Source organism: Hyperoodon ampullatus, assembly GCF_949752795.1.
Source record: "Hyperoodon ampullatus genome assembly, chromosome: 3".
Taxonomy (NCBI): Eukaryota; Metazoa; Chordata; class Mammalia; order Artiodactyla; family Ziphiidae; genus Hyperoodon; species Hyperoodon ampullatus.
Window position 1 is genome coordinate 39,514,281 of NC_136916.1, and position 70,652 is coordinate 39,584,932.

At 45.8% G+C, this 70,652-nt stretch overlaps 3 protein-coding genes across 5 annotated transcripts; 1 reads left to right on the plus strand and 2 right to left on the minus strand.

Moving 5' to 3' along the window:
- Positions 1-16,690: 16,690 nt before the first annotated feature.
- On the minus strand, positions 16,691-26,861 carry MRPS11 (mitochondrial ribosomal protein S11). Of its 2 annotated transcripts, XM_079700960.1 has the most exons (6): positions 26,621-26,861; positions 26,370-26,486; positions 21,466-21,564; positions 19,211-19,340; positions 17,859-17,924; positions 16,691-17,088 (listed from the first exon to the last, which is right to left on the minus strand). In XM_079700960.1, exons 1-6 carry the CDS (start codon positions 26,683-26,685, stop codon positions 16,981-16,983), a joined length of 585 nt encoding a protein of 194 aa, XP_079557086.1. In that variant the 5' UTR covers positions 26,686-26,861; the 3' UTR covers positions 16,691-16,980. The 2 variants fall into 2 exon arrangements, with proteins under 2 accessions (XP_079557086.1, XP_079557087.1); XM_079700961.1 differs by lacking the exon at positions 17,859-17,924.
- A 45-nt stretch (positions 26,862-26,906) lies between these two features.
- Positions 26,907-37,456, plus strand: MRPL46 (mitochondrial ribosomal protein L46). 2 transcript variants are annotated; one of them, XM_079700958.1, is made up of 4 exons: positions 26,907-27,301; positions 28,645-28,831; positions 29,593-29,766; positions 37,089-37,456. In XM_079700958.1, exons 1-4 carry the CDS (start codon positions 26,945-26,947, stop codon positions 37,337-37,339), a joined length of 969 nt encoding a protein of 322 aa, XP_079557084.1. In that variant the 5' UTR covers positions 26,907-26,944; the 3' UTR covers positions 37,340-37,456. The 2 variants fall into 2 exon arrangements, with proteins under 2 accessions (XP_079557084.1, XP_079557085.1); XM_079700959.1 differs by having other exon boundaries at positions 29,596-29,766.
- Positions 37,457-64,807: 27,351 nt separating this feature from the next.
- LOC307050389 (glycerol kinase) lies at positions 64,808-66,541 on the minus strand (the record flags this gene model as incomplete). The annotated part of the gene is made up of 1 exon (XM_079700403.1): positions 64,808-66,541. The coding sequence occupies exon 1, from the start codon at positions 66,467-66,469 to the stop codon at positions 64,808-64,810; it is 1,662 nt and encodes a 553-aa protein (XP_079556529.1). The 5' UTR covers positions 66,470-66,541.
- Positions 66,542-70,652: the final 4,111 nt, after the last annotated feature.

Sequence of the window (70,652 nt, forward strand, 5' to 3'; positions counted from 1 at the left end):
TCCTGGAGGTTTAGCAATTTCACTCCTGTCCCCTGAGCCTTTCCTCTGCACAGACAGGAGGGGCCTTAACAGGCTTGTGAACCTGCTGCTCCCCGCTTGCTCCTGCCTGCATTGATTCGGCACATTTCTATAGCTCCCTGAAGGAAGAGACGCTGCAGCAGCATTTAATTAGAGGCCAAGAACATGCTTTCCGAGGGACACGACTTATTTCTCAGCCAGCTGTTACCAGTTGCTCCCTAGCAACATGCAGCACTCACATCTGATTGCTTCTCTCCAGACAAGGTGGGTGGCCAGCCCACCTGCTGTCACAGCCTGGGGTTGGGGTGGTGGAGGGGTGGTCCCTGGGTCTAGGGCTGGCTCTCCAGGGGAAGTGAGTGATCTGAACCTGTTATTCCTGCAAAGCCAGATATGGTGCTAAAGCTCCTGGCCTGCCTACTCCACCCCGCTCCTTCAAGTTCATGATTAGAGCAGAAAGAATGTCACCAGCTATAATACAGACAGAGCAACGTGGTCCAGAAAAGTCTGCTGGGATTGTGAAGTGCAGCTGGGAGACTTTGGGGGAAGAGAGAGATCTTGCCCCACAGTAGGCAGAGCCTACCTTTCAGGAAGGACTTGGTGGGTGTTGGAGGCCCTGGGGGCACCCTGTCCCAGGCAAGGGGAAAAGGAAAGCCTCGTTCCTGGTGGCTCCAACTGCTCTGGGTTTCCAGGGGCTTTGGAAAGGGGCGTGGGGACGGAGATGTCAGCAGCAGCCACAGCCCCGAATCTGAACTTGCCACCCCTTAAGGGGTGTGAGAGACGGCTGCTTAGGAACCAGACTCTGGGCCCCAGTTCTTTCCAAATGCTTCTGCAGAGGCTGCAAACTGGACGCTTTGAGATGAGATGCTGCTCAGTGACATGCCTTTTTGGTGTATGTGGTGTTTTTACAGATTTGAAGGTGTATAAAATATCCTGCATTTTCACATTGCCGTCAGGAGGCCCGCGGTCCCACAGTTGGGGCCGTCTTAGACTGGGCGTGTGTGCCTCCGGCTTGCATAACCCACCTCACCGATCCATTGGCCTGTTTGCTGTGTGACCCCTGCACCTTTCTGTATCCTCAGAAGTGTGAGGGAGGCTGCTTCTGCATGGGTCCTCTTGTATTTACTCATTAATTCTTCTCACAAACATTTCTTGAGCTTCCAAGCATCGCAGCCTAAGCTAGGCACTGGGCTGAAAGGACAGTAAGCCATGGTCTTCGCACACCTGAGTTGACAGACCAGATGGGGAAGCAGAGAAAGAAGCTCTGAGAGCAGGTGAGGATTCACTGAGAACAGGTGAGAGATGGGTGCATAGGAGCCAGGGGAGCAGACACCTGGGCACCTGACCTAGGCTGGTGGGGTCCAGGAAGGCTTCTGGCAGAGCTGTGGCCTGAGCTGAATTCTGAAGGATGAGAGGAGTTAGCCTGGTGAGAAGAGGGGAGAGGAGGGGAAATGGAAGAGAAGCGGGCCCCAGCCTGAGGCATTGACCACTCCCTGCGGGAGGGAGTCCAGTGAGTGGCTGGGACTTTGGTCTCTAGAATTCTCATTCCACACCTTCTGGGTCTCTGACGCTAGAGAGTCACCTCTCTGAGGCCGTTTTCTCACATATAAAAAGGCATGATAATACTGACTTTCGAGGGTTGTTGTGAGGATGAAATTAGAGACTGCACATCTGGGCCCCCTTTGCCGTGTAGTTGGTGCCCAGTACCCATGGCAGAAAGCGCTCGTCAAGTGCCAGGCTAGGCAGCCCCTCTCCCAGGGAGCACACACCCTCTCCCCAGGTTTGGGTGGGTGCAAGTGAGTGTTTGAAGGGTTAATCTGGCATTTTCAAGTCATTCTACCTGTGGTGAGAAAGGACTAGCTTTTCCATTTCTAGAGAGGCCGCGGGGGATGGCAGCCCTCGGTTCTGGCTTCCCTTCCAGCCGCTGCTTATGGAGGAAGTGAAAATAGGAAGCCACCCCCTCCCAGTTCCCCCACCGCACAGGCAAAGGCCATCTCGTCTCAGCCTGTAGACACCTACCAGGTATGTGTTTTCTTTTGTGCGAGGCACAACACAGCAGGACGCCTGCTCAGGGGTGGGTGTGGAGGAAGGCCGGGGAAGAGCGTGTCCTCTGCACACCTTCTCTAGAAAATAGAACAGAGAGACTGGGCTTGGGCCACCCGGTGCTGCAGGGATCCCAGGACAGAAGGCAGTTGTGCGCTGCAGCATCACCGCGGTGAGGCATCACCAAGTCAGAAGCCATGCAATTCAGAAATGCCCAACAGTTTCAGGTTCGAGGCCTCCATTCACCCTTACATTGCCTTTTGTGGGCTCTCCCCCGCAGTTCTGCTTTTCAGACCATTGAGTGCCATTGTCATTTGTTTGCTTCCTCCAGCATTGGAACCTCTTTCTGGGTTTGTGGGATTCTATATTTTCTGAGTTCTAATAGGGAGCAAAGACCAGCTCCCCCTACAAGGGCCTCACAGCTGAGGGTCTGCCAGTCGGCCCACCTGGGGCAGTGGCCCCCAAATACTGATATTTTAGTATAAAACTGTGTTTTCTAAATCCAGTTCACATCTGGAAACAGCATACAATTAGTGGGATTCTGCCGCTGGAGTAGTGAGGATTAGGCAGCATGATTCCCAGGTTATGGACTAGGAAACCAACTAGAGAGCAAGAATAAGGGAGTCAGTGCACTGACAGAGCCAAAATTAGCGTGCAGGCCTTTCCACTAGATTCTGAAGGTCCTCATAGATTTCAGGACCCTTTCCGAAGAGGGTTATAAAGGTGCTTCTTTAGCTTTCCTTATCAAGTGCAGACAGACGGAGTTGAAGGCTCTGTTTGAGTTAAAAGAGAGGTCTGCTGTCGGGGTGCCTTCTGGAGGGTCCGAGGGAATGCAGGAGTCTAAAAAGAGCTAGTTGGGACTTCCCTGGTGGTGCAGTGATTTAGACTCCGAACTCTCAATGCAAGGGGCCTGGTTTTGATCCCTGGTCAGGGAACTAGATCCCACCTGCATGCCCCAACTAAGACCCAGCACAACCAAATAAATAAGTAAATAAGTATAAAAAATTAAAAAAATAAAAAGAGCTAGCATTTCTTGGGCACCTGAGTCAGGCACTGTGTAAAATTCTTTATCTATGTTGACTTACTGACTCAGCTCAGCTCTCTGAAATGCTTTGTCCCCATCTTATAGATAAGGATTCAGGCACAGAGAGACTAAGTAACTTGCCAAAGGTCACAAAGCTGGAGCCAGAATTCAAATGGACTTCAGAGTCTGCAGCTCAGCCCCCCGCACACCCCACATGTGGTAAGGGGCCCTGGGGAAGGGCGTGGGATAGTTGAGGGCAGATGGCATATCTGGGACTCACTGCTGGCAGCGGGCCTCGTGGGAAGGGTGGAAAATCCCCATCCGAGCCACAGAACCAAGCCAGGGGGATGGGAGGGGTGGTGCTGTGAGGGATAAGGGCCGTCTTGAGGACACCTGAGCATCTCTGGCCAGGGAGGGCGGGTGGCAGATGGGCAGCCGTAGAGCCCATCCCCGACCAGCTGTTGTTTGCAGAGGAGGGCAAGTGCATGGTGACAGCTGGATTAGGTGTGCCCAGCAACCTCAGTGACCACCGGGTGGAGATGCACAGTGGGCCCTTCTGGCTGCCCCTTCCAGCACCTCCGAGCCCGGGGAGCTTAGTGCTTGCTAATCTCTGTCCCCATGGCAGCAGGAGTTGACAGGGCCATTGCTAAGGCTGTGGAATCTTCCACCTCTTGATGGCCAGGGAGCTTTTCCAAAGGATCAGAGAACCTCCTCCCTTCTAGAAAGTGAGATGTAAAACTAAGATGATGGGCCCAGTGTCTGTCTGTAACTGGTGAGTGGTATCTCTCCTGTCCTACTCAGTCCGCCTCTTGTCCACGTCCTCTGTATCTGCTTTGATTTGGGGCTGCTGGTTTCACTGGTTTTGTCTGCCCTTCTGTCTGTTTCTTGCCTCATTTCACAAAGGATTTGAAGCAGCTCTCAAAAATACATTGAGGGCTTCCCTGGTGGCGCAGTGGTTGAGAGTCCGCCTGCTGATGCAAGGGAGACAGGTTCGTGCCCCGGTCCGGGAGGATCCCACATGCCGCGGAGTGGCTGGGCCCATGAACCATTGTCGCTGGGCCTGCGCGTCCAGAGCCTGTGCTCCACAACGGGAGAGGCCACAACAGTGAGAGGCCCGCGTAACACACACACACACACACAAAATACATTGAAAGTAGTAGGACAATGAAATATATATTTGAGTATTTTGGGGCCAGAGGATTATATGGGTAAGCCACTGGAGGAGTGTATGGAATGCTGCGATTCCTTAGTGACCCCTTTCCAGAATATTGCTTTTGGAACCATTCTAATCTGTCTCATACTTTAAAACTTAGAATGATATTTTGGGATTATTTTCTTTCTCATATTACATAGGCAGTTGATTCATTCAATAAATATTTATTAAGTACCTATTTATTTAAAAAAAGAAGAAGAAAAACATCCCCACTGTTTTCATTTCTAAATTCTTTTGTCACATTTTGGGGACATCAGTATGGTGTCCTTTCAGAATCAGACACTGGCTAATGTTTTGAATTCTAGATAACACTCCAGAATCCACTCCTATATATCATTTTAGTTGTTCATCTTGTTGGTAATCCAGAGTCTTCTCCTTATCGTTTTGGACCATTTCTCCAGGAATGTTCTAGAAAACCATTTTAAAAAATCACATTTTCTAATGCTCATCAACATTCTCATGGCATTATCTGGAACATGGCTGAGTTTGCAGCTGGGTGTCGGCTTCCCTGCAGTATGGGCCAGTCAGGGCAGCCTGGGTGACTGATGTTGGAGATGAGGCCCTCACTCCAACCACTGGCTTAGACTCCTTCATTTGGTGAGATTTACAGGTGTTTACTGAGCACTTTCTTAGGCCCTGGGCACTGCAAATCCACAAGTCCCTGCCTTCATGGAGTTCCATTCTAGCAGACAAGACAGAACATAAACTAGGAAACTGATAAAACAAGTGACATTATCTGGTTTATGTTTTAAAAAGATCCCTCTGGCTGCTGTGTGGAAAATGGGTTGTGCTCAGGGGAAGGGGTGGTAGGAAACAGGGAGGTCACTTAGGAGGCCAAGGCAACAGGCCAGACAAGACAGTAGACATGTGTAGCAGTAGACATGGTGAGAAGTGGTCAGACGGGGACATGTTTTGGAGGTAGGGCCAGCTGGACCAGCTAATGAGTTCCCCGTAGAGGTAAGACAAAGGAATTCAGGACGCATCCAAAGTTTTTTGGCCGGAACTGAGTAAGTGGTTTCATTAGCTACCTTACATTAGACTGGGAGAGGGAAAGGGTTTCTGGGGAGGGGATGAGAATCAAGAGTTTTATTTTGGCCATACTAAGTCAAGATGTCATGTCAGTAAAGAGATCTGTAAACTTCTAGTGATCAGTCAGCACTTCAGTGAATCTGGACCGGGTGTGCTGGAGCAGAGGGATGGTCCCAAGGAAGAGGCTGCCCAGTGCCGCACTGCCTGTGATCAGGGCAGCCCTGGACTCCCCTGGAACCCCCCCCCGCCCCCACCCAAGGCAGCTTGTTCTAGGCTTATACATTCATTCATGCATTTGACACATTCAACACATATTTATTGAGTGTTCTACTGGCTATTTTCCATTTGCCCCTCAAAAACACATGCTTTTGGTGTGATCTAAATGGACAACATGTTCTTTTCTGGTGTTCCATTTAGTGTTCTGCTTTTGAAGAAACATGAAAGCCAGCTGAGTGAATGGGTCTGTTTATAAAAGATAGTTAATAAGGCCCACGGAGCTGGGCTCCTATAATCCGGGGCTGGTGGGAGGACATGTGAACTTGGAACGCTTTGATCCTGTGTCTCTGCTCCTCGGGCCACCACCTCCATCTCCTCCCGATGCTGTCATGCCTCTGATTAGAGCCCTGCTAAGGATCCTTAGGGGCACCCCAAATTCCCTTGCAGGGCCTTCCCAGTCTGGCCTCAGCCCCTTGTCAGTCCTTTCCCTCAGCATTCCAAGCCCGACCCTGCCCCCACTCTGCCCATCCTGACCCTCGCATGGCTCAGGAGGGCTGTTTACTGAGCATGCCACCCAGCCTGGCCTTCCAGCAGTGGTTCCACTGCTCCTCGCCCACCCATGATGCCCTCACCCTGTCACTGCGGCAGAGGCCCAGCTCGGCAGCTGCAGCCCCCTGCGCCTTCCTTCCTTAGTCCACTTCTGGGATGAGCGCCTTGCCCCACTGTGCTCCTAAAGTGCTCGTCCGTTGAGGAGCGGAAACCCTTGTCCAACCAGGAAGCACCACTGGCTTGTGCCTGGGGAGCGGGACAAATCATTTAGTCACCAGGCATGGAGAAGGCGGGAGGCTGTGTCCCCATGGCCCACTGGGCTCTGTGCCCAGTAGGAGATGGCTCACTGATCCTGGAGGCCCCGAGTGTGCCTGACTCATCTTTGCACCTCCCACGCACCTGGCCCAGGCCCCGCTTATGCAGGATGGTAAAGGGGCTTCTTCCTGCTGCCCTGGAACTTCCGCTGATGGCCCAGCTGAGGAGCACAGATGCTCAGTACCCTCACAAACTAAAGCTGTGCTCTTCAGCACGTCTGGGGTGGGAATACTGCAAAGGCATTACCTGGAACTTGTCGGAAATGCAGACTCTCAGGCCTCACCCAAGACCCACCGAATCAGAACCTGTATTTTAACAAGGGTCCCCAAGGATTTCATGTGCTCAGTCGAGGATGAGAAGGGCTGATAAAGGGAAGGGCTAGTCATATCCATGCGGGACTTAAAAGATGGCAAGACGAATCCAACAATCGCCACCCCATCCAGGCAAGGGAAGAGATTCGGAATTCAAAAAGGTGTCCGGTGCCAGTCAGGTTCACAGTTGCAGGAAACAGAAACCACTTTGGCTGTTTTAGGTAGAAGAGGATTTGTTACTGGAAATTCAGTGTTTACAACACTGTTGGAAGGGCCCAGAACACCCCTGCAGACCCTCTAGAGAGCTGCTGCCTCTACCCCATCAGGAAGGCAGGGCTTCAGGAGTGATTGAGGGCGTGGGCGACCCCAGACCACTGCCTCTCTTTGACCCAGAGATGGGGACGCCGCCACGGCCACTGCCGCCACCGCCTGTCCACACTGACGAAAAACCCAGCATCTCCCCAGCCAAAGCAGCGGGGAGGCCATGGTCTCTGCCTCTCTTCTTCCTTCCAAATCTAGTGCAAGCACAACTAATTCGCAGGACTGCTTTATACAGCCAGGACTGCTTTCCCCTGCTTTGAAGTCAAGTGATGGGGGAAGAGCTTGCAGAGTTTGGGGCACCTGCCAGAAGGGGAGGGTGGTGTCTCATGCCCTGGCTGGGAGCATACTGAGCTGCAGAAAACCAGAACCTGCTCCATGCCACCTCTAAGGCAGGGTTCAAGAGAGTTCTTGGGAGCAAAACATTGATGGTATCTCACAGGTAGTGGGGAGGGCATACACATGAAGACGGAGGGTGGTGCCTGCTTCCAGCCGGGAGAAGCCTGGAGCGGGGAGGCTGGCAGAGTGGGGCAAAGTGAGATGGGGCAGCAGCTGGGTAGGCCATGCTGCTGGCGTTTGGTGGGGCAGGGATAAGTGGGGCGTCCCCAAGGTCCCTGTGGCTCAGTGGGGACTGTGCGGGGAGCTGGCCTTGAGCCAGCATTGCCAGTACCCCACTCACCTAACGGGGCTCAGGGCTCCCCGCAGCAGCACCCTGGGTGGGGTGGGCCACAGGGCCAGGAGCTGAGATGGGTGGGGAGGGGTCAGCCCGAGTGCATGTGCTTCTTGCTAAAGGGGTCACATGCGGGTTCTCCGGGAAGCAGACTTGAGACACTTGTGTGGGGATGTTTATTAGGGAGTGGCCCAGGAGCGGCCCTATGGAAGGCAGGGGAGGAGGCAGGGTGGGCAGAGGGAAGCCGAGCTGTGCTGCAGGCCTAAACCGACCCGAAGGTGCCTGTCAGAGCTGGCCAGGCCCTATGCCCGGGCCGCCATCAGCCATCGGTGGACCTGCCGTTGGAAGGGTGACAGCTCTCTGTGACTGTCCCTGGGGCTGACAGCAGCTGGGCAACAGGCTCTTCCTTTGCGGGGGTGTCTGGGCAGCCATCTCCAGGTCCACCACAGAAGGCCCAGGGCAGAGGTCTCTGCGTGGGTGGCGGGCTGGGGACTGGTTCCAGAGAACCCACCACGGGCCCACACGAGAGCCAGCCTGTCAAGACGAAGGTGTGACGGCCGGTGTTGGCCAAGAGAGCCCCACAGAGAGCAGGATGACTTTGCACTTCCCCCCTCATTCCATCCTCCCTCATCCCGTTCCTGGAGGAGTGAAGACGGGGTCTACAGAGGGTCGAGGGGAGAAGTTGTGACAGATCTGAGATCAGAGTTTTCTAATAGATTTGACTGGACTTTCAGATCCCCGGAAGGGAGTTGAACTATCAAAATGAGACTTATTCTTAAAACTAAAAGAAGGCCATGGACTCTTCCTGAGATGGCGGTTCAGGGGTACAGAAAAGGAGCTCTGACATAGTTGATGCGAGGCAGAGATGGGAGAAAAATAAAGTTGTACCCCGATAGTCCAAATTCAGCCTGTTTGCTGAATTTGGCCTTCACTGAGGGGCTGCACAGAGCTGGCGATGTCCTTGGTGGGGCACAGGAAGCGGGTGGGCCTGCACTCTTTGCTTATTGCATCCAAGAGGCTCTGGAGCCTGTGTGGTGACCCAGTTTTCTGCCTTGTCTGAGCGACATGTGCTCTGATTATAGGGGTGTGAGGGCCCTAAATGACTGCAAAGTACTTTTCAATCAGACAGAAAATAGGTAAGAAATGCATTTCCATTAATGCCCCAATTATCCTGGTCCCAACAGGACAAAAACCTGTGCTATGCCGCCTCCCAGGGATGTGTCGTCAGGATCCCGACTGTCCTCTCCCAGAGGCAGCTTGTGCTCCGCTCGCACAGTTGAGGGGCTAGAGAGGGGTCCTAGCGATGGCTGAGGCTCATCCCTCCCTTCAGAGGCCCGGGTGCAAGGCCCAGGAAGGGAGCCCTGTCGGTCCCTCAGAGGCAGGGCCACCGGCCCAAGGTGTCCGTGCAAAGTGGGAGCTGCCGCAGCCCTACCAGTCCCTTTTGTTAGACACGCCCTGAGGCAGCTCTGGGGGTTCTCGGCCCCCTTCAACCCAGAGAGCAATTTTGCTTCGTAAACCGCTCTTGAATGGGCCCTGCGCAGCAGTCCCGACTGTCTGTTCTCTGTCAGACTCTCATCTCTCATCTCATCTCCAGGGGAGAACCTGTTCCTTGCCTCCACCAGCTTCTGGTGGCTCCGGCAGGTCCTTGGCTTGTGGCTGCATCACTCGTCTCTGCCGACGTCACATGGCCTTCTCCTCCTCTGTGCAGTTACATCTCCTGCTGCCTCCATTTCTTAAGGGTACATGTGATCTCATTTAGGGTCCACCCAGGTAATCCAGGATAATCTCCCCATTTTTATATCCTTAACTTGATCACATCTGTAAAGACCCCGTTTCCAAATAAAGTGACACATACAGATTCCAGGGTTAGGATCTGTTATCTCTGGGGGCTGTTATTCAGCCTGCTACAGCCTCCCTTCCTCCCTCACGTTATGTTCTAAACTGCTGGTAGTTTACGGCACAGACTGTCGTTTCTGCCCCCTGCCCTTTGTCCATGCGTGCACCCTCTCTGCTGGAAACTACCCCCCTCACCCCTCATCCCCCACATCTGCCTCCTAATGCTTACTCTTATTTTGAGCTCAGGTCACCTCCTCCAGGAAGTGTTCCTTGATACCTCTTCTCATCACACACACCCCTGTTCTGTGGTAGCACCTGCGGGATTACAACGGACTTTTTTCTGAATTTGTCTCCCCCACCAGCCTCGAAGCTGCTGAGGGCAGCTGCCAGGTTCTAGACATATTTTATCTGAGTATGGATAGATTTTCGAGGAAGGAGTGATGGAAGAAAGGCTCTTGAAGGATAGATTCTGGAATCATTTGGCTTTTAAATTTAATTTAATTTTTGGCTGCAGATTTGTAACAATCTGGCTTAATCTACAAATGAGTGGGTTTAAGGGAGTGGAGGATGGGTGGTTGGCTCCATCAGAACCTTCTCTGATTAAAATCACAGGAAAGAAAGCTTCAGAAATAGTAATAATAATAATGGCAGCAAGATGGGCTTGCATCTGCATCCACCACCGTTCTCAGCCAGAACCCCACAGACTGGAGCCCGAGGGAGCAGTGTGGGGAGAGCGCAGAGGCGTCCTTCGTGAGCACCAGCTGTGTACAAGCAGGTACACAGCTGTCTGGGCGGATGCTCCTAATGGTCCCGAGGAGGTGGAGTAGCTGAGCGTCAGACTGATGCCGAGCCGGGGTCCCAACCTGGGCTGGGTGTCTCCAAAGCCCCGGCCCTCCCCACTGCAAGCAGGCAGGGGGAATGGAGCCCTGGGGAGAGCACACGGGGAGAAGAGCGAAGGGCATTTCCGCGGCATCCAGTCAGGCCTGTGCCGCAGCCCTGAGGGTCTCCCCCAGAGTGGGCTAGTGCATCCGAACCCGCACTGTCCTCCCAGCCACAAAGGAGCTGTGGGTTCCTGGGTGCCAGAGCTACAGCCCACTCAACCGCCTCTTGGTTCTGAGGGGGAAACTGAGGTCCATCTGGGGAACGGGGATGTGGCTGACAGCCTGCTGAGTCTGTGCTCAAGCTGGGTTGAGACAACAGGTGTCCTGCCAGCCAGGGCCCCCTGTGACACCACACTGCCCCTCAGTTGACATTTCCTTTCCGTTCAAGGGGATTACGCAAATCCAAGGTGGTTAAGCTGCCACAGGGCACTATGGAAACGGGGCGCTGTGCTCTGTCTGCCCCTTCCTTCCAGCCAAGCAACAATGACACTGAGGCCAACTTTTCGGGCCAGACTTGTTAGGCTGAATCACAGAGCATGTGTACAATTTAATTTGAACCTGGGTGGGCAGAGGGGAGAAGCCAGATTGATTACCAGAACAAATTTCAGAGCCAAGTTAGAAGTCCTCCCCCAAATACTGGGCCAGCTGCAGGGTGGGGGTGTGTGTGTTACAGATCTGTGTGTGTGTCAAAATGTCTATTGAAAAAATGTGACCTGCTCACTTGAGATAATTTACATAGTGCCTAACTCTGCAGCTTCTACGCATTTCTTATAAACCAGTTTTTTATTTCTATTTTTAGTTTAATTGATTCATTAATTAACCTGAATAAGCAACAACATTGAGAAGTGACCCTTGAACAACACAGGCTTGATTTGTGAGGGTCCACTTCTATGTGGATTTTTTTCATTAAATCCGTTCAGTACTACAACACCCAAGGTTGAATCCGTGGATGCGGAACCATGGATACGGAGGGTCACCGTGAAGCTATACGTGGATTTGCACTGCACGCAGGGTGGGCGCCCCTAACCCCGGCGTTGTTCAAGGGTCAGCTGTACATGACACCCTCTTCTGAAGGTGGAAAAGGTAAAACATCTTCTTTTTGCCTGTTACCCAGTCACTGAGTTTCTCTCCCTGGAGGGAATGCTCCCATTTGGGGTATGTCTTTCCAGATAGTCAGTGCATCCACATTTATGTACACATATCCTGTCCTTTTCTACATCAGTTCGTGACTGTACTCTGCACTATCTTGCCTGTCCCGCCCCCCAATCCCCCTGTTTTTCACTTAGCAATACATCCTGGCTTGTTTCAGGGCTAACATTCCATTATCCGGATGGGCTGTAATTTCCTTAGCTAGCGCCCTGTTGATGGACATTTAGGTTCCAGTCTTCTTCCGTTACTCGCAGTGCCTCCGTGAGTATATACCTCTGCCTACTCCCACCCGCGTGAGAGCCTATCTCCGCTGCACTGTCCGATACAGTAGCCACCAGCCACATGCTGTACTTACATTTCAGTGAATTTGAACTAGATAAAACCGAACTGCCAATTCCTCAGTCATGGTCCTGCCCGCCACATCGCAAGCGCTGGAGAGTCCCGCGGGGCTGGTGGCTGCTGTGCTGACCGTGCAGCTCCAGGGCACGTCCATGAGCAGGGACAGCGCTGCTCCGTGTGGGAAATTCCTAGAAGGGAACTGTGAAGGTCTGTACATCGCAAGTGGTAAACGATATTGCCAGATCTCCCTCTGAAGAGGCTCTAGCTATTTACATTTGAGAGCACTTTTATTTCAGAACAATTTATGGAATATTGGGAAAAAAAGGAAAGGTTCCCTGTGTACCAACTGCAAGGACGTTCTGTTTCCGTTGTCAGTGCCACGTTGCTGGAGTTGGACGCTGCTGTTTCCGCCTGTCACTGGAGCCCCCCGCTGGCTGTCTCCCCCTGAGGCCTGGCCTCCGGCTGCCTTGCTGAGGTCTGCTTCTCCCCAGCTCGAGGCCTCTTCCCTCCCCACTCCTTCAGGTCCAGGGTCCTCCACACCCCGACCCACAGCTGCCATGTCTCAAGGGAGACAGCCCGTCTCCTCAAGCACCCATTGCCATGACACAGCCTCTACGGAAGACTCGGCATCCTGACTCTCTTCCACCCTCCTTCCCTTCGGTGAATGGGGACCTCCACATTGCCAAATCCATGGCCATTGCCCAGTCCTCACCTTGCTTGACCTGCCAGCTGACCTCTCAGATGCACCGTGCACCCCGACTTCCCTTTTACTGAAGTGCTCGGCCCTTTGGCTTCTGAGACGCCACACCTGCTGTCTCTCTGATTGCTGCATCCCTGCCTCTTTGCAGCCTTGCCCTCCTTGCAGCATTTAACACTGGGTCGTCTTATTTTCCTCATTCTCTGCTTTTTTCCTGGGAGAGCTCATCCCCACTGTGGCTTGGATTAGCATCATTTAGGGAGTGACGGTCATGCATTTTAATTCCCATTTCCTTGATTACTTGTAAGACGGGTCTTCTTTTCATGGCTTCCGGCCGTCTGTATTCTTTATGAAAGCAGCTTAGAAGCAGAGCAGACACTGGACACAGGTTCCAGTCCAGACCACAGCCATGGCAGGTCCCTGTCCTCGCCCCCTCCAGGCCCTCCCTGGCCTCATTTCTCTCCACACCCTCTCAGCATCTGCAAAGTCACCACGCCGGACACCCCCAACCCAGCCCACAGCCTGCATTCTTCTCCAGGACTCTCATCACCCTGCTCCTTCTTCTGTGGTCCCCAGAGCTTGATTCCACTGAGAAGAGACAGTCTCTCATCACCACACTCCTCCCCAACTCTGCACATCTCACCCCAGTGCCCAGGGATGCGGGTCAGCGTGTGGTCAGTGCCTCATCTCCCTTCTGGGACATCGTTCTGCCACCTCCTCCCAACAGTCCTTCTCTTTTGAAGTTCATGCTGTTACTCCCCTCTTCCTAAACCCATATACTCCTAACTGTACTCTGGCCGCTGTGTTGTTTGGGGACTTTGATTCTCCCAGACTTTTCTGTCCCCTGCCCTGATGCCCACTTTGGGGCTTCAGCATCAAGATTGACATCTTTCTTTGTCCACATCTCATAGTTTCTTGACTTAAACCTCAGTGACTCTTTCTACTCTATTTAGATGCCTACACACCTACCTTCATCGCCGGCAAATAAGCTCAACTGCAGCCTTCTACACGCCCACCTCCCTTTCTCCATCACATCTTGTGTGGCCACAGGTTTTTTGCCTCCTTCCTTTTCTCCCAATCCTTTGGTAAGATTTTACCCCCATTCGTCTTCCTATCATGACCCACCACGCCAACTAAGCCATATCCGGTAACCTGGGGCAATGCTGCTTTGCCAGTTCCCAATCCTAAAGATACCTGGTGATCCTGCTGGGATGAACTGAGGGGATCATCCTTTCACTCAAACACCAATAACATTCATGCCTCGTATGAACTTCCTTCTGACTAATTCAGCCATGTGCCTGTCCCACTTTCTTGGTCTGTGAGCTCCAGGACAGGAATGACAGTGCCGTATCTGTTCTCCCTGTGCTCAGCCTGTGTTTGTGCAATAGCCCATGTTTGTTCACTTTGGTTGAATAGACTTTTCTGCTTTGGCAGTGACCACTCCATCACTGTGGGCTGATAATACTCAGATTTAAAAAGCAATGTATCTATCCAGGGTAGGAAAAAATGACTAGAGAGAAAGAATAAAGGAGTCCGGGGGAAGGCATATATGCATTAAATGCCTTTTAATTTAATATGCATTAAAAAAAAGGACATATGAGAGTCAGGTTGCAGGCAGAGGCGATTGCAAAATGGATTCTCCTAAACTGCTGAGTTATATTCTGCCAGCATCCAGGTACTCTACTGTTAAACATGTTTATTTTGGTGGTGAAGGTACAGCTTGGTGTCGGGTGATGACCTTGGCCAAAAGAAGGGAAAACATTGCATCTATGCTGAAAGGAGAAAAATTATATTTGCCTTTTTGCCTGCAGACGAGAGAAGAGAGGGGAGAGGGGAGGAGAGGCTTTCCTTACGCAGCTAGTCCTGGGCCACCAGCTTTGCACTTTGATGCACTCATAGCAATAACCCAAGGCCCTGCTGCCAGGAAACAAGGAAGTGTGTTGTCACACAAGTTGATGCCAACACTCTGCTTGTGCAAATACTCAGGACCCAGTGCCAGGCTCTGCATCTTCTCTGCCAGGGGGAAGTGCAAGCACACGGTCACCTGTGTCTCAGAACCGAGAGGCTGGCTTCGGAGAAGGGCTTGTGGCAGCAGGGGAAAGGGCAGCCTGGCATTTTGGGTGAACGATAACTGCCTTAAGTGGTCAGTGAAGGTCCTCCCCTGAGCAGGGGCCGGTCTCTGAGGCCAAGACCCCACGATTAAGAGGTGATAGAGTCTAAGAGAGCACAAGTTCACTGGCCTCTTAGAGCCTGGACGCAGCAGGGCACTGAGGCTCCCAGCAGCAAAGCTGTGTGCGTCCCCCCTGGGCGCCCTGTCGACGGTGCTCCCCCCCACCTGGCTCCCGGCGGTGGTGCCAAGCTTCCATTTCTGGCCCTGAGACCATTGATCCTTTAGGGTCCCCTGTGTCTTGTCTACTTTTAGGCACTCTCAGGCAGTACCTTCCTTTTCAATGCCCTCTTGGGAATAAAATAACACTTTCTAAAACCACAGCGTATGGAAGATTTCACTTCTGGAATGATGGAGACCGCCTGTGCTTCCTCTTCTCCACGTGCCCCTCCAGATCTGTTCTGCTGCCTGCGAGGCTGGCCCTCCAGGGACGGCACCACCCTGCTCCCCTGCTCTGGTTCTTGTTGGGCTCAGCCACTGGGCACGTCAGGTGGCCAGAGGCTACAGCCATCAGCGTGTTTCTGTCCTCTCCCTCTGCGGGCTGCGGCTTTGGCAGAGGCCGCATCCCGGTGACTAGAGCGCCTCCAGGTTCTGGGGGCTTGTCCCTCCCCCACTCCTGCTAGTCCTTGAGTGCTGCAGCCTGTTTATCCCCTGACCCTGCCCACGCCTCTCTAAAGGACTTTCTTTAAGCTTCTCTTTTGAACCGCCTGTTTCTTGCTCTGTTAAACTAATTGCTCCAGGCCCTCTGTCCACCCGAATAAAGGCCAAACCATATCACATCACAGAGCGGTTTCTCACGAGCCCCATGTTTTTTATACAACGTGTTTATATATAGTTTTAAAGCGTAACTCCTTCCGTCTGTGGTTTCAACACAAGAAGCCTCCAGTTGGGTTCCTTTAGTCATTGGTCACAAGTTAACCTTCATAGGTCCTGCTAAGGATGGAAGAGAAGGCAGTAGGGAGACATTTTCCTTCTCAATTCACATTCAGGTCTTGGCCTTTCCCCTTCTCTAACCTGTGTAACGCAGCGGCTTCCCTACATAAGAGAGCATTTGTGCATTTACTACACGGGGTTCAGGCAAATCGCAGTGCTCGGCTGGCTGTGCAGGCGTGGAGCCCCTCGGTGGTCGCCAGGCCCTTCCTGCAGACTCCCCTCCGACAGACGTGCACCTTTTCATCTCCTGGTAATGCTCTCATCCTTGGTCCTCTCTGTCCAAGGAAGAGGGGGTCTCTCCTGCTGGGTCCCCAGAGGCCCCACCTTTGGCTTCTGTGTGGCATCCAGGGACCCCCGAGTCCCGACTGAGCAGTCAGTGCTGCCTGGGAGCCCGGCTGAGCCCGCTGTGTCAGCACCACCCGGACTTGCTTTCCTGCATGTCTCAATTTGGGCTCTCCTCTCGCCCATCCCTCCACCTCCCCTCATTTCTAGAGAAGCCTGTTTTATACCACTCTACCCTCCCTCCTTTAGGGTCATGCAGTCTCAGGTATTGGGGCTGCTGACGCCCACGGAATGTGTAATGCAGCCGTGACTGTGAGGAATCTCTGATGGTTCACACTTAAGGGAACCCGATTCCAAGACCACTCTCCCGTACTGTTAGGGCTAACTAATTTTAGACACGCCTGCTAACAGTGAAACCTGCTATCAGAGTACTCCAGAGGTAGGAGGCACAAACCTTTCAATTTGGGGCCAAATTACAAGTTAGTAAGAAAAGTTGCTAATGAGCTCTGGAACCCTTAGTTAAGGGGCTAAAAAGGAAATATGTGAAACCAAAGAGGAAGGTGCCTGGTACTTAGCAGCCCACATTTACATCTTAATCCTTCCATTGAGGGTCTCACCTCAATTCACAATCTCATTTTCAGGAGGAAGTGGGGGGTTGCTGTTTGCAACGCTGGAAGCAAAAAAACCCACAAATTACTACAGATGGTGGAGATATTTTTATTTTTTCAGAGCAGCTGCAGCATTTACTGGTTGGCGTCTGGGCCACAGCTGCCTCTGTAGCTCCCTTCCTGTCCAGGAGAGGCACTTCTAGGCATACTGGTCTCCAGTAGAAGGAACAAGCAAAGGTCATCCCATAAGGAGGCAGAGCTCTCCCTTACTGCCTGAAGGGTCTCTAACAAGCCCTCCCTGGAGAGAGCTCTGACAGTGTGCTTTCCATGACGTCCAGCTGGAGGCGGGACTTGAGGTCAGGTTCAGGTGCAGGCTTCCTGCCCCTCACAGCCTCCGAGCCTTCCTGGGGCGGCAGCCATTGTGCGGGATGGGGGTGTTGTCTGTGATTGAGATCACTTCCAGGCCCCCCATGGTCAGTCCCTTGATGGCAGACTGGAAGGAGAAGGAATAGCAGGATGGCACGGTCCCAGAAATGATGCCCCAGTGTGTCCAGACAGGGCTCGGAGAGGAACCGGTCGGGGGTGGGGGGTGGGGCAGCATAGGGATGAGAAAGCTCACTGGCTCTTGATATCTACAGTCCCAACGTGATGCTCTCACAGAGCTCTTCTCCCTACCAATCCCTTCACCAAGCCCTCAACGCCGCCCACATCTCCAATCCCACCTGCCACGTCCCACCTTGCGCTTTACAATCTAAGAACAAAGACTGTTGTAAATCTCAACGCATCTTAAGCATTATGCTTTTGTAGTTTCCTCTGCCTGGAATGATCCCCCCTCCCCCAGTCCCATACGCATACCTGGTTAGTCCCTCGTCATTCTCAAAAAATCAGTAGAGATGTCACCTCTTTGGGGACACTTTCCTGATCACACCCAACAGGCTCCTAGCATCCTGGGCACAAGCTTTACCAGTGCACTCACTAGTCTGTACTGAGGGACCCATTTGTGACAGTCCCCCAGGGGCCACCTTTCTGTTCCCAGTGCCTGGCACACAGCAGGCACTCTGTAAGTGTCTGATGAATTGAAACTAAGTGATCCGGGCTTGCTTTGAGAAGCTTAGTAGATTAGAGGCAATGGAAAGAAACTTCAAGCTGTTAGGGGAATCCACTACAGGGTCCACTCTCCCTCCTCTGCTCTCACTCCCGTTTCTCTCACTAACTGAAGAAGCAAGCACACATGCTGGGCTGTGAAGAAGCGAGGTCACTTACCAAGCGCCCTGGCCCCAGGCCTTTAACCACAACTCGGACGTGGGTCACACCCTTCCCCGTAGCTTTCTGGAGAGGAGCAGCAAGTGGTTAGTGCTCTGAGAGAGAAGTGCGACATCCAAACCCCTTGCTACTGCAACCTGTAGCAACAGGGTTATGAGCTCCATAGAACAAGCACCCACACATGTAAACAGGCAGAAAACAGGGAAGGAAGCAAAGAGCAGGGAAGGAAGCAAAGAGCAGATGGCCGAGGTGCAGGACAGACACCAGCAGTCAGCTGGGATCTCTTTCCGCCCAGGACAGCACTGCCACCTAGTGGAGACTTCTAAATATCGCTCAGATTTTTCCCAGGTGGATAAATGCAGAATTTCAGACCATAATGTGCCCTGGACTCCAAGGCTAAGCCTCAGTACCCTCTTAGAAAGTGTTATCTTATCATTTTAATCTTTAGTTATAGTTAAAATTTTCTTTCTTGTTTATAAAGGTAGTTTATTGCAGAAAGTCTGGAAAACACACAGGTCACTCAACCCACCATGCAGAAGCCACCGTTAACACTGACATATTTCTTTTAAGTGTATAAACCTGCCCATTGGTGGCCATTTAGTGTGTTTTGATGGTCACTGATACATAGCAATCAGTATTTTGGGGCATCGAGCTTTGTCTGAAGGTCAAGGTTTCCCTTCCAGAGATACTCCTGGTTTGGCAGTGTGAACCTTTGTGAGGCCTGTGTTGTAGCCAGACAGTGCCCACCCAGGCTCTGGTCCCAGACCTGACGGGGTTAGTTCAGAGAACTGGACTGGCTGCATGGCTCTGAGCAAGCCACACACTCTGAATCCCAAATGACTCTTAAAAATGTGGGTAATACCAAGGGTCTTCTGAGGATTCAAGATAATGAATGTAAAGTGTCTGGCGTATAGTAGATACTGAATAAATACACCATCTGCAGCTCACTGCCACCTTGCTTCTAGAAAGGTCTGCAACAGTTCACGCTCCCTCTGGTACTGCAGGAGAGTCCTCACATGCCACACCTTCTCCAGATGTACCATTACCACAACCACACCCCACCCACCGCACTGGTTTTTAAATCCAGGGGGCTCTGGTGAGCCTTCGGCACCTGGCTCCTGCCTCTTCTAGAATGAACCGAATGTTTCACTTCTACTGAAGCTGAGAGAAAGAGAAAAGAGAAGCCTTTTCACACACACCTCTTCAAACCACCCCCTATGTTAGGGTAGCAAACGAGTTGGCCAATACTCTTGCTTCTGAAGACCCGCCTCAAGGACAATTTTCCTGCCAGTGATCAGCCATGCAAAAAGTGGAGCCCAGCACAGAGGGAGCCGGAAAGAACACACACTTACCACCGCGGCAGCTATGCCCGCTGTTTGCGCTGCAATGCCCGTGCCCTTCTTGGCATTCTGAAACCCCTCCGTGCCACAGGAAGCGCGGGCAAGGGGCTGGTGAGCGGCAGAGACTACCTGGATCTGTGTGCTGGGAAAGGAGGGGAGGTGTACAGAATATAATGGCTCTTCAGGGGAGTAAGAGAGTGCTAACCCATGACCAGACAAGCCCAAGTGTGAAAGAAAAAGACCGTTAGCTGCTTTCACTCTGAGCTTATCAGATGAGTGTTTTTTGAACTCCTGTAGGAGGTGCCAGGAAAGGTCAGAATCAACCTCTAAATCTCATTAAAAACTGACAAGTCGTATAATCTAAAGAGAGCCGTTATGCATGGAAGGTTTGGGCTCCACCCCCTAAATTCATGTTGAAATTCTAACCCCTAATGTGATGGTATTGGGGGGTGGGGCCATTGGGAGATGATTAGGTCATGAGGGTGAAGCCCTTATAAACTGGATTAGTGCCTTATAAAAGGGACCCCAGAGAGCTCCCTTGCCTCTTCCAGCATGTGAGGACACAACGAAAAGCCAGCCATCTGCAACTTGGAAGAGCTGTCACTGAACCCGATCCTGCTGACACACTGATCTCTGACTTCCAGCCTCAGAACTGTGAGAAATAAATGCCGTTTAAGCCACCCAGTTTGTGGTATTTTCTTATAGTGGCCTGAGCTGACTAACAGAAGCTCCATAATCTGAGGGTGTTAAGTGTCATCCAGAGGTAAGGTGGCATATTTTCCTCCTAGTATCTTCCCTGTAGCCAGTGTTTAATTAGATTCAGGGTCCTTTCTGGCTTCTTCTTTTTTTTTTCCCCCTAAGAAATTAGATTTTCACATCAGGCAATTTTTAATGATTTTTCATTGGTAAAGTTTCAAATATACACAAAAGTGGATAGAATAATGTCTGAACTCCCATGGACTCACCATTCAGCTTCAACAATTACTAACTCATATCCAATTTGGTTTCACCTATAAACACTGTTTCTACTCCCCTCTGTCCCCTAACTAATAGATTATTTTGAAGCAAATCTTAGACCCATCATATCATCCGTAAATATTTCAGTATATATCTCTAAAAGATAAGGACTCTTTAACAAGTTAAATTAAAATTAAGAATAACTTCAAGAAATCCTTAGACATGCTTTCCATTTCCCTCTTGATCACTGTCCAGTCTCCTGGTCTCAAGAGCTCCCTGAGAACTCACCACAGAGGGAAGTGGAGAGTGGTTATAGGGAGACCTGCTGGAGCTGGCCCTAGGCTCAGGCCACCTGCTGTTGGCCTGGCTACGGCTGCCATTTCCCTACCAGGGCTTCTTGGGTTTTCTACACTGAACAGAGTAGAAATAGACAAGAGAATGGCTTGTCTCTGAGACAACCTCAATAGAAATCTACAGAGTGGGCCACAGACCCTTAAAAAAGCAAACGAACTAAGAGAGGTTACCTATGTCCTTAGCAACCTGAGAAGAGAGGAAAATCCAGGGGCTCTCATTCTGAGCTTACCAGATGAAAGCTGAAATGCATCCTATGGCACCTCGCCTGTGCCCACCCTCTAGCCCTGACTACCAACAGTCTCTTGTATTGTTCTCTAAATTGCTTCATAGGCGACTGTTGACCAAACACCAATCCCATCTCCAAGTGGGGGCTGGTGTACAAAGATGTTACTGACGTCAGCAAGGTTTCTGTTGCCAACACACAGTTGGGAACTTACCCAGCACTGTCTGAAAGCCACACAGAACGCTAGTCTTCCAACCTTGTGCAGCCCTACAAAGGCAGAGGTCGGTGCACGGTGGCCCAAAGCGAGTACTTTAAAGTGACCCTTATTTGGAGGTTTCCATTTTGCTCAGTTAATAAATCATATATTCTGAAATAATCTCTCTCATTTATTAATCACCGATCCCCAGTACTAACACTTAACAAATACTTTCACAGAGGGACTTTCTGGCCCTAAAATATACTCTTCTCCAACTCTTGAGCAGAACCAGGAAATATAATTCCCAAGGACAGCAATGAAATCTTATGAATGGGATATGCCTAACCTAGTTCACATTTTCATGAAATCTGAATAAACTATATAAAGAGAGAGGTGGTCTCCCCAAACCAGGAGGGAGCCCGGGGGAACCTCTGCATCAGCATCTGCATGCAGAACGTGGCCGCCTGGCTTGCCCGCCCCCTCTGAAGGGGAAAGAAGCCCACTCTAGCCCTACCAGGTGCTCCCTTCCCTGCTTACTTGTTGTACGATGCTTTGATGTGTGCGATTGGGATCTCCTCAAATTTCTTTCCTGCCCACCTCAGAGAGCTCTCTTGTCCTGGAATTGGAGGGTAAATGCTGCAATTAGAAGAAAAATTTTAGGTAAAGTTGTCCTGATTTTTTTTTTTTAATTAAAAAAAAATTACAAGGTTTTAAAAAAGCCAACAGTACAGACAAACTAATAAAAAACAGCAGCTCTCTGCCTCAACCTGCTCCTGAGGTCACTGCCCCCAACCCTTCTGGCACTGCTGCCACATCTGTGAACACGGTACTTCAGCAGCCATTTCCTGAGTTGTTGACTCTAGACACAGCAAGTGACTTTCTGCTGGGAGGATAGAGAATTTAATCCACGCTCCCCATCTTCCCCTGTCCCTTCTAGTGTAATCAGATCACTCTCCAGTCCTCTATAAGCTACTCTTTCTGCATTAAAAAAAATAAAGTCGAACCTCTATTTCTTGTTTTATCAACCACAGATATCTTGACTATATTATTGTTCATTTGTATAAACAATATGATTTTTCATATCATATTGATAAGACAAAATTATTTTAATAAAAAAAGACAAAGTTATCTTAATAATACTTATAAAAATCATTATTATAAAAAAATTCCTTGGAATAGAGGTCAGCAAACTTTTTCTGTAAAGGGCCAGATAGTAAATATTTTAGGTTTTGCTGGCCGTAAAGTTTCTGTTGCAACTACTCAACTTTGCCACTGTGGTGCAAAAACAGCTACAGACAACAGTAGGTGTGACTACTGTCCAATAAAAAACAGGAAACTGGCCAGATCTGGGTAGGGGCCAACTCGCCAACACCTATCCTAGACCAGTGGTTGTCCATGCTGGCTGAACAGCAGGATCACGTGATTCTGATGCTTACACTCCACCCCAGACTTCTGGATGGGGCCTGAGAATCCACTTCTGAAGTAGCCCAAGTGAGCCAGAATGTGAACTCAGGGTTTAGCACACTGGCCTAGACAACATGTTGAGTTCAAGACCCCTCTCTATCTCAGTCCGATCTGTCCTCTGGCTGTCTCTCAGTCAGGACTCTTCATTTTCAGGTGGAGAAACTGAGTACAAAGAGGGGAACAGGGTTAACAAGGGAAGCCAGGCCTTGGGTCGAGGGGCTCTACCTTGGTTCAGAGCTCTGCTCACCACCTGTGCTTTTTTTAATTCTAGACTCGAGCAAACCTGCTGCTGCACCCTGCTTACACGTACAGATCAGATCAGTGTTTGTAACCCCTCAGCCACCTGATCTACAATGGGTTCTGATTTAGAGAATACACTATTAGCTGAGCATTATCCTCCTGACTGGCTTTCCTAGAGAGATTAAAAAAAAAACAAAACAGTAACACAGTGGTATTCAAGAGTTACAAGTGTATTCTTTCCTGCTCGGCCTGATCTTAGAGATGATTTAGCATCTCAGCAGGTTGCCAGCTTATCAGCCTACACTGAGGTGGAATGTGGATGAGGCTCTGAGATGACATTAATATTTAAAACATTATCATTTCCCCATTGATAATTTCCCCTATTGACTTGTGGGTCAAAAACTTACGCCTTCTAAAGTCTGAACATACCAGCATAATGCCTTTTATATAGGACAAGATTTTTGAACTAGGAAGGATTTGGAGCTTGAACCATTTAACTGAAGGCGCAGACAAGATCAAGCTTTTAAGCCTCCCAGGTCCAATGTACAAACGAACAAGTGGTTCACCCCGAGGCAGCCCAGAAACAGGAAAGACAAAGCTTTCTGGTGCTGGTCTGCTGCCTCTTCTTACCCATCCTCAAACCAGGCCCGCACACATGGCATCCCTTGCAAATGGCTGACGAGGACTGAAAATAGCCTGCACAGTTGGGTAGAGAAAAATACACAGTAGTGCAGTAGTACCTACTGTCTCTCTCTCTCTATCACAGTTTCTTGACCTCAGTACTACTGACATTTTGGGCAAGAGAATTCTCTGAAGGGGGGCTGTCCTGCACACTGTGGCGGTGTTTAGCAACATCCCTGGCCTCTACCCAACTAGACATTGTCCCTCAAGTTGTGACAACCAAAAATGTCTTCAAACATTGCTAAAAGTCCCCTTGGAGGCACAGCCGCCCAGGTTGAGAACTGCTGCTTTACTTTAATGACTTCTAACATCCAGTGGGCCCTCATTGCTGGCAATCATACAGCGCATCCACAGTTCAATTACCCTTTCACTGTCCTGGATGACTATTTTGTACCTTCTTTTGTCCCCTCAGACCTCCAACTCCTTCCTGCTTCCTCACTGCCCGCTGATGACCTTCACAGAGAAATAGAAGCAATCAGAAGTTCTTCCAGCTCCCACTACCAAACATCTGTGCCCACAATCTCTGCCTTCTCTCCTGTTATGATGCTCCACTTGTGTGTTAGCTCCTCAAGGACAGCAGTCCGCATCCTCATTCTTTCCCCTCTCTACTGCATCATTCCCATCAGCAAAACATGTGGTCATTTCCCCAACGTAAAAACAAACAAAAACCTCTTGATCCTAAAGCCTCCTTTAGCACCTGCCCATTTCTATATTCCCGCTCAAAGAAATGACCATACCTGCCGTTTCTTCCTGTCTTCTATTCTCCTTGAACCCACGCCACTCAGACCTTAGCCCCTCATACCTCCACCAAAAATGCTCTAGTCAAGGTCACCAACCAACTCATAATGTTAAGTCCAATGAGCAATTGTCATCAGTCTATGGACCTATCATATCAGTAGCATTTGATATAGCTAATCTCTCTGCCCTTGAACCACATTAAAAAAAAAAAAGCCTCCAGGGTTTCTTAGTACTTCTCTGGAGATTTCTTCTTTCTCTCTTTTGCTGATTTTTCCTCATCTCCCAAATCTCTAAATGCCAGAGGCTCCAGGGTGCTGTCCTTGGACCTCTTCTTCTCTTTGTTTACTCTTTCTCTCTTGATGATCTTGTATCTTATGGTTTTAAATATCATCTAGGGACTTCCCTGGTGGCCCAGTGGTTAGGACTCGGTGCTCTCACTGCCAGGGGGCCCTGGGTTTGATCCCTGGTCTGGGAACTAAAATCCCATAAGCCTCGTGGCAAAAAAACCCCCAAAACAAACAGACAGAAAATCATCTATATGATGAGTCTTCCAAACGTATACCTCTAGCCCAGATCTGTCCCCTGAACTCCATTTCTAATAGTCAATATTGTATCTCCACTTGGATGTTAATGAAGCATCTCAAACTTAACCACCCAAATCCAAGCTCCTGTAGTCTCCCCCGTCTTAATGACAACTCTATCTTTCCAGTTGTTTAGGCCAAAAATTTTAGAGTGCTCCTTCAGTCCTCTTCTTTTCTCACATCTTACATTAACAAATCCTGTTGGTCATCTTCTAAATGTATCAGTCTGACCATTTATACTACCTCCACAGCTGCTACTCTGGTCCAGGCCAGCATCATTTCTCACCTAGACTACTTCAGTAGTTTTTTGGCTGCTTAGGAGACTTCTCCCATCTTCCATCCTCGCTTCCCTACAGTTCAATATCAACACAGCGGCCAAAGGGACCCTTTAAGATGTAAGCAGGATCATGTCAATCCTCCGTTCAGAATTCTCCAGTGACTTCCCACTTCACTCAGAGAATAAGCTGAAGTCCTCACGATGGCCCACAAGGCCGACAGGGTGTAGCCCTGCGTGCCTGCTGCACCCCTTTGCCCTCTTGCCCCCACCTCCTGTTTTTACTCATCACTCCACGTTGGCCTTCTTGCTGCTGCTCTCAAACACTAGACACACTCCTACAATCTGTCATATTTGTTTTTCTTGTTTTCTATATACTGTCCCCTATCTACTCGAATTTAAGTTCTACAGGGACAGGGACTTTTGTGTGTTTGGTCACCGATGCATCCCCAACACCTTGAATAGTGCCTGACATTGCTGAGTGACTATAAAAGAATCTTGGCTTAAATTCCTTTGGCAGCTCCCCACTGCCTACAGTGGGGACTGCGTAAAAGCCCCAGTGTTACAGATAAGACCCTCAGCATTCGGATTCCTTCTCACCCTGCTGGCCTCATCTGCCATCACACATACACCTGAATACACTGCGTTCTTTCACAATGCATGCCTTACACAGACTGTTAGTTTGCCTAAAACGACTTTTCCAGCTGAACTCCCATTCAATTCAGTTCTTAGCTTCACATTATTTTCTTGGCACTCTTGCCTGATTTCCTCCGGAGTCAGACACTCACTCTTTCATACTTCAAAACAACCATCTCTTACCTCCAATATACCACTGGTCAGATTATGGTGAAAACATTTGTATGTCTGTCTTCCCTGGTAGACTGTGAACTACTTGTGGGGAGGAATGATCTTCTGCAGTTGTATCCCCAGCACCTAGCACGGTGCCTGGCACCAAGCAGGTTCTTAGAAAAGGTTTGTTAAATATAGTGAAGTACAAGTAGCACAAAGAGGCAGTGGCACTGTGGAAAGCAAGTTACCAGTCGCTGGGGCTAAGCACAGAAACCACCCTGGACCTTAGACCAACTCAAAAACGTGCATAATAACATACACCCTAGTGTAGCCACCCATCCCAGCCCCCTTTTGTGTCCGAGACCCAGGGAAGGTTGTTAGTCTGACGTGATCCCAGAGGGAAACAAAGGAGATATTTACTATACAACTTCGACGTTCACTCATTCATTCATCAAATGTTCATGAGCATTCATTTTGTGCCAAAGCTCATCTCATTTGATCCTTACAACCTCTTCTGGCGTTATCTCCACTTTCAGCCGAAAAAGCTGAGGCTCAAGGATTAATCTGCATAAGGTCCCGCAGATGGCAAGTGACAAAGAGTTGGGAATTCACTGGTTCTCTGACTCTGGAGGGTGGTGCCAGTCTCCCGAGGGCTGGACCTAAGTGGCCCTCACCTGAAGCTGCTGCGGCTCGGAGCTGGCGCCGCAGCCTTCGCCTTCTCAACTTCCGGCTTGGCCGCTGCGTCTTGCATCTGCTGGGCGCTAGTGTGGATGGTGGGGGCCACGGCGACCCTGTGGAGAAGGAAAGCTCGGTGAGATCCAGGCCTAACCGAGTCCTAACTGGAGTCCAGGTGTCTCATGGGACACGGGCAGGAGCGAATCCCCGCGGGTGGCCGTAGGCTCGGAGGGGGGATAATCATTCTTACCTGGTCGTCGGTGGCCAAGCCCATAACCGCAAGAGCCGAAACCCCGCGTTTCTTACAACCTGCATGACTTGAGTTGACCCTACTCAGCTCCCGTCCGCGGCGACCGCGGAGCCTGGAGGGGCTGGAGCGGAGCCAGCACCACGAGCGCTTGTGGGGGAGGGTGCAGAGGAAAAGTCACCTGATTCCTTTTTATAACGTACATTAAAGATTTTTCTTCCCATTTAAATGCTCCATAATAACTATCGTTGAGAGTGGCAACTGGGAATCCTCCCCTCTTTTCCCAGTTTTCTAACATGAGATTTTCGCCCACCCCTCCATATTGGAATGGTTCGTTCTACTAGTTCCGGGGAGCCTAGCTCTTCCCGTCATGCTGTGGCCGCACTGCCTTGTGGGAATATAGGATTGGCCCAGGACCTCTCTGGGAGCTGCGGTACATTGTGGGAAGGTTGGCTGATGGCGGTGCCCGTAAGGCTGACTGGATTAGGGGTGGCGAGGGGCTGGCGGCGGTTCGAGGGCCCCTGGACCCGTAGCCTGGGTTCTCGCAGCTTGGCCCTTGCGGCCGCACCCTCAAGCAGCGCGTCTCCATGGCGCTTGCTGGGCGCGTTGTGCCTGCAGCGGCCACCGCTGGTCTCGAAGCCGCTGACCCCATTGCAGGAAGAGATGGAGGCTCTGCTACAGCAGGTGGGATTGAGGTGCGGGTCGTCCCTTCTGGGTGCAGTTGGGAAAGTAGAGGCACGCTGACTTGCGTTTGATCCCGATTCCGCCACCGATTACTTTGTGTGACTTTGGGCAATTTACTTCACTTCTCTGAGCTTCAGTATACTTACCTGCAAAATGGTGCCTACCTTACTGGGTTCGTGTGGTACGTAGTACGCGTTCAATAAAAGGTACTTCGTTTTCATTGATCTTTTCTGTTGTTATCGTCGGCAACTCTTTGGAGATGCTTTCCTTTTTCAGTCAATATACTGGGTATGCGATGGTGAACAAGACGGATTCAGCCCTTATCATAAGTAGTTGACAGTTCAGAGAGGAGAAAGACTTTGTTATGTGATGAGCGTAAGGAAAAGGCAACGGGAACATCCGTAAGATGTCTGTGATAAAGTCTGTTTGTGTGAGGGGCAAGTGAAGAGACATGGGCAAAAACGGTGTAGTTGCTATGAGGGTCTTAAATCCCCATAGTGATTAAAGGATATTATGTTTCCCCAGAACCTGAGACGTTTTTGTCTTGGCTACTGAGAGATAAAAACTTTACTCCTTTCCTTTTTACTTGGCTTATTAATTTACTCTGCAAACATTTTATTAATAGCTTTATAGATAATCATTTAGGACCCACTTTGTACAGACACTGCTAAGTGCTAGGGATGCAGTGGTGAATGAGACAGACATAGCTGTGGTTCTCAGAGCACTTCAATTTGGTTTAGGGGGCATCAGCCAATAACCAAATAACCACATGATGATGGAATTGAAGTCTTTGGTAAGTGTTGTAAAGGAAAACACAGGGAACTGTAATAGTGTTTAACAGGGACATTAATTTGATTTTAATGGGAGGTGTCATAGAATATCTTTCTTAAGAAAGTGATATTTTTTAAAAAGTGATATTTAAATTGAGATGTGAAGGATGAGTAGGGATCTCCCAGGAGAGCATGAGGGAAAACTTTCTAGGAAGAAGGAAAGGCATCTGTAAACTCCCTGAAGCAGGAACGTTCATGGTGAGTGAAATTCTAATCAAAGACTGGTCTGACTGGAGGGAGGTAAGTGGGCAGGCAATGCCTGTCCTAGTCCTCTGTTCTTTGTGGCAGTCTTGACTTCCAAACACATTCTAATGTTTTAGTAAATATAACTCAAGCCCAAAGTGCAGGTGATCTTTTTTTCTCTGTTTTCTCTGTGGTGTTTTGGTTGTATGTCTGTTGGATGGTAAACTTCTGAGTCTGTCAAGTGCACTGTAGCTCTGTTTTATTTTGTTGTTTTTTGTCCTTTTAATTTTCCCAGTTTGGGGTAGATTTTTGCCCTTTTAATTTTCCCAGATCGAGATAGAGAGAAGCCTGTATTCAGACCATGAGCTTCGTGCTTTGGATGAAGCCCAGCAACTGGCAAAGAAGAAAAGTGACCTTTATGGTGAAGAAGATGAGCAGAATATATTGCTGTTACAGGATTTGGAAGACATGTGGGAGCAGAAATTCCTACAGTTCAAACCTGGAGCTCGAATAACAGGTTTGTGGTCTTTTCAGGCCAGTTAGAGGTAGAAAAGGGGGGTATTCTGGTTCCCAAACAAAGGATTCTGGCTTAACCCCTGCTTGTGTTTTTACTAACAAATAATTTCAAATGATAGAACTTCTTTCATGTGGGAGAAAAAGAAATTCTTTTCCCTGTTCCTCACATCCACCCTAATATAATTTTTTCAAGGTCTATGTTATTTTTTGAGTGGGATGTAAAGGATAGTGGGATAGCCTTATCTGTTTCAGTTAAGCCTCAGGAATGTTATCTGGGTTTAACTCCTAGTTTGGGACTAAGAGTGGGGTAAATTAAGTGTTTCCCACTAGTTTCCTGTATTTTATCTGAAATCCCTCCCAAAGCAGGGGGTTGAGTTCTTTTATTCTTATTTCACGATGAAGACTGAAGAACAGAGAAAGTAGGGGCTGGTTAAGTCAGTAACAGTGTCAAGACCGATGAAATAGTAGTGTCCGGGTATTGCTTCTTTTCCAGAGGCTCAAAGTACTTTGTGTTTGGCTCTTCAAAGGAGGAGTTCAGCTTTTGGTTTCTTCTTGTTAAATTTTAGTTTCCTCAAGATTGTGAGACTCTGTCCTGAGAGAGGTCAGAGTTAGAGAGATGGGTCAGGGTTCTAATTTGATTATAAGTTCTTTGAGGGCAGAGGTTGTGGCTCTACCTTAAAGGAGGACTCTAAAACTCTAATCTTCTTGGCTCTGGCAGAACACGGTCCTCTTGTCTCCTGTGACCCCCTCTTTTCTTCACAGAAGCTGATGTAAAGAATGACCGAACCTCACTGCACCGGAAGCTAGACAGGAACCTCATTCTGTTGATCAAAGAGAAGCTTGGAGACCAGGACGTTTGGATGCTGCCCCAGGCAGAGTGGCAGCCCGGAGAGACCCTCCGCCGAACAGCTGAACGAACCCTGGCCACACTCTCAGGTGAGTTCTCAGTCTCCCTCTAAACCCCACAAGACACACTTCAGACTCACCCTGAGGATTTGCAGGCTGACTGTGGGCCTGGCTTTAAGGGTAGGTGGTTGGAAGGTTAATGGAAACTTTGATATTTATAAAATTTCAGCTAGAAAAAAATCTTAGATCAAGTGAGAGTCTTTGTGCCACTGAGATTTTTTTTTTTTAGTATTTATTTATTTTGGCTGCGCCGGGTCTCATTTGTGGCACGCGGGATCTTTAGTTGTGGCATGAGGGCTTCTTAGTTGCGGCATGCAGGCTTCTTAGTTGCGGCATGCAGACTTCTTAGTTGCAGCATGCATGTGGGACCTAGCTACCTGACCAGGGATCAAACCCAGGCCCCCTGCATTGGGAGCAGGGAGTCTTACCCACTGGACCACCAGCGAAGTCCTGGCACTGAGATTTTTAATTTTTATTTTTATTTTATTTCTTTTAAACTATTTTCTTTTCTTTTTAAAAAAATAACACATTGGTTTTATTGATGGCAGAAGAAAAAATTCTTTCACTTGTAAAAGGTAGTTGCTTTATCTGACTCCATATTTTTTCCCATTCTTTGTGTGGGTTGATTTTTTTTTTCCCCTAAAATCTGTTTTTTCATTCTCCAAATAATAATATCCACAGTGGCTGCATTTTATTCTAAAGGGAAAGTAGGAGGTCTAGTCACTGGCTTGTTTCTTCACAAAGACTCTTGTCATACTCGTTCTGAGCCCGGGGAGGTTGGTAAAGCTGCTGGGTTGGCTGAGTGGATCGTCCTGGCTGGCCATCATCTCTTCTACGAGGCTCAAGAGTTTGGCTGTAGATGCTGTCTTCCTCCCATCTCCCTATTTGAATGGACCTGATGTTGTTTAGTAGCGGCTTCTTCATAGTGCCTGTATTCAATGAATTAACAACTGCTGTCATACTTGAAGGATGGAGAGTTTCTGCTTCTGATCACTAAAACTTGTCTTCCCAACAGAGTGCAAAACATTCACCTCCTGGTTTCTACAGTTTTGCATTCTCCATAGGAGTAGGTGATTCTAGTACTTTTTTTTTGGTTTAATTGGCCCTGATCTTCTTTGGGGCCCAGTATTGTAAAATATTTTGTCATTATAGGATGTAGCTATGAGGGGTCCTTTTGGCTTAATAGGTCCTACTCGCCTTCCCTTCAGGCATTTCTGTCTCTCCACTCAACACCAGTGATACTATTCGTTCCAGTGGGATTCTGGTAATCAATACTTACATTAAAAGGTGCTTCAGTTTTTATGACACTGAAAGCTTCATTATTTATTGTTCATGGTTTCTTGTCATAAAAATTATCAGGATTAGCTGTTTGGTTTTCTCTCTTTTTAAAAAAAGTTAATTAATTAATTAATTTTTTGGCTGCATTGGGTCTTCGTTGCTGTGTGTGGGCTTTCTCTAGTTGTGGTGAGTGGGGGCTACTCTTCGTTGTGGTGTGTGGGCTTCTCATTGCGGTGGCTTCTCTTGTTGTGGAGCACGGGCTCTAGGCATGTGGGCTCAGTAGTTGTGGCACGCGGGCTCAGTAGTTGTGGCACATGGGCTTAGTTGCTCTGCGGCATGTGGGATCTTCCCGGACCAGGGCTCGAACCTGTGTCCCCTGCATTGGCAGGCGGATTCTTAACCACTATGCCACCAGGGAAGTCCCTGGTTTTCTCTTTTCCTACATTTCTGATTCTTATAATTTATGGATTCTTCAGGAAGTGGATTTTTCTTTTTTGTGCCTCTGCATAGTATGAATCTTTTGCTTTGCACAGTTACTCCCCCTCCCTTTTTCTTTTTCTTTTTTTTTTTTAAAGCAGCATTTTTATGCTAAGAACTTAGAGGATATGGAATTTCTTTAGTTCTGTCGCATCTAGAATATGGTCTGTCCACACTTGATTTTCTCCTCAGCTCATTCATACTTCAGATCCTGAAGAAGTACTCAGTTTTGCAGAACCTGTTTCTAGGTAACCCACTGCCTTCTAAAATTGACTTTGAATTTTGGATCTCTTTGAAAATGAGAATTTTCATTTCTTGGCCATCTGATGTCATCTTGAGGAAGATACCTTGGTTGTTATCATCTTTTGCTCCATTTTGTTCAGTATTTGACAATCTTTGTTAATCCCTGACAGACCTGTGATTTAGGTTCTACCCCAGAGCCCAGTGCAGAGGCAGCCAACTGAAAAACACCCAGACTTTCTATGAAAGAGGCTTGTTTGTTTAACATAAAGCATCGATCTGGGGGAACAGGCATCCAATTCAGCACACATCTGGGGGCCTGTGGAAATATCCTGCGGGGACAGAGGCTGGCAGATGGCGTCCCTGTGCTCTCCCTCACCCTCACAGAGATTTTAAAATTTATTACATTCAAAATTGATGCTCCTGCCAATCTCTCAGCCTGCTTCTCTTTTTGTCCTTGCAGGCTTGCTTATTGGCATCACCACTTACCAACTAGAAACCTCAGAGTTATCCTTGACCTCATTCCAACATCCATAAGTTCTTGAGTCCTATCTGGTCTGTTCTAAATAGTCCCCTCTTTATTCCTGCAGCTTTTCTGGGACCCTTTTCACTTCTCACTAGTCCAGATTTTCTCAGCCTTGGCACTATTGAAATTTGAGGCAGGATAATTCTTTGTGGGGGCTTCTGTGCCTTGTAGGCTGTTTAGCAACATCTCTGGCCTCTACCTGCTAGATGCCAGTAGCACTAACCCATCTGCATTCCCACTAGTGTGACAACCAAAAGTGTCTCTCGACACTGCCAGACATTACGTGGGGAGTGGAATCACAGTGGTTGAGAACCGCTACACTGGACTATTGAGGTAGATGCCAAGTGAGTTCCCCCTTGCTTTTGTGTTGTCCTCTTCAGTGCTTCCAGAATGAGCCTTCTAAAACACAAATCCCGTGTTACTTCTCTGCCTCAAATTCTTGAAAGATTCCCCATAAAAGCAGACTTTCAAGCAGGGCCTACAAATCCTTTTTGCTCTGGTCCCGAGCTCATCAGTCTTCCATCTTGCCACTCATTAATGTATATTCCAAGTTCTAACCTAGCAAACCTTTTGCATCCCATGAATAATGTGGTTTTTCACACGTCCCTGTTTTGGGACCTGCTGGTCCCTGACTGGAATGCTTTACTCCTCCCTAGTCTGACTGCTCAGTACATTCTACCTTCTGTGGTGGAACCTTCTGGGTAGAGAGAGCTACTCCTCCCTCTAGGCTCCCATAGCACTTGTGTGTGCCCTTACTCAGTTTATGCAGCAAACATTTACTCTCTTCCTACCATTTGCTGGACGCTCTCCAGGCAGTGGGGTCACAGTGATGAACAGAACACTACCCATGCTTCCTGGGAGCTTATGTCCTTGTGGAGAAGATGTTCTTCACGTATTCCATTGCCGTTTAATTGTTTATTGACACGTTGTCCCTCCCCAGCCAGAATTCTGACTCCCTTGAAAATATGGATACTATCTATCCCTCTCAGTCATCCCAACTCTCAGCAAAGTATCTGGCACACAGTAGGTACTTGCTGAATGTTTATTGAGTAAATGATCTGGTTGTATAAGTGCACAGCCACTTTTCTGGCTCTGCCACCAGCGTAAGTACCTGCTAATGAAACGTCAGCAGCCAGTGTGCACCCCCTTGATCCTTTCCCGAGAGCGACCTGTGTGGCCTGCAGGAGAGGGAGCAAGACAGAATGGAATGGGAGGGGCTTTTGCTGCGTTCTCGGTTTCCTTAGCCATCACGCAAGAGTTGGCAGCTGGGTTTCTTGCCAGGATCGTTGGACTCAGATGCTTAGCTTCCCTCGGTCAGTCCTGCATGTTCACGACTGGTGCTCAGCTCCAGATGCCGTGCACCACGTGGAAAGGGGCTCCCCTTGGCACCACGCTTTCCTCCTTTGAACATTCCCATTGCCATAAATAAGTGTGAAAGGATATATTAGTATTTTATAGGTGCAAATAAAATGTGTTGATTTATTTCAAATGCATTAAAATCGTAAATAAAATAATTAAAATGGCAAAGAAAAGCTCAAGCAGTATAAAAGTCTAAATATAAAACAGTCAAAGTCTATTCCTTTCCTCCCCTTTGGTGCACTTCCCGAGTAGTTCTGCAAGATGGAATTCCTAGAGGTGGAATTAATGGTCAAGGATGGACACATTGACGTTTTTGATAGGTGCCACCCAAGTGTCCTTCAGAACGTACATAGCATGTGACATTTTCAGGAGTGGGGTATAGGAGTGCCTGTTTGTCTAGACCTCACCAACATGTGAAATAGTCTCTCTTTAAAATTTTTACCTGTCCAATCAGTAAAAAAAAAATGATCTCTTTTGGATTAGCAGTTTCCTGATTGCTAATTGATCATCTTTTCATATGTTCATATATTTCATATGGCTATTTGTATTTCTTCTTCTGTGAACTGCCTGTTCAGATTCTTTGCTCATGTTTGTAATGAACTGTTTTTTTCTTTTTGATTTAATTACATTTAATCCATTTCCCCAGATTATAGAAAAGTAATATGTATTCATTGAATTAAGTGGAAAATACAGAAAAGTATAAAGAAACATGCCAGTATAATTCCACCACCCACAGACCCCCACTGCTGACATTTTGTATTGTAGGTGATTTCACATGATACATGAATTCCTCATCCAATGCTGATGCTGTTGTTATTGTTTGAAATATTGAGAAAAGCAATTCATTGTATATGGTGAAAAAATATCAAACAGTGTCTGGTAAATGTAGTACTATAAGAAGTAATATGTATTGTCCCATCTTAGAGGCAATCACCATGAACACTTTGTGTATCCTTTTAGAAACTGCAAGCACATACATATTTTATCTGTTCCTTTTTTCCACACAGTGGGATATACATGGTTACATACCTTCCTTTCTCTTCTTATACACAGCTTTTAAGCATATCTCTATATCAGCAGGTGAAGACATATCTTACACTTTCAACGCCAGTGTAATATTTCATATATGTTTGTACTGCGGTTTGTTTAACCAGTGTATTGCTTTTACAAGCAAAGCTGCATTGAACATCTGTGTACACTCCTCTGTGCTCACATGGGCAAATAACTATATCCAGGAGGATGAATTCTAGAAGCAGAGTTGCTAAATCAAAGGGTTTGTATAATTAAAACTGGTATCTCTCACCAAATATAGCACTTGTACTAATTACACTCCCACAGTATGTTTGAGAGATCCCAGTTTTCCCTTACGCTTGACAAGCAGTGTACAGCTCAAAGTTTTTTTTTTTTATTAAATTAAATTAAATTAATTTACTTATTTTTTTTTATTGGGATATAGTTGTTTTACAATGTTGTGTTAGCTTCTGCTGTACAGCGAAGTGGAGTTCCCTGTGCTACACAGCAGATTCTCATTAGTTGTCTATTTTATACATATTAGTGTATATATATGTCAGTCCCAATCTCCCAATACATCCCACTCCCCCTTTCTCCCCTCGGTGTCCATACGTCTGTTCTCTACATCTGTGTCTCTATCTCTGCCTTGCAAACTGGTTCATCTGTACCATTTTTCTAGATTCCACATATATGTGTTAATATATGATATTTGTTTTTCTCTTTCTGGCTTATTTCACTCTGTATGACGGTCTTTAGGTCCATCCACGTCTCTACAAATGACCCAATTTTGTTCCTTTTAATGGCTGAGTCATATTCCATTGTATATATGTACCACATCTTCTTTATCCATTCGCCTGTCAGTGGACATTTAGGTTGCTTCCATGACCTGGCTATTATAAATAGTGCTGCAATGAACATTGGGGTGCATGTGTCTTTTTGAATTGTGGTTTTCTCTGGGTATATGCCCAGTAGTGGGATTGCTGGGTCATATGGTAATTCTGTTTTTAGTTTTTTAAGGAACCTCCATACTGTTCTCCATAGTGGCTGTATCAATTTACATTCCCACCAGCAGTGCAAGAGGCTTCCCTTTTCTCCACACCGTCTCTGGCATTTATTGTTTGTAGATTTTTTCATGATGGGCATTCTAACCTGTGTGAGGTGATACCTCACTGTAGTTTTGATTTGCATTTCTCTAATTATTAGTGATGTTGCAGCTCAAAGTTTTTGAACTTCGGTAATAATGATGTGTTTTACACATCAAATAGAAAATAAATTTGTACAAATAGAAATAAATTTTATTTCTACAAATAGAAATAAATTTGTATTTCTTGAATTATTAATAAGATTGAGCATCTTTTTACGAGTTTATAGTTCATTGATAATTATTTTCATGTGAACTTCTTGTTCATATGCATGGTTCATTTTTCTTTTAGAGTTATTTTTTTCCTCATTGATTTCTAAGTACTACTTATACCTTAAGATATTCCTTTGTTGAATGTGTTGAAAATATTTTTCCTAGTTTGTCATTTTTGTCTGTGACTTTTGTATGCTTCGTTTTTCCTTGCAGAAAGATTTTAATTTTTATGTAGATAAATGTTTTTTCTGTTTTAGATTTTTGAATTTTGTGTCTTGGTTAGGAATTCCCCTCTCAAAAATGATACAGAAAATATCCCACATTTTTTTTTTATGGTACTCTTATGGTTTCTTTTTTCTTTGTGAAAAAATTTTAAATACAGAAAAATTCAGAAAATATTAAACCTCTATGAAACCATCAATCCAGAATGAACAAACCATTTATGAAAATTTTAACTTACTGTTAAATCTTTGACCTATATGGTGTCAATTTTGATGTGAGGAGTGAGGTTGAGATCCAGCTTTATTTTTTCCTTTTAGCTAGCCCATTCTCCCAATGCCATTTAGTAATTAATCCATCATTTTCCCATCCTTTGAAATGCTGGGTTGGGGTTATTAACCCATTGTTGTAGATTGCAGATGTTGTCTGTCCATCTGTCTTTGCCTTTTAACTTTGGTTTTCACCCTGCAGCAGTCAAATTGGGTCCTTTTTATACTTTCCACATGACATTGCGTTTAAAAGCCTAACGAACTTTGCTTTACAGATACCAAGTGTCTTGGTCCTTCATCAACAGATGGTGACAGGGCTGAGTCTAGAAGCTCAGTGGTCTGACTCCCAGGTAGTGATATTTGGGCTGCATTGCTGACTTCTGTCTGAGAGCAGTAGCTTGGCATGAGGAATGGACCCAGTGAATCTGGAGCCTATGGGCCAGGAACCTTTGGATTGAGAGGAGACAAGCGTCTTCAGGAATGACCCTAGTTCTCACTCTCAGGGATTGCTTTTACCTCAGGCTGGAAGTGGCTCTCACAGAGACCCCCAATAAGTTCGGGCGCCATAGTAAACAGGTGGATGTATCCTCATCTTCCAATTCTGTTCCCCCCTTCTCAGAGAACAACATGGAAGCCAAGTTCCTGGGAAATGCACCCTGTGGCCACTACAAGTTCAAGTTCCCCCAGGCAATGCGGACAGAGAGCAGCCTCGGGGCCAAAATATTCTTCTTCAAAGCACTGCTGCTAACTGGAGACTTTTTCGAGGCTGGGAAGAAGGGCCATCATGTGTGGGTCAGTAAGGAGGAGCTGGGTGACTATTTGAAACCAAAATACCTGGCCCAGGTTAGGCGGTTTCTCTTGGATCTCTGATGGACAATGCTCAGACAGGTCTGCAATCGGGCCTCAAGGACGTTGGGTTGCCTCTTCTCTGCAGGGAATATCAAGCAGCAAACTAAATTCTGAGAAATAAACAAGTTTATCATTGTGTGGGTCTCTGTTGATTTGTTCTTTGAGGACTACTGGCTTCTTTCTGTCAAGAGAGAACTGTCTCTTAAGGTGCCTTTCCCTTTTTTTCCCATGCTCATAATTGAGTAGTATTGTATTACTTTGTAGTGAATCAACTGGCTTCATGGACCCAGGAAGAAAGAACGGAAGGAAGTGAATCAACCTTCTAAAAGCCTTGAGTTCTGTGAAAGCTTCTAGGCCCCTGAAAAAAAAAACCTACTACCATGTAGTTTCTTAGTCATTTTCTGTTTTGTATTTCTCTCTCTTTCTCCTTGATATGAGAATGTATCAATCTAGCCTAGGAAATGATTCCTTCCTTGTTTGCTTTGCTTTCCTTTCCTTTCCTTCCCTTTCCCTTCCTCCCTCCTTCTCTCCCTTCCTATTTTCATTCATTCTTTTTTTTAAAGCATTTTATATTTAAACAGAATATAATCACTTCTTACATGTTTTGAAACAGTCATGTGAAATAAGTAGGGTCAGCCTGTTATCTCCCATTTTAGAAAAGGTGGGTGGGTGTCGTGGCCAGGTGTGATTGGTTGAGAGTCTTACTGCAGGTCACTGATGGTGCAGGAGGAGACTGCTGATCTCTTGCCTCTGGGTTGGGGCTCTTGACCCCTCACCAGGTTGCTTGGGTCACCGCTGGGCCCGGTGCCTGGCACAGTGGAGGGCACTCAGTGAGCATTTGCTAAAATGAGGGGAAGGGAGGGAGGGTCTCAGGCATGCTTCTTTCTGCCCAGAATCGTGGTTCCAGTAGCAAGACTGCAGTCCTGGATCCTATCAAACTTCCTGGTTTCCTCTGAGAAGGCCTTCTGGGTTAAACAGTCTGGCCTCTAGCAAATTACTTGCACACAAGGGGGAGTCCTTGGAACCTCTGATTTATAACCAGTTGGTCAGAAGCACAAGTGACCACTTGGACTTGCGGTTGACACCTAAGGGGGGAGAGGAGGAGTCTGGTAGGATGGAGCCCTTAACCTGTGGGAGCCAATGCTTTCTTCAGGTAGATAGTGTCACAATTGAGTTGAATTGTAGGACATCTAGCTGGTGTCACAGAATTGCTTGGTGTGGAGTTGATACCAGAATCTTAATGGCCATTCATAAGATGGTCTGTTTTGTTGCAGGGTTGTTTCTTTAAAAGGAAATAGCATATATAAAATTGGCAAGTAGAGAAATGGTGTCAGGATAACCTGGAATTAGGTTGCTTCCTGTGAGGTTTTCCCCAGTCTTTAATATTTTGAAGAGATCAGGGAAAGGATAGAATACCTTAAGAAAAAAACTGAAAATTGTGTGGAAGTGACTTTCTTTATTGCAAGTAGTGGCTAGTTTAGTAGTTTCAAGACTCACCACTAGCTTTTCCACTATGTTAGGCTGTCTGGGGAAACTGGAAAGGAAGACCACTCCCTACCCCCGCAATCCTGCTTTGTTTTACAAAACTGATGAAGAAAGCCCTGGCCTGGATCACATTTTTGATTTTGATGGAACTAGTCTCTGCTAGGACCTGCTTCTCAAAGACCCTACATCTCAGGAAGAAAAGAACCCTAGGATTTCAGGCTGTAAGGGACCAGTGTACATGCCAGTGGAGGTTTAACTGTGTTAGCGTCATGTGGGGCTGGATTCTGTTTTGTTAGTGCCCTGGCTACAAAATTCTGGAGGTTTTGAGTGGTCTGCCCCAATCCCCTTTCCCCAGAAGCCCTGTTATTTGGGGAGTGTGATTTTGCAGAATGCAAGTATTTTTTGGCATTATAGTAGAAATGACCGCATATGCTGAGTGCCAACCTGAATTGTCCATTGGCTGCCAAGCTAACCAAAAAACTATTTCTAGTGTCTCCTTGGGGGAAATATTGCCATGGAACAAAGTAAAAGGTGGTGATTTCTGTATTTTAAGTGACGTCCTTAAAGAAAACAGTGAGAGGAGGAAGGAATATTGTGTGTGATGTGGGTGTTAGGAGTTGCAGTTTGAGGTGTGTTTGTGTGCTCTAAGAGAAATGCTGCTGCTGCTGCTGCTGCTGTGTGTGTGTGTGTGTGTGAGTGTGTGTGTGTTTAACCTGAAAAACAGACCACCTCACTCGAAGTCTCCTCCAGAAGTTTAGCCCTCACCTGGTCATTTTCTTCCCCAATGATTTCCAGTCACTTGTTTTTCCCCTTTGTGGGGACTATGGAGAAAATATCACTTTTATAAACTTGTTTTCCTGATAACGTATCCTCAAGAGTCACCTCCTGCTGGGCCATTTCTGCACCTTGAACATGTCTCTACACGTAGCACTTGATAGGACAATGGTCTGGCTCCCACACCTAACTGAACTTCCAAATCCTAGGGCAGGGCCTGCCTCACAGCCATACTAAGACATATTCAAGTGAATCAGCTTCTTTCCCTGTGAGCACTGAACTTGGAAATCAGAAAACCTGGGTTTGAATTTGTTTTATGACCTTAGGCAAATTACACCTACTGTCACTATTTACAACAGTGGAATGACCCCTGAGTGCCAGGTACTGGGGCTGGAACCTGTACCTACAATGTACGTTTCTATTTAAAACAGCAGGGCAAGCATTGTTATTCCTATTTTATAGATGAGAAAATAAACTCAGAAAGGTTAGTTAACTTGCTTAGGGTTACTCTCTAGTAATGTGAACCCAGATCTGTGTACAAAACTAGCTCTTAACCTTTCTTAATTTTTGTCATCTGTAAGATGAAGATGATACTGGTTCTCAGGTAATGTGGTAATTTATGTAAGAGTACTTAGCACCATGCATGGCTTATTATAAACACTCAGTAAATGTTTCCCTGCTTCTGACATATTTAGGCTGCTAAATTCTCCGGAGTTTAGCTGTATCATCTTTAGCTTTTGCAACTCCCATTCTCACCTTTTCCAGGTTATACATGTGACAGCCAAGCATTTCTGACCCATTTGGAGAGGAACATGGGTAATTTGGACATTGATGGATTCCATCAGCCCATCTCACAGTGATTGGATGGCAGGTCAGTCCCATAACCACATCCATCTGGCTGGGCATGATTCCCACCCTGGGCCAGGAAATCCAGAACTACTGTTGGGCACAGGCTTGGGGGCACTAAAAGCAGAATGGACTGGCTGACCAATCCCGTTACCCCAGCAGGGGGAAAAGGAGCACAGTGGAAGGGTCAGCAGCCCAATTATTAAGAGCTTACAGGTCGCTAAGCTGCAAGCACACACAGCAAGTTAAAGCCTGTTTGCCTGCAATCTTAGGGCAGCCTCGGCCCCCCGCCCTTCTCTGCTTTATTTCCTAGAAGCCTGGATTATAGGCAGTCACTTCAGGCCATCAGTCACTTCCCACCTGCCTTGGAATGTCAGTGCTTAAACCACAGGACATGAAGGAGGAAACTGTTCTTGTCCTTGCTTTCAGAAGTATCTAGAATAGGTGCCTCTGTAAAGACTCAGGGATGGGTCCAGACAGTGAGTCACTGCTGCAGCTGAGGGGCTGGCACTGGGAGGGGAGGCCATTGCTAGCCCACAGCAAGGAACACACACACACACACACACAAACACACACACACTCTCTCTCTCTCTCTCTCCCTCCCTCCCTTCCTCTCTCTCTTTCTCTCTCTCTCTCTCTCTCTGTCTTTGAGGATGACAGGACTGGTAGTTAAAGTTGAGAACACCCCGGGACTAGGGGCCTTGGGAGGACATGTAAGGAAGCCTTGGGTGGCAGAGCTGAGAAGTGGGGAGAGGACGCCCCCAGAATAAGAAGACGGCTGGAGGCGGAGGGGGTAAGGCGGGGCTTCAGGATGGGTAGGATGGTCTCTTATGCACGGGCACCACGAGGTGGCAGGATTTGCCTGACAACCACTTTGTCCCCTGCAGCCTCACCAGGCCTGGCCTTAGGCCGCTGCCTTGGAGAAGCTTCTTTTCCCAGGCTCCGCAGAGCCTTTGGTGCCCGGTCCTCTGGGGTGACACATGCACTGGCCAGGACAGATGCCGCGGGTGTTCACATACTCTGCTTCTCTTGACTCTCGTGTTAGCCCTGTGTGGCAGCTTTTACTTTCGCCGTGTTTTGATCGGCAGACAAGCTTGGGGAGGTGAGGGGACTCTGTGAATTTCCCACAGCCAGCGTGCAGTGGAGCCAGGATTTGAACCCAGAGCTGTGTGATTCTAAAGCCACCACTGCCCCGTGCTACCTGGACGATTACCTTTGTGTCAGAATTCCCACACCTGTTATCAAGGGGCAACCTATTGCAGGCCCATGGACCCCTGGAAAGGCCTGAACGGGGGCAATTTGGGAGGACATGAAGAGGATTTGGAGTGGAGAACAATTGAGACTAAAGAGATTGAAGATGTTGAACTTGGAGAAGAGAAGGATGAGAGTCATGGTCTTCAAGTGTGTATTTTACGTATACGGGGCACTGAGCTTGAAATGCAGCACGTGGAATTTTGGGAAATTACAACATGGGAAGAATTCCTTGACATTTAAGATAATTAAACATTAAAGTGAGTTCCTGAGACATTCCAGTCACCATTCAACAAATGTGTGTGGAAGAGGTGCTTTGACTGCCAAGCACTGGGGATAAAATGGTGATCGAAGTTCTCCTGGCCGATGTCCTCCTGACAGTTTAGTGCTGAGGCTGGGGGCAGGGGACAGACCCGTCGACCAGCAGATAGAGCTGTGCTGTGGGAGGACGTGTGCTGTGCGCCCAGCGCGGTCAGTCGGGGGCTCAGAGAACACCTCCCGGACAGACAAGTCTAAGCTGAGACCAGAAGGATGGGGAGGAGTGGGGAGGGAGCGCCTGCCCGGAGAGGTCTGAAAGAAGTTCTGTGGGGCTGGAGTGCAGCACATGTGGGAGATATTTTACAATGTTTTACATTCTTAACTGTCTAGTACAGCTCAGGAGTTGTTTTGTCCAAAGGCAGATGAGTCCCATGATCTCTTATTACAGTGGAGCCATATCTTACGTGGGGGCTGAATTCTAAAGTCAGTGCATAGGGAACTCCCTGGCAGTCCAGTGGTTAGGACTCAGTGCTTTCATTGCTGTGGCCCCGGGTTCAATCCCTGGTCAGGGAACTAAGATCTCAGAAGCTGCAAGGCACAGCCAACGAAACAAAACAAACAACAAATAAAGTCAGTGCATACCTCACAAATCATGTACAGTTAAAGCTACCATTGAACTGTCCCTTAGAAAGGTGTCACATATATGACTGACACAGGTCTGTTGGGGGAATCCCCACATGGCCAGTATCTCACCCAGCGATGGAACCAATCATGGTTTATTTGGTTGAGCACAAGATTAACCAGTTGGCTTGTGTTTAGGGGCTGTATTGTATAAAATACTAGGGTTTCCGTACCTGTCACTGAGGGGCAATTGATTGCAGGTCTATGTCCTCCCCAGGAAAGGCCCGTATTGCGGCAATTTGGGAGAATATGAAGGAGATTCATAATCACACTCAGCATTATGAGATGCTCACACAAGGATAGGCATTCGGGACACAATGGAGTTGCCTCACCCATCTCAGGCTCGTTCCAGAGCAGGAGCCCTGGGAGCAGTAATCTCATCAGTAGTGGATGGAAATGCCTGCACTATTGGCAGATTATTGGTCTCCCCTTTAAAAGTCGCAGTATAATAGTCTGAGTTCATAAGAGTATGATGTGATTCTATGGATTCATTTGGTTCCCAGTTGTTTCTGTAGCTCCCAGTACACTCCCATCGGCAGGAGCTAATTATCAAACAATGAAGCTTATACCCAAATAACCAATATACCCAAAGGAGGCTTGGCCTCAAAGGTGACAAATTAACATTTTTTTTAAGGTGAGAGATTTGCATTTTAGGAAAGTTCTAAGTCAAGCCAGTGATGAGAGTGATTAAGTGATTAAAGTTGGGTAATTCTAGCCTCAGCCAATAAGAATAAGTGATGATTATAGTAGTGAGTGTAGATTTTATGTATGGCATACAGACAACTGAAGGCAGGTCCTGAAACTTCATTGCACTGTGTCTGCGTCAATAAAATAAGAATTTAACTTTTTTTCTTTTCTTTTTTTTAAAGAATATTATTTTTTAAGATGACTGCTTTGAAGCAGGTGACACTCATTTGGATGGAAAAGTATGTTTGCTAAAGAAGTACGTTTCTTTTAGTCACACCTCATATACAACCTTCTCTGAACATCATCCTCATAGCCATTTGGTGTCCATAGGTGAGAATGAAAAGTTTTGATTTCATATCTGTCCCCAACGAAGACACGTGGCCCCATCTTCTCCCATGTCCATAGAGAACATCTCTGTGCACTTCCGTTCTCCCATCCCCACTTCTCACCAGTCTCTCACACACACCCTTACACATCATGTCACACACCTGTGAACGTTCACATCACACAGCTTTGAGCATGCACAGCACACATCCACCTCTTTGAACATTCACAGCATACACCACCCCCAAGAGCTTTAAATATTTTCATCACATATACACATACCCTTGAATGTTCACATCACACACAAACCCTTGGATGCTTGCTCCCATCACACTCTTATACAAACCCCTGAAATCCATCTGATACATATGTACCCTTGAACAGTCACACTGAAGCACTGCACATTCTGCAAGCACACGCCTTTGAAAGTGATAGCAGGAGACACATGCAAATTCTTGCACGTTCACATCACACACAGACTCTTGAAGATTCACCTCACGTGCTGTTCGCTGTGCAGGTCATTTGCCTGTTGCTCTCAGATTTATCCCCTGCCCTTCCCCTGCTCTGCAATATGTGTGTGTGTGTGTGTGTGTGTGTGTGTGTGTGTGTGTGTATGTGTGTGTGTGTTGAGGGGGGTGCTGACCCCTGAAAATTACATTTTCCAAGCTTTCTTGCCACTGGATTCCAGTTGGGTTTGGACAATGAGAGTTACCAGTGAGAGGTGGGAGGGTGAAGGGAGAAGCCAGGTATTTCTCCTCCTTCTTTGCTTGGGTGGCCTTCCCAGCGTCCCTCTGTGGTCCCATCTCCCGCTAGCAGACTTATTCATGATTCCAGTTGCTGCAGGATGGCAAGGGTCCAGGCAGCACCACCTCTTTGCTCTGTCCCTCCAGTTCTAGGTGTGGTGGTGGCTTCTACTCTTGCTAATCTCTGCGTTGCTTCATCATCCTCTGTTTTTGTTTTCCATACTTTCCAACACTTCTGTAACTGGTTTTCTGTATTAAATTCCCTCTTCTAAACTACCTGGAATGGGTGACTTTTCCCTAACTGGACCCTGACTTCTGCTTCTCTAACACCCACCCTTTAAAATATTCTCATCCCTGACCGACACTTGCCTCCAACTGTGCTCAGGTCTTTGTTGGATGGAATCCTGGTACAGAGTAGGTGTTCAGTATTTGTTGAATGCATGAGTACAGTGCCTCCTTCCCTGTTCCAGGATTTTTCTGGGACAGAGCTTGCTGGACCCCGGGACTAGATGGCTCAGGGGCACATCCAGCCCTCTCTAGATGGACTACAAATGATGACAGTGAGCGCAGCTTTATGAGGGTCCAGGCCATCTCAGATGGAGCGCATTTGGAGAATGGAGGGTAAATGGCCTTCAGCTGAGTCGTGGGAGCTTTCGTGGAGCCTCACGATTTTGCATCACAGGGCCAGACATGGTTTCAGAAGCAAGGGGACTCTCAATGCCGGAGATAAATAGGGAAGAGTGGGAGTGTCTGTCCCTCACGACTTGGGTGCACCTGTGGTCTGAGCAATGCCCCTAAATCTAAATTCCTAGTTGTGAAACTGACTTGGGCAAGCTGTTCCTTATCTCAGCATTCTTGCTTATAGAATCATGAGGGACCATGACCCATCACTTATTCATGTTTATAAAATGTCTAAGGAACTATTTGGTCTTGAACAAGTAATATGCCCCCATGTGGGCCTCGGTTTTCTCATCTGCAGCCTTAGGAATTTGGCTTCGCAATGCTGGTGGTCGTTGCCTTGGGTTGGTGATTGGTGGTCAGGGTGGGTCCCAGGCAGTATATAAATCGTCCACAAGGAGGCGCAACACACAAAGATACACAGCCCCAGACACTCCAGGCCAAAAGCTGTGCGGCCCACGGAGTCAGAAAGCCCACGTTCCTCTTCCCCGGAGCCTCCCTGCATGCCAGTGCCTCTGAGTGGCCCTCTGCCTGTTACAAACTGAGTTAAAGCATTGGAGATCACTGCAAATATGGAAGGATAGTGTGAGGCAGAAATCACCAAGTCATTAACACATTAGAATTACTATAGCTCATAGGATTAAACAGAAGCATGAAGAGGTTGTGGGCACTCAGGACAGGTAAAATTTGAAAGGGAAGACAGAGCCAGGAGAGAAAAAGTATTAACACCAACATCCAAGCATTTTCACACATATTTGATTCAGTTTAATGTAGCTTTACTTCGAGCTGACTGATAACACTATATTATACTCCCTGTAGTCCAGTGTCCTAAATTTATGTGATTTTTATAGTGTGCTCGAGGAAAGCAGGGTTGTGTAGGTATCCCTAATTGACAGGTGCAGGGAACCAGGAGCTGGGGAAGTGGAGTGGCATGGCCCTTGCCACACACCTAGTAAGCGGCAGAGCTGGGACTTAGATCGGGGTCCTCATGAGCCATGAAGGATACCCCTGGGTACTGGAAACAGTCAGTAGGGTGGTCACCCGCCTCAGGGTGGTTTGGGTGATTCTGTCAGCTGCGACAGGGAGACAGTGCTGGCCAGGTCACACATGGCAGCAGGTGAAGTGGGTGAGCCCCTCAAATCACCTGTGCTTCTACTTCCTCTCTTTACATTTGGGGTAACGAGGCCTAGAGATGGAGGGTCTCTTATCTCAGGCCTTATATGGAGCAGAGGCAAAGGCAGGAGGCCCAGGGAGTCCTGACTCCCACCCCCAGGCTTTTGCCCAGATGCCTTATGCAGGCTGCCTGGCTCCAGTGTGAGAGCTGGTGCCTTCCGGAAGCCTCGGGAACTCTGCTCCAACTCACAAACGCCAGGCTCTAAGGAGCCAGCATGGCCCTGGGGAGAGCCTCTCCTCGGTCCCCTGGCAGGGCTCCTTGGCCCTCATAACCCGCCCCCCCCCCCAGTAGAGCAGGGATTACTTAGCATACCAGGGTCTGAGGAGGTAGGGAGAGCTGGGCTCTTCGCACAACTTTCCCTGGGATTACAGGGTAACGCGTGTGAAGGAACATTCGCTCATCCAAGTTATGGGTTATGTGGAAATCAAATTGTAGTGATCTCCCCTGCCATCTGGTCTTGGCACTGCTAGCCAGGACCTCCCAGAGGTCTTCTCAGACCCCTGAGCAGGGCTGGGGCCAGGGCTGGATGTACTTGTTGTGCCTGGGTCCAGGCCAGGATTTTCCAAGGGTACTGGAAGGGTTTCTACCCCCAGTACCAGAGAGAGGAAGGCAGGGCAGGGCAGCTGTAGCTCAAGCAGGGATGTGGAAACCCATTCATTACCAATGCTACTACATATGGACGGTCCACCTGCTCTTATAATGAAAACTCAAACTTGCATTTTAGAAGGTCTCATTAGGCACATTTCTGGGGTTGGGATGGTGGGAGGAGAATTTTTCTCAAGATTAGATGCAAAGATCTCCCATCCTCCATAAAAGTCTAGCCTAAGAGGTAGAGTGTGCTTTTGAAGCCCAGGCCTTTCCTGCCTCCAAGGAATGGGGAGTCAGGTTTTCTGTAGCTAGTAATTTGGGCTCTGCTTTCATGGCTGACAGAAAGCCCATAGCCCACTGAAACGTTTGAGGGAGGAAGACAAGAGGCAGGGCAGTGTCATGTAGGGGAGAAGCATGTGGACTCAGGCTCCAGATGGCCAAGTTTGACTCAGCTCTGCCCCCTGGTAGCTGTGTGATCTTGGGCAAGTCATTTGACTTCTCTGTGCCTCATCTGCAAAATGGGAATACACATGGAACATACCTTGTGGGGTAGCTGTGAGGATCAAATGAGTGTGTATATTAAAGCACTCAGAAGATTGCCTGGCACCAGGGTCCCGAGTCCAGAGACTGTCCTGTTTGTGGGGTTGTGGCTTATATTTAGTCGGTGCCAGCAGTGTGCTGGTGAACAGGTTCTTGGAGGTGGTGCGCAGTGGGGAGAGAGTGCTGTTTTGTAGCATTTGCCAATTTCCATGGTGTTAACACTCCCACCATGGCTGGTTTTGAGCCACTACTGTGGTGCCACTAAATGAGGGATAGGGAAGAGGTGCTCATAGTTGGCTCTCAGGGGTTGGTGTGATCTGGTTCCAGCACAGTTCTGGTCCAGTACTACTGGTGTGATAAGGCTGCTTAATAAATATTAAAATTTTCATACTGGTTGGTAAATAACCACTGCCTCAAGAGTTTTCCTACTCTTCCGTTGACCCTGGCCCTCCCCTCATGATCCTCCCAGAGCTCCCACTGGTCCATTAACTAAAAGAGTTATGAGGACCCTGCTCCTGTGATTTGGCCAGTATCAGTACTGATGGGTCAAGGATGTGCCAGACCAGTAGATAAATTATTTGGGTATCACAGGTCTATAGACAAGAAGTGTCAGGCCAGTAAGCTGAGTGACCATGGCTTGTGAACATGGTGCCTGGCCCACCACTGTTGGCTACCTTGGGAGGCCCCATCCCCAGAGTGTTCCCCAGCACAGCCATAAGACAAAGATGGAGCCCTGCATCTATCTGGAGGTTGAACAGGTGCAATAGTGTACATCTCTGTTAATGTAGAGTTTGCACATGATTTGCTTCAATGATTTAAAAAATGTAATTAATATGACCTGCTTCGCCAGCTTGGAATGCAAATACCATCACATTTCTTTTATTCCTTCAGTTGATTGCTTGAACAATCTTTATTATTCGGAAGATCAGGGTCCCTCTTTTGAGGCTTCCTGCCCCTTGAATCGTTGGCTAAGTATGAAGGAGAAGACCTACTTCCAAATACCAGGCAGAAAGACAACTAGGGTCTGACTAGTCCACTCCCTGGCTGTCTTGGTGGGTGGCTGCTGTGGTGCCCTCACTCAGGACTCCCAGCTTGACCCGTGTGCTAGGGTGGTTGGATCTGGTTGGAGCCAGGCAGGTAGCAGAAATGAGTGTGATGAGTTGTAGGTGACAATAGAGAGTGGTGGCATCTGTGGTGAAGTGGCATGTGCATTCCCCCAGCCAAATGTGGCCAAATGTGGGCCCTGTGTTGCCATATTTTCTCATTTTTTCAAAAGAAAGAGGATTTATGTGGAGTTTTATTTTTGAGGCATAATTTAAATACAATAAAATATATAAATCCTAATTATTTTTTACATATGTATACATTTTACATATGTAACCACCATCCATATAAAGATACGGAACATTTTCATCTCTCAGAAAGTTCTGTTGTGCTTCTTTCTAAGTCAATAGCTACCCCTTCCTCCCCAAAGGTAACCTCTGACTTCTATATCCATAAGTGAGCTATGTCTGATCTTGAACTTCTTATGATTAACATCTTACAGAATGTATTCTTTTGAGTCTGGCTTCTTTTGTTCAGTACAGTACTCTTGAGATTTTCCATCTGGCATGTTATCAGTAGTTCATTCCTTTTTATTGCTGAGTACTACCAAATACCACAATTTGTTTACCCATGCTCCCTTGGAGGGATATTTGGATTGTTTTTACTTCTTGGCTATTGTGAGTACAGGTGTTATGAGCCTTCATGTGTAAGTCTTTTTTCCTGGACATATGCACTCATTTATCTTGGGGATATATATATATAGCATATATACTATATACTATATACACACATTGGAGTAGTATTGCTGAGCCATGGTATAAGTCTTTGAAACTTTATTAGACATGGACAGTTTTCCATAGAGGTTATGTCAGTTTACATTCTCACCAGCAATATGTGAGAGTTCTAGTGGCTCTATATCCTCACCAGCACTTTCAACCATTCTAGTGGGTGTGTAGTGGTATCTCATTGTGGTTTCAATTTGTATATCCCAATGAATAATGATACTGAGCACCTTTACATATATCTATTGCCCATTCAGTATTTTCTTTTGTGGTGTTCCTTTTCAATTCCTTGCCCTCTTTTTTTTTTTTTTTTTTTTTTGCGTTACTCGGGCCTCTCACTGCTGTGGCCTCTCCCATCGCGAAGCACAGGCTCCGGACGCGCAGGCTCAGCGGCCATGGCTCACAGGCCCAGCCGCTCCGCGGCACATGGGATCTTCCCGGACCGGGGCACGAACCCACGTCCCCTGCATTGGCAGGCGGACTCTCAACCACTGCGCCACCAGGGAAGCCCCTCCTTGCCCTCTTTTAAAAATTGGGGTGCCTTATTTATGTAATACATATGATATATATATATAATATGTATATACATATATATATAATATATATACATATATATAATATATATATACATATATATATATTCTCTATTTTTTATGTATTCTGAACACAAGTCCGCTGTCGGATATGTGTGCTGTGAATATTTTCTTCCAGTCTATGGCTTGCCTTTTCACTTTCTTGGTGGTGCTGTTATTTTTTTCCTTAAATGTTTGGTAGAATCCATCAGTGAAGCCATCTGGGTCTGAAGTTTAATTTATATAAGGTTTTTAACTACAGATTAAATTAACAAAAATAGGATTTCCTTTTTCTTCTTGTTTCAGTTTCAGTGGTGTTTTCAAGGGATATTTTTCATTTCCTCTAAGTTGTTTATTAACATAAAGTGCTTCATAATATCCCCTATTGTCTTTTTAATGTCAATATGATGTATAATAACATTCTCCTTCTTATTCTTAATATTAGTATTATGTCTAATCTCCTTTTGTCTTGATTATTCTTACTAGACATTAGCCAATTTTATTAATCTTAAATAACACAGTTTTCGCTTTTTGGATTTCTCTGTTACTTTTATCTATTTCATTGATTTTTTTGCTCATATTTTAATTTTCTTTCTTCTACTTTGGGTTAAATTTGTTCTTCTTTTTTTATCTTCTTGAGATAGAATCTTTGGCCATTGATTTTATACCTTTATTCTTTTCTAATAGATACCCTCTATAAATTTATAATACCCTCTATAAATTTATAATTTATAAATTTCCCTCTAAGCATTGCTTTAGCTGCATCCCACAGATTTTAGTATGCTCTTTGTTCACTTCAAAATATTTTCTCATTTCCTTGGGATTTCTTCCTTGATGCTTGGAGTTATGTTTTTTTTTTTTAAGGGTGCTACTTAATTCCTACATATTTAGAGACTTTTAGGTTTTGTTTTGTTGATGATTTCTATTTTAATCCATTGTGGTCAGAGAACGTACTCTATATGATTTTAACCCTTTGAGATTTATCAAGACTTGCTTTATGTCTCAGCATATGGATTATTTTGGTGACTGTTCCAAGCAGATTTAACAAAAATTATATTCTGCAGTTGTTGAATATTGTTTTCTATGAATATTAATTAAATCTAGGTGGTTGATAATGTTGTTCAGATCTTCTATGTACCTCTTGATTTTTTGACTAATTGTTCTATTAATTAAAAATATTCATCTATGATTGTAGATTTGTTTATTTCTCCCTTTAGTTATGGGTTTTTGTTTTTTTTTTTTTTTTGCGGTACGCAGGCCTCTCACTGTTGTGGCCTCTCCCGTTGCGGAGCACAGGCTCCGGACATGCAGGCTCAGCAGCCATGGCTCACGGGCCTAGCCGCTCCGTGGCATGTGGGATCTTCCCAGACCGGGGCACGAACTCGTGTCCCCTGCATCAGCAGGAGGACTCTCAGCCACTGCGCCACCAGGGAGGTCCTTTAGTTATGTTTTTGCTTCATGTATTTTGAAGCTCTATTATTAGGTGTATATGCATTTATGATTGTTGGGTCTTCCTGATGAATTGACTCATCATTATAACAAGTTCCCTTTATTTTTAGTAATATTCCTTGTCTAGAAGTCTATTTGTCTGATATAAATATAGCTACACCAGCTTACTTCTTTTTTTTTATCAACTTTCTTCTGATTAACATTTATATGGTATATCTTTTTTCACCCTTTACTTTCAAACCATGTCTTTATATTTGAAGTGTCTCTTGAAAATAGCATAATTTGAGCTCAGTTCTTTATCCAGACAGACAATCTTTTATTTTTTTAAAATTGAAGTGTCTGGTGTATTTACCTTTAGTATAATTATGGCTGGCTTTAAGTTTGCCCTTTTACTCTGTGTCCAATCTCAATCCCTTTCTTATATATTTGTTTCTTATTTTCAGCCTTCTTTTGAATTAATCAAGTATTTAAAATTATTCCTTTTTATTCCTCTGTTGGCTTTTAAACTGTACATTCTTATATTATTTTAAATGTCTATTACAGAAATTATGTATGCTTAACTTTTTCACATTTAACAAATTGGGTAATTAGTATTAGTGTTAGTCCATTTAATAATGTAAGAATCTTAGAAAGTATGATTCCTTTTACTTCCTCTCCCACCATTTGTGTTATTTTTTCAGATATTTTACATACACCAATATTTACCTTTTCCCTTTACTCTTCATTCCTTCCTGAAGACCTGGATCTCTATCTGTTCCTCAGCCAGAAGAGCTTCTTATAGTATTTCTTTTGGTGCAGTCTACTAGTGCTGAATATTCTCTTCTTTCATTTCTCTGAAAATGTCTTTTTTTTTTGGTCACACTGTGTGGCACGCAGGATCTTAGTTCCCTCACCAGGGATCAAACCCGCGCCCCCTGCAGTGGAAGTGCAGAGTCTTAACCACTGAACCACCAGGGAAGTCCCAGAAAATGTCTTTATTTTGCTTTCATTTTTGAATAATGTTTTCACAGCATATAGAATTGTAGGTTGTCTGTTTTTTCTTGCAGCACCTAAACAATGTCATTCTATTGTTTGCTGTAAACAATGTTTATATTACTGAGAAGTTTTCTGTAAATCATATGGTTATTACTCTAAATTTAATATCCCTCCTTTCTTTGGCTTCTTAATTTTCTCTTCATCTTTGGTTATCAGTGTTTTGACTATTATGTCATCAGATGTGGTATTCTTTGTATTTATCCAACTTGAAATTTGCTAAACTTGAGTCTGTGGATATGTTTCATAAACTTTTGAAAATTCTGGTCATCTTCCCTTCAAATATTTCTTTTGCCTTAATTTTCTCTTTCCTCTTCTTCTTGGACTCCAGCTGTATTTGTATACACTGTTTGATTTTTTTCCCACAGCACTCTGATGCTACATTTTTTTTAAGTTCTTTTTTTTTTTAATTCTCCAAGGACCAATTTATTCAAACTTTAGTTCTTTTTTTCTCTTCATGCTTCAATTTTGTTATTTTCTTGTTGATTTTTTTTTCATTTACTAGTCCTTTCTTCTGCTTTATTCAGTCTATTATTGAGTTACTTCTTTATTTCAGATTATTTTTAGGTCTGAAATTTCCATTTGATTCTTCTTTAGAGTTTCTGTCTCTGATGAAATTCTCCATCATTTTACCCATCATGTTTATACTTTCTACTAATTTCTTAAAATATTTATAATTGTCATTTCAAAGTTCTTGTCTGTTAATTCATTATCTAGGTCATCTGTAGGTCTGCTTCTATTGACCATTTTTTTCTTGATTAGAGTTGTCATCCTTCTTTGCATTTATTGTCATTTTGGATCAAAAGCTAGACGTTTTGTAGAAGAGAACAGTAGAAACTGAAGTAGGTAATATTTATCCCCAGAAAGGTGATGTCCTTTTTTCTCTCAGCAGTAAAATAGTGGTTTCATCATCATTGGTTTCAAATGCCTTGAGGATGGGATCAGGCCTCTTCTCTGGGATCTAAATATTAAATGATTTTAATATCTCTCTCTGATTTCCTTTCCTGCTGTCACATTTTCATTCTATGGTAGACTTCTTGCTCTCTTTCCAGCCCAAGTCCACATGCTGCTGCATAGTCGATAAACATCCTATGGGGGAGGATTGGCAGGTAGTGACTGCCATCTCTACCTGAGGGCTCAATCAGAACCCAATTCATTATGCCAGCCCTTATGGTCATTAATCTGAGTTAATCTGGGTTCCTTTTAATTCAGCAAAATACCCCTATCTATTATGAATTTGCTTCTCTGCCTGCCCATGTTCCCAAGAATTAAAACAGCCACTGGTCTCTATTCATTTATGCAAGGCTTGTCTCTGTCTAGAATTAGTTCATTTAGATCTCTCTCCATCCTTAACTCTTTACTGGGTTTGCAAAATATGACTTTATGGTTTATCTGATGTTTTCTCATTGTTATGGTAAGAGTGACTGTCTTTTATGACCTGCTCTATTAATTGGAAGCCCAGATGATTGTTCTTTTAGTGTGAAATCATCTCATTTTCAGGGTAGCAAAAAATTCCAATATTTAAAAAATGTTATGTAGGATGAAGGAAATGCTTTTGTGGACTAGATTGCTTTAGGCCATAGGCCATATGTTTGCATCTTCTGATCTAAAATAGTTCACCCTCCAAAATTTACAAGCAGCTCATGCAGCTCAATATCAAAAAAACAAACAACCCAAACCAAAAATGGGCAGAAGATCTAAATAGGCATTTCTCCAAAGGAGATATACAGATTGCCAACAAACACATGAAAGAATACTCAACATCATTAATCATTAGAGAAATGCAAATCAAAACTACAATGAGATATCATCTTACACCGGTCAGAATGGCCATCATCAAAAAATCTACAAACAATAAATGCTGGAGAGGGTGTGGAGAAAAGGGAACCCTCTTGCACTGTTGGTGGGAATGGAAATTGATACAGCCACTATGGAGAGCAGTATGGAGGTTCCTTAAAAAACAAAAAATAGAACTACCATATGACCCAGCAATCCCACTATTGGGCATATACCCCGAGAAAAACATAATTCAAAAAGAGTCATGTACCAAAATGTTCATTGCAGCTCTATTTACAATAGCCAGGACATGGAAGCAACCTAAGTGTCCATCGACAGATGAATGGATAAAGAAGATGTGGCACATATATACAATGGAATATTACTCAACCATAAAAAGAAACGAAATTGAGTTATTTGTAGTGAGGTGGATGGACCTAGAGTCTGTCATACAGAGTGAAGTAAGTCAGAAAGAGAAAAACAAATATTGTATGCTAACACATGTATACGGAATCTAAAGAAAAAAAAAAGGTCATGAAGAACCTAGAGTCAAGACGGGAATAAAGACACAGACCTACTAGAGAATGGACTTGAGGATATGGGGAGGGTGAAGGGTAAGCTGGGACAAAGTGAGAGAGTGGCATGGACATACATACACTACCAGATGTAAAGTAGATAGCTAGTGGGAAGCAGCCACAGAGCACAGGGAGATCAGCTCCGTGCTTTGTGACCACCTAGACGGGTGGGATATGGAGGGTGGGAGGGAGGGAGACGCAAGAGGGAAGAGATATGGGGACATATGTATATGTATAAATGATTCACTCTGTTATAAAGCAGAAACTAACACACCATTGTAAAGCAATTATACTCCAATAAAGATGTTTAAAAAATAAATAAATAGGGCTTCCCTGGTGGCGCAGTGGTTGAGAGTCCGCCTGCCGATGCAGGGACACGGCTTCGTGCCCTGGTATGGGAGGATCCCACATGCCGCAGAGCGGCTGGGCCCGTGAGCCATGGCCGCTGAGCCTGTGTGTCCGGAGCCTGTGCTCCGCAACGGGAGAGGCCACAACAGTGAGAGGCCCGCGTACCGCAAAAAACAAAACCAAAAAAAATAATAATAAAATAATTCACCATTACTGATGAGATAACTGAATTATTGTAGTATCTTACTTCTCTCAAAAATGGTTTGAGATTTTTGTTAAAATCTGCCTGTACTTATGTTCTTCACATATTTCACAAGTGTTATGATAGGGAAAATGTTAAGAATCTGCTTGTTAAAGCCATTTGTGCCCATGGTCAACAGTCTTTCAACCACTTAAGTCCTTGGATCACAGCAAGCCCTACCTTGAATGCAAATAGGATGGGATCTCTTTGTGGGGAGAAGAGAAAGAACTGACATTGCTAGGTGTGTGTGTGTGTGTGTGTGTGTGTGTGTGTGTGTGTGTGTGTGTGTGTGTGCAGCCTTGGGGGATGGGGAGCACTTAGGGAAAATAATTAGCTGCATAGGGCTAACTGGTAGTCCAAATTGTCAAGTCCAGTATAGTGTATAATCTTAAAGACCTGGACAGAATGCAAGGCTGCTCTTTTAAGTCCAGTGAGAGCCTGAGGCATGGATCAGGAATTCTGTCAGAAGGATCCAGAAGATAGAGAACAGCCCCAGGGGCAGAGGCCGGGAAATGAGCCATATCCAGTGTAACTAACACACTTCATTTCAGCAGATCTTATTGTGATATTAATAAAATCATATATATATATATATATTTATCTATCTCATTGTGAAAAGTTAATCTGACTCTTCTCAAATATAACCCTTAATGAGCTCTATGATAAAACTCTTGACAGAGCATATCCTTCTCCAGTATTTGAAGTTCTGCCAAAAGTTTTTCCCTGGGGGCTTATAGGTAGGTGATCACTGAAAAATCAGGAACCTGTTCTTTTGAATATGGAGGGGAACAGTAGGAGTGAGAGGTGAATAGTGTCTGAGTTCACTGTGATGCTCATATTTGTTACATATTTCCTATCTTGGGCCCCAACCACGTTGATCATAGCTCAGGTTACTATAACAAAATACCAAAGACTGGGTGGCTATGGAAGATATATATTTCTCATGGTTCTGGAACCTAGGAAATCCAAGATCAAGGTGCTGGCAGATTCAGTTCTTGGTGAGGGCTCTCTTCCTGGCTTGCAGATGGCTGCCTTCTCACTTTGTCCTCATAAGGTGGACCGAAGAAACTCTTGTGTCTCTTCCTTTTCTAATAAGGGCACTAAGCCCATCATGGGGGCTCCATCCTTAATATCTCATCTAAACTTAATTACCTCCCAAAGGCCCCATCTCCTAACACCATCACATTGGGGGTTAGGGCTCCAACACATGAATTTTGGGAGACATAAACATGCAGTCCATGGTACTTATTGATGATTTATATCACACCATCTCTTTGTCTAGTCAGTTCTGAAACATTTCTTTCCTCCAGTTTGTAGTCTTTCCTGCACATCTTCATTGTGACTGTTTCATTTCAGCATGACAGTTTATTTCATTGCTTCTCTAAAGTTGTATAAGTAGTTCCTTTGTGGTTTCTCGGAGTTCTTATATTTGGTTGGCCATCTTTTCCCTTCTTGAAAATTTAAAACCTTTATTTAATTAAATAAATGCACAAACACATACAGATTTATCTGCTTTTGATTAAGCAGATAAATGATAAAAACAATGCAATTTTTTTTTTTTTTTTTTTTTTTTTTTTTGCGGTACGCGGGCCTCTCACTGTTGTGGCCTCTCCCGTTGCGGAGCACAGGCTCTGGACGCACAGGCTCAGCGGCCATGGCTCACGGGCCTAGCCACTCCACGGCATGTGGGATCTTCCCGGACCAGGGCATGAACCCGTGTCCCCTGCATCGGCAGGCGGACTCTCAACCACTGCGCCACCAGGGAAGCCCAAAACAATGCAATTTTTGTGAATATTTTTATGTACTGCATTAAGAGAAAAATAAGTGACATGCTTAACATGGCACTTTGTAGAAATTCAAAGGTTAATTTAGAAGATTAAGTAAATACTTGGAAATGTATATCGTTCTTATAAACACTTTTATATACAGTTCAAAATAGGTGACATATTTAATATCAGTATGTAAATATTCTAAATTTAATTTGGAAATATTAGGTAAACAAATGCTCAGAAGCATATCAGTTCTTTCAAAGGCAGTTACCAAATGGATAGGCATGTTTTCAGTGGCTGTAGTTATTATTTAAAAAATGCATGATCAGTGGAATCTTGGGAAAATAAGCCTTTGGATTTTATACATCAATAAATTAGGTTCATAACTCAGCCCTGGCTCGCTCCAGCCTCAGTAGAGACCTGAAGGGTGGCAGGAGGTGGGGGCACTAACAGAGAATCCATTAGGTTGCCTGGCACCACAGTTCTCAGCTCAGCATTCATTCCTGCCCCCAGGGCTTAGTCCCCAGGCCACATGACCTAGCAGCAAGACTATCTCCAGATGTGTAGGGATAGAGACCCTGCTGGCCAGTTTACTGGGTGGGCAGTGGTTTATTGTGTCTGAATCTAGCTGGGCTGGGGCAGCAGGGACCCAAACCATGGTGCTGATGTCCTCTCCTTGTTCCCCTGGGTGACCACACAGTGGAGAGGAAGGAGCCCATACTTTAGGTTGAGAAGTCCTGCATTGAAACTGACTCGGCTCTGATACTCACCAGCTGGACAAGTCACTTACCGGTCGATGAGCTATTTAGCTTCACTCGTCTTCAGTTTTCTTACCTATAAAGTAAAACTAATAATGCCTTTCTTACAGGGTTTTCGGGAAGATGAAATTAGATAATGGATACAAGAATGCTTGTTAAATTGTATAAAGTGCTGCATACAGTGCTAATGAAGTCCACTGCAGATATTCATTTCAATCCAAGAAACAGGTATTAAGCACTACTGTTTACCAGGCAGGTCCTGTATTAGGCACTTCAAGGGGTAGAATGATGAATAAGAATCAGCCCTTGGGAGGAAGATAAGATACACTGAAAGTAGCTATGATGGAATTCTTTTTTTAAATGTGTATTTACATCTGCCATGGAAATGCACTTTTTAGCAATATATGAAGTTTAGGATAACTTGTTATAGTGGACATGTGTTATTTGCCTCTCAAGTATTCTTTCCCCATTATCTGGTAATAGTATCCTCCATTTTTATCTGGGGGTCCACCTCTCCCCATCTCTCAGCCCATGTGGTTTTAGTAGACTCCATCCCTGGTAGGGGTAGAACATAAGGCTCAGTCTTATACAGTCAGGGCATTTCATTCCCCTGCTGACAATGATTGTTTTAAGAACTAGCACATAGCTCAAGTTGGCCAATCAGAGTCATTGAGATTTAACTCTGGGATTTTTGTTTGAGTACTGGGGAAGTAGGCTCATGCTTTCTCACAGGACTTGAACCTGGAAGTATGTGGCATTAGAGCAATTATAGTCATCTTGTGGTTTTGTCAGGAGAGCCTTTCTGAGAACGGATCGTACCCAAAGAAAGAAGACCTTAGAGATGAAGAATCAGGTTTTAGTGATACTCTTTGAGTGACTGGATCCAGCCATGCCTGAAGCCAGCCCTGCCTCTCAGCTTTTCAGCTACATGTATCACTAAATTCTCTTTTGGCTTAAAACAATTTTTTTTTTTGGCTGTGCTGTGTGGCTTGCGGGATCTTAGTTCACTGATCAGGGATTGAACCCACACCCTTGGAGGTGAAAGTATGGAGTCCTAACCCCTGGACTGCCAGGAAATTCCTGACTTAAAATAATTTGGATGGGTTTTTTTGTGCCTCCTGACTCACGACAGGATGCCTTGAAGAATCCTTCAATAGGTTCTTTGGAGAAGACCACACAAGCCAAGTATTTCACTTCATGGTTGCCCCCTACTATTATGGCTCGTTCATATACATACCCTCACCTACTGAAGACCATGAAGCAACATCAGGACCCAGATCATTTTTTCCCCAGTTTAACTGAGGTAAAATTGACGTAGAAAATTGTGTACAATGTGATGATTTGATACAGGTGTATATTGCAAAATGATTACCGCAATAAGCTTAGTTAACACATCCGTCACCTCACATAGTTACCATTTTTTTTGTTATTGCTGTGGTGAGAACATTTAAAATCTATTCTTTCAACTTTTAAATATACAATACAGTATTGTTAACTATAGTCACCATGCTGTACAATAGATCCCAGAACTTATTCATCTTGTAATTGGGAGTTTGTCCACTTTGACCAGTACCTCCTGATTTCCCCCACCTTCCAGCCCCCTGCAACCACCAATCTACTCTCTGTTTCTATGAGTTTAGCTTTTTTATTTATTTATTTTAAAATTTTTTAATTTTTTAAATTTATGGCATGCAGGATCTTAGTCCCTTGACCAGGGATTGAACCCGTGCCCCCTGCAGAGGAAGCCTGGAGTCTTAACCACTGGACCACCAGGGAAGTCCCGAGTTCAGTTTTTTTAGATTCCACATGTAAGTGAGATTATGCAGTATTTGTCTTTGACTTATTTCACTTAGCATAAGGCTCTCAAAGTCCATCCATGGTGTTGCAATTGGCAAGATTTTCTTCTTCTTTTTTTAATGGCTGAGCAAACCTTTCAACAGGATACTGGTCTGCTGTTCAGCCAGATGTACCTGTCCTGTGACAACAACTCGCCTTCTCCCCAGTGGCACCAGGCCTGAAAACTCTTTCTCGATGTTGTTTATTGCCCTCTCCCTGCCCTCTTTTAACCAATTCTGGGACCTGATGTCATGCAGGGAATCTTTTCTGACTAAGTAGGGGAAGGCCTGAATCATCTTCTCTTTTACATCCCACCCCACTAACCCTGCCCAAGATGTTCCTCAACCAAAGAAGCTGGAAGGGCAGACTGTAGAAGTCATCTAGATGTAGAGAGAGGAGGTGACTTGTCCACCCTCATTTGATGAGCTGGTTTCCACTTCAGGACAAGCAATCAGGTCTCAGCATTTCAAGTCCAGCCCTCCTTCTGCCACCGTGTGACTAGTTTTTGTTTACATTCTGTATTTTTGCATGGGACATCCTAGATACTTTTAGACCAGTGTGGTCTGTCTTGACGTTTACACTTCTAGGGAGCAAGGATGGTGCTGTTTGGTTGAGTCATAAAGCTACCTCTGGTTTGGCATCCTGCTCATGCAAGAGTATGACAGGACTTTCTGATGGCAGGCTGAGGATGGAGAGGTTGTGTGGGGCTACAGGTTCAGGTGAACCAAATGCCAGGCTGGTCAGTGTGGGACACAGGATGGGTTTGTGTGAAGTGTGGGTGGGTCACTCCCATAGGGACTCAGTTAGGTTCCTCACCTGCAATAGGGACTTTCTTCTTTGAACTTATTGTTCCACCCTGGGAAATGGGACTGATGCCTTGCTCTCATTTCCTTGTTGGAGAGTATACTTGAGGGCAAGCTCTCCCAGTAGACAGTGAGCTTTTTGAGGGCTGGGGCCAGTCAGCGGTGGGTTTGTGAGCTCATCTGCATCTCTGCTTGTACAATCTACTTATCCAGCTCACAGTGCTCCCAGTGGCTGGAAGGGACTCTGTTCCATGGCACCCTTCTCCCCCTTAACCTCAGCTACATTGTGGATGATCCAGAACCCACATAGTACCTAGATGAAGCCAGTCTACAGAGCGGACTGGACACACGGTTATGCCACCCAGGGACAGGGGACAGAGAGGGGGAGAGATGCCCTGGATGATTTTCCAGCTCCTGTGAGAGTTACTTTCACTTCCTGCTCAATATTTCCTTGGGTTTCCCTGGTAGCCCTTCCATCACACACTCTACTAGTTGAGCTTATCTGAGGCATTTCTGTTCCTTGATTAGGAACAGTGATTAGGACACTGTCTCACACGTGCTGCATCCCCAGCTTCTCACAGCAAATCCCACGTGTTGGCTGAATGCAAATATGTTTGCAGCTGAGGGCTGTGCGGCTGTGATGGAGGAGTGTTCAGCTGTCCAACGGGCCAGGGCCCATGACCAGAGCTGTAGACACAAGCCTCTTAACTGGATGGGGGCACTGGGGAGGGTGAGCCGCTGCATGTTTCTGGGATGGCCCTAAGGGAGGCTTGGTTTCAAGGACAGAAGGCAAATAGCTCTAGCAACCCCCCCAAAAAAGGGGGACTCGGGTGTTGCGCTCTCCAGTGTTCTTACCTACACTTTTAGAGCCCCTGGGCCTCCCCTTTGCCTGTGACCTGAGGTTCTCAAGTTGCTCCCTGGTCTTCCTTGGGACCCATAATCCATCTTACCTCAGTTCTTTGAGTCTCAATTAATTGCAATCTCATTCTCTCTCCTCCTCTTTCTCCTTTTTTTTTTTTTGGATGTTGAAACCTGCACACCTACCCATCAAAGAGTCTGTAATCCAAGGTGGCAGATATTCTCTGCTTCAGCCCTGTGTCCCCCGGGCCCAGCCTAGCTCCTGACCTCCAGTAGCTGCTCCCCAGCCCTCTCATAGGGCTGGCACCTGTGTCCTGCAACCTGTTCTGGACCGGGCACATGGTAGGTGCCAGGAGACATTTGTGGCTTTGAATTTGGGGAGAATATACCTGATATAATAGGATGCTTGTCAAGGGGGACTTAGGATTGTAGAGCTTCAAGTCGGTGGGGGACTGGAGGAGAGGGGGAATGGAAGTCTGGGAGAAAAGCAGGGCTATGGTAGGTGGTGGGTGTAACCAAAGACACGTTTTGGCAACTGTATTAATCAGGATCATCCAACTGCTGCAGCAGAGAAGTTCAAGACTGCAAAGTCCTAACACAATAGAAGTTTATTTTTTGCTCAGATGTGTGTGTTTGACAGGTGGCCTCCCATGTGGTAATTCAAGCACGCAGACTCCTTCCATTTTGCAGCTCTACCATCCTCTAGGACCTCAAAATACTTTGCTAATGGGATGCTCTACATCCAAGTTAGAGAGAAAGAGAGAGACAGACAGACAGAGACAGAGACTGAGAGAGACAGAGAGAAAGAAACTTGTATGGGGGCTTTTATGGGCCAGCCCTGGAAGTGTTATCTTTCACTTCTGATCACATTCCATCAGTGAGGCTAGCAGCTAAGGAGACAACTGCCACTGAAAAGATAGTTTATTACTCACAGTTTCCAAGAGGAAGGTTCATGCCAGGCCATGTATGACCACATGGGGAAGCAGCAGGGTCAGTTAGGAAGCAGAGGGAGAGAGAGGGGAACTGCAGAAAAGCCTTTATTGTATTTTCAGTGGGGAGGAATGGGCGTGGCAGGGCAAGCGGGTTTAGGACTGACTAGTTTGAATAATTTCTGGGGGCTCAGGGTGTAGGGGTAGCCCCTAGTTGTCTGATGCCTGGCCCTGGGGTGATTAGGGCAGAGGGATGGTGTCCCATAGGATAAGATCCTGAGGAAGCAGGGGTTGGGGGTTTGGGTTTGGACTGCTTAGTTTGCATATGAGTTGTGTGCTCTTGGGAGAGTTTACTGTCTCTAGAAATCTGCTTACTCTGGGAAGGCAGTTTCCCCAGGGTCAGTAAGGACATCAGAATAAAAAGGCATACTTAATTCAGTGACCACACAATTATAACAAAGGCAGGGAAATATAATCTAGATGTGTGCCCAGGAAAAAGAGATCAGTTTTGGTGAGCACATTTAGTGTCTACCTCCACAACTTAATTAAGTGGCAAAAGCTTCAAGTTTGGAGTTAGAAGATGGGGATTGAACTCCTGACCCTATGGCATGGAACTGTGTGAGCTTGGATGAGTCACTTTCTCACAACATCAATTCCATTAGCTTTCAAAAGGGAAAATTAGAGCTTCATCTCATGGCAGTTGTTGTACAAGATACTTTTGGCACACTCCAGAGTGTTGTTCAAATGCTAACTGTGTTTTTGTGGTCTTTCCAAGTATTCAGGGGGCCACTGTGGCTCTGGAGACAGAGCTCTGCTGTCATTTAAGCACAGGTCCCACCCCCAACATGCTTGGAGTGGGACCAGAGAAGCAGCTGGGATGACCTGTTTCCCCAAAGCCACATGCAGAGGCTCAGAGGGTCTTTACAAGGATGGCTCAGGAATAACAGATATGGCTGGGGTATTTCATGCCATATCCAGCTGGGAACACACGCAGCTCAATGGGAAAGATGGTGATTAGTGACTTTGCCAATCCTTTTTAAAAATGATTCTTTTTCCCATTTTAAATCAGTACATGCTCATTAAAGAAACAGGGTTAAATATAGAAAAATACAAAGAACAGGCACTCCTTGTACCACCACACAATCACTAGTAATATTTTGTTTCTGCTTTTTTCCCTTTTGGTAGTTTCCCTCTGTGAAATGGCTTTTAATTCATTTATTCTTAATCAAGAATTCAATCTGATACATAATACATACAAAATTCAAATGTTACAGAGGGGTATGCAGCTAAAGAGAAGTCTCCCCCATCCCAGTTCCCTTCCTGGAAGGCAGCCTTGGTTACCAGCCCTTTGAGTTTCCTTCCAAAGTTAATCAATGCACATATAAGTATATGCATGCATATTCTTTTATTTTTAAACACACATTCTCTCATGGTATACACCCTCTTCAATAACTTGCTTTTCCCCATAATAATGCATCTTAGAGAATGCTCCACGTCAATTCATGGGAGCTGCCTCAGTCATTTTTTTTTTTTTTAAAGTACATTTTCTTTTATTGACATAGAACATATACTTAAATTTTAAATGTTGGCTCTTTAAGAAAAAGTTTCTCCTGGTAAATAATATGCATAACCCTTGCCCAAAAATGTATACAGCTGTTTTCTCCAAAATATTTATACACATAGAGGTCCACTTAAGACCAGCCCCATTATAACCTACCGAATACAATGTGCTCTTAGTTTATAAATGGGCTACCCTCAGTATATAAAATATAAAGGCATGTATGTTACACATACAAAGTAAGAAATATAAAAAGGAGAGACAAAAAGAAAAAAAAGAAAGTGTTGTTCCCTATAAGATCCAGACAGAAATTCAGTGTAATTAGTGAGAACACATACTCTTTTTATAAATGGGCTACCCTCGGTATATAAAATATATGGGCATGTATGTTAGACATACAAAGTAAAAAAATATATAAAAAGGAGAGATGAAAGAAAAAAAAAAAGGAAAGTGTCCTTCCCTATAAGATCCAGATAGCAATTCAGTGTAATTAGTGAGACCACGTTAAATACAATATATGAAGAATTTTCAGTTTTGGCAAATACTTTTCAGAGAAATACCTAAGCAATGAGGGTACTAAATTTCCATTTTAAGAATTTAGTAGAGGCTTCCATTTAAACATTCAGTGAAGATACTGTGGTCTCCCTAATATGCAGAAAAGAGGACTTTGGGTAGGGGGGTCTGTTAAAAAGAAGCAAACAAAAGGTCACCAATTTTTAGCCCATTAGTAACAGCCCCTTAATCAAGCATGTGTAGCTCAGCAATCAAATCCTGGCCCATCAGAGTTTGAATATATGTGATAAAAGATTCCAATGGACAGGATCTGAATTATTCCTAGATCTTAGAGGGAATGAGGCAGGAAATGATGGCAAAGGAGCGGGTCAGCCCCAAAGGTGGCTGGTCCAATCTTAACTACCGATGTCAGGAAACACACCAAATGTTTCTATAGCATTCTTTCTGCTGCATTTTCTTTATTTCAAGCCACAGGTCTACTTGGAGTGTCATGCAGCTAGTGGCTTATAAATAAAATCAGAGTCTATGAGTAGTGTCATCACATTAATAGACAGAATCACTGGATTCTCTCGATAGGTAAAGAGCTCGCATCTTTGGAATCCATGAGTTGGTAGTATTTATGGCATACCTGAGAGGTACCTTGCTCCGATTAACATTACCATGCTACTCACTATAAAAAAGCCCAAGGGTAGACTACAGAAGATACTAGGGTCACCACTTTCTGAAGACTGAGTTGTAACCCAACCCATTGACTTCATCACAGCTTTCTTCCACGTAGAATAACGAATTTCACTTTCCTCAGCGTTGATCTGAGGTTCAAACCGCTCCATTGTGACAGCTGACAAGTCCTCAGGTTCCAGACTCCAAACACCAACCCCTTCTGCAGCACCTGCTGCCATGGCAGCTCCCAGGGCAGTTGTTTCAGGCATCGAGGGCTTCACTACTGGGATATACAGAATGTCTGCTTGTAGCTGCATCAGAATTTTGTTGTTGGTCATTCCTCCATCTACCTGCAAATGGCTGAGCGGAATTCCACAGTCGCGGTTCATGGCGTCCAAAATCTCTCGAGTTTGGAAACAAACAGCTTCTAATGCAGCAAAAGCAATATGGCATTTATTGGTGAACTGAGTGAGCCCACAGATGATCCCTCTTGCACTGGGCTCCCAATAAGGTGCATATAGTCCTGAAAATGCTGGGACGAAATAGCAGCCATAAGAAGTACCTACTTCTTTAGCAAGTTTCTCAATTTCCTCAGAGGTCTTTATAATTCCAAGATTGTCCCTTAGCCAGCGAATAACAGCACCGGCTATAGCTACGGAACCTTCTAATGCATAATACACTGGTTTGTCTCTGCCGAGTTTGTAAGCCACTGTGGTCAGAAGGCCATGTTCAGAAAATACACACTTACGGCCTGTATTACATAGTAAGAAACAGCCTGTTCCATACGTGTTTTTGGCTTGTCCATCCTGGAGGCACATTTGTCCCACCAATGCAGCAGATTGGTCCCCCAAACACCCAGATATTGGTACACCTTCCAAGGCCCCAGCTTTCATTAGGCCATAGATCTCAGAAGAACTCCGGACATTTGGAAGAATTTTCATTGGAATTTCAAAAAATTCGCAGAGCTCTTTATCCCATTCCAAAGAATGGATGTTGAAAAGCATCGTCCTGCTTGCATTTGTTACATCTGTACAATGGACACCTCCACTGGCTCCTCCTGTCAAGCTCCAAATAAGCCATGAATCAACGGTCCCCAAAAGAGCTCTATCTTCTTCAACTGCCTTTTGAACTTTTCTCACATTGTCAAGGAGCCAACGAAGTTTCACTGCACTGAAATAAGTGCTAAGTGGAAGGCCTGTCTTGGACTTGACAAAGTTATTATTTCCTGGAATTCTTTTACTAAGACTCTCAACGGTAGACTGGGTTCTTAGGTCAAGCCACACCACAGCATTGTAGAGAGGCTCTCCAGTTAACTTGTCCCAGACTACAGTGGTTTCCCTCTGGTTACTGACACCAATAGCTTTTATGTTGGAAATATCAATATTGAGCTGTCCAAGTTTCTCACACGTTTTCTCTATACACTCATAGACAGAATGCAGAATTTCCTTAGGGTCCTGCTCCACCCATCCTTCTCTTGGAAACTCTTGTTTTATTTCCACTTGATGATGACTAAGTAGTTCGGCTGTTTTTGAATTGAAAACCAAAAAGCGCGTCGAGCTGGTGCCCTGGTCCACTGCTCCCACCAACGGCCCCAAAACTGCTTTCTTCGCCGCTGCCATGAAACCAGCTTCGGGTCGGCGGGCGGTCGCGGCCCGTTTCCTTGGTGACGGCGGCTGGCGGCGAAGGGGCGGGCGGCGAGTCTGGAGGGACGGGGGGTGGGGGTGGGGGGGGGTGGGGGTGGGGCGGGCCGGCAGCAGTAGATCTGCCTCAGTCATTTTAAAGGCTGTATGATATTCAGTGGTATGGATTGTATCATAATTTATTTAACCAGTCTCTGATATTGAAGGATATTAAGTTTGTTTCCAGTCTTTTGAATTTTTCACAATGCCCCAGTGAATATTCTACATATGTCATTTCATATATGGGCAAGCATATCCGTAGGATAATCTTCTGGAATTGCAATTGCTAGATTGAAGACTCTACACATCTTAAATATTATGGTTTTTTGCCTCTATAAAGGTCACATGCATTGAAAGTGCATAGAAGGAGAATGACGGTTTCTTCACATGCATGCCAACAATCTGTTAGTTAGCTTTGTCAAGTTATCCAACCTGATAGGTTTTGTATGTTTAAAATCCATTTTACTCCAGTTACTATTAACTATTTTATCTTGTCTATATTTTCCTATTAGACTGCTGATCTTATTGATTTGTAGAAGCTCTTCATATATTAAGGGAATTAAACTTTTATCTGTGGTATATGTTGCAAATACTCCCTTCAGTTTGTTACTCTTCTTGTGTAACTCTTCTTTTTTTCACAGAAAACTTTTATTTTTTGTTGGTGTATTCAATCTTTTCTATCATAGTATCTGGGTTTGTACTATACTTTTAAAAATGGCTTTCCCACCCCAAGAATGTAAAAGTTCTTCTGGTACTTTTGTGGTTTTATTTTATACATTTTAACCTTTTTTTCCATCAGGAATTTATTTTGGTATAAGGAAGAAGGTTGAGATTAAACTTTTTTTTTTTTCCTGGTAGAGACACAGCTTATCCCAACATCATTTATTGAATACTGCATCCTTTGTTCTACTGACTTGAAATGTGATATTGACCATGTGCTATATTTTTGCTTGTATTTGGTTATGTTTCTAGAATCTGAAATCTGTTTCATCGATGGGTTCTCTAAAGGTAAAAAATAGACTGAAGGAGGGAAGGTCTATGTGAGGAGGTGATATTTCACCGAGGCTGGCAGGGCCTTTCAGGTAGAGACAACAGCATGTGCAAGGGCCCTGAGACAGGAAAAGACTTGTTTGCATTAGAGGAAGTGACAGAGAGAAGCCTGGTGTGACTGGCCCCCAAGTCAGGGAGCAAGTGGTACGAGATGAGGCACGCATTTGGGAGCCTGTGAAGGGTCTTAAGCAGGGGAGTTACCCAGTCCAATTTACATAGGTATTTTAAAATCTCTCTTTTAGAATGCTCAAGATGCTTGTTGGATGAACGAAGCTACTATATGTAAGTTTCATTCTGCAGGGCCCTTCACTCTTCACTCTTGGGGTTTCCAGCACAGCCACCAGGCCCTCCCGCTCCCTCTGCCTCATTGTGCAGAAAGTAGTGAGACTGGCATATTAGCCAGTAATTAGCTTTTAATTAGAAAAGCATGGCTTTGCCTTCATGAAGGGACAAATACCTTTAAAAATCTAATTGCTTTAATTGAATGAATCTTTTACCAGATAGTTCTGAAAATTCTAGTCCTTTCATTAGAAGCCCCATCGAGCAAAGCCATTTGAAAATGCTCAGTTAATATAGCAGTCACTGGAGCATTGTGTTGAATATACGTAGTTGTTTTATCATGAAGGGTAGCCTGACTCTTGACCAGAACAATGCTTTTCCCGTTCAGGGCCTCTCTTGTAGGTTCTCTTGAGCAGTGCTACTCAAAGAAAAGGTCCCAAACTAGCAGCATCAGTATCACCTGGGAGCTTGCTGAAAATGCAGAGTCTCAGGCCCCACCCCAGACCTCTTGAAACAGGATCTGTGAGGTTGAGACCAAGAAATCTGTGTTTTAAAAAGCTCTCCAAGAAATTCCTAGGCACACTCAAGTTTATATTCAAAACTCAGAAGGTAACTAAGAAGCTTTGTCCCATCAGCCTGTTGGAGACAGGGTCCCCAGCAAGACACCCTCACAAAGAACTTGTAGTCATATGTTCACTGTACAAACAATTATGGAGCAGCTAGAGAATGCTAGACACTTCCTAGGGATTGGGGGTACAAGAGAGTTCCTGTCCTTTAGGAATTTTGTCTAAGAGGTTTTTTTGTTTTTGTTTTTTAATAACGTGAATGGAGTCATTTTAGAGGGAAGTCCAGGATTCTGTGGGAACCCCAATGGGTGTATCTGAGGTGTTTTTTGGTCACCCAGCATCAGCTTTCCCTTTTGGGGGGTACTTTCCTATGCTTTGGGGGAATCACCTCTTTCCTACTCTCAGTCTTTTATGTTTCAGGAAAAGCTGGGCCTACCCCAGACTTCCAGGGTGGTTGAAGCTCACAACCCAGGTCACAGAGATTGCTGTAGCAAAGGACCCAACCCCCCACCAGAGCCAATGAGAGGCAGTGTGGCTTCAGTGGATTTTTGGGAAAGAGGCTCTCCCCATTAGATGTGAAGTTGAGTTGGTATGAGGTCCAGAGCTGCTGCAGTCCTTGGCAATCCTGAGGAGAGAGGCTGTCTGAGAATCAAGACAACCCATGAAGGAGAAGAGAGTCAGGCTAGGACACGGAGTCACGCAAGTCCTGGTGACGTTGTTTAAGCCCTTGCTCCAAGCCAGGCCTGAAGCTAGCTCACCCCCTGGAATTTTCAGACATGGTGAGGTAATAAATTTCCTTTTTGCTTAAGCCAGTTTGAGTTGGGTTTCTTATACTTACAACCACAAGAGTACTGATTTTCAATATCAGGACAAAATTATAATACTGTATTTTACTATTTATTTTATGTGATGTGAAAATACTAGCATTAATACTGGTATTTTAAAATTAAGTATTTGAAATTCATTTTTAAATAATCAGTGAAACTAAAACCATAATACCTTCACATATAAAATACATATAAACATATTACAAAACATCAACTAAAAGTGTTAAAGTATTAACATTATACAAACGTTACTAAGCTAATATCATCCTGATATACGATATTAACCACGACTAGCCCTGCTGCTTCCACTCCATGCCTTATCTCCTGGTTCAGCTGGCAGCTCTTCCTGTTGTCTCCTTTAGGCCTTGGATGGTTAAGGTTGCCCTCTGTTGCTAGTCTCTGCGCAGCACTATCTCTTTTTTGTTTTCTCTAAACCCTGCTCACACCTTTGTAAACTGCCCCTTTATGAAACTCTTCTCAATTACCTAGTTTGAGTGTGCCATCTGTTTCCTAATACACATCTCAACCCCAAACCAGAAACACTCATGGAAGAATGTTACCTGCTGCAGCATCCAGTCTAGCTTGAGGGGAGGGTGATCAAGGCAGGCTTTCTTAGGGAGAAGCTATGTGCACTGTTTTGGAGGGATGGATAGGAGTTAGGCAGGAAAATGGTGATACAGCTCACCCCTCCAGACTGATCCATGGGCTCACCTCCTCCAGGAAGCCTTTCCTGATCTGGAGGAGCTGGGAGATGACAGGGAAGACATTCCAATCAGAGAGAGCAATACAGAAAGCAATACACACCAGAAGGCTGAGAGCTGCAGGTGTTTCAGCAAGGTATGAACCTAGGTCATATGGAGGAGTGGAGGTAAATGGACGGCTAGAGAGGTTGGCAGAGTCCAGGACTCTACTTTGCCCAACATATGATGTGTTCTTTAGTATCTGGCCAGACCAAGGATGATAACAAGTCACCCATGGGGCGTGGACCACGTCTTCTGCTTGGATGTTTGAATTGGTGCTCATCCTTGGTGAGAGTGAACCGGGTTGTGGTTGGTCCATGGGTTTCCCAAAAGCCCAGGAAGACCCTGGAGGGACCCTTAGTGCAGAAGACTTCTCTTTCCAGGAGCAAATATAGGGGATCCTCTCAGCTCTGACCAAAGGGCTTGGCCAGTAAGCTCAGGAGGTGTTTCTTGGTGAAATGATTGTGCCACTGAATATACATAGAGGGAACAAACAGCTGAAGCTGGGGATGGAAAGGAAACTAGTTCTGAAACTCTTATCAGCTAACCATGCCAAAAAAAAAAAAAAGTCATTCCAAATGGCTGTGGCTAATTAATGGCCTTAAAGGGTGGCTTCTGGCTGTGTGCTTAGACACAATGGTGAGCTTGGGAGCCAATGACT

What these genes read in the sequence shown, in the direction of transcription:
- MRPS11 (XM_079700960.1), bottom strand. Translation starts at nt 26,685, where the DNA reads ATGCAGGTTGTAAGAAACGCGGGGTTTCGGCTCTTGCGGTTATGGGCT. An exon ending in ATCAAAGCATCGTACAACAA is followed by an intron (nt 19,341 to 21,465) that starts GTAAGCAGGGAA and finishes CTCCTTTCCCAG; the next exon opens with CACACAGATCCAGGTAGTCT. An exon ending in CGGGCATAGCTGCCGCGGTG is followed by an intron (nt 17,925 to 19,210) that starts GTAAGTGTGTGT and finishes GCTCCTCTCCAG; the next exon opens with AAAGCTACGGGGAAGGGTGT.
- MRPL46 (XM_079700958.1), top strand. Translation starts at nt 26,945, where the DNA reads ATGGTTCGTTCTACTAGTTCCGGGGAGCCTAGCTCTTCCCGTCATGCT. An exon ending in ACCTGGAGCTCGAATAACAG is followed by an intron (nt 28,832 to 29,592) that starts GTTTGTGGTCTT and finishes TTTTCTTCACAG; the next exon opens with AAGCTGATGTAAAGAATGAC. An exon ending in AACCCTGGCCACACTCTCAG is followed by an intron (nt 29,767 to 37,088) that starts GTGAGTTCTCAG and finishes CCCCCTTCTCAG; the next exon opens with AGAACAACATGGAAGCCAAG.